The sequence below is a fragment of the Oncorhynchus clarkii genome, chromosome 28, assembly GCF_045791955.1.
Source record: "Oncorhynchus clarkii lewisi isolate Uvic-CL-2024 chromosome 28, UVic_Ocla_1.0, whole genome shotgun sequence".
Lineage (NCBI taxonomy): Eukaryota > Metazoa > Chordata > Actinopteri > Salmoniformes > Salmonidae > Oncorhynchus > Oncorhynchus clarkii.
Window position 1 is genome coordinate 11,136,129 of NC_092174.1, and position 72,089 is coordinate 11,208,217.

The 72,089-nt window shown below is 42.6% G+C and overlaps 2 protein-coding genes across 2 annotated transcripts in view; one reads left to right on the forward strand and one right to left on the reverse strand.

The window, feature by feature from the left end:
* LOC139387082 (diencephalon/mesencephalon homeobox 1a) overlaps positions 1-8,344 on the forward strand; it is a 10,136-nt gene extending 1,792 nt beyond the window's left edge. Inside the window, exons 2-5 of the mRNA XM_071133067.1 lie at positions 2,813-2,978; positions 3,156-3,334; positions 3,884-4,268; positions 6,057-8,344. Coding sequence (XP_070989168.1) covers positions 2,825-2,978; positions 3,156-3,334; positions 3,884-4,268; positions 6,057-6,481 — 1,143 coding nt within the window. The 5' untranslated portion in view covers positions 2,813-2,824 and the 3' untranslated portion in view covers positions 6,482-8,344. The remainder of the gene's footprint in view (positions 1-2,812; positions 2,979-3,155; positions 3,335-3,883; positions 4,269-6,056) is intronic.
* Positions 8,345-15,531: 7,187 nt separating this feature from the next.
* On the reverse strand, positions 15,532-33,088 carry LOC139387410 (NOP2/Sun RNA methyltransferase 4). Its single transcript, XM_071133565.1, has 6 exons — positions 32,975-33,088; positions 23,032-23,417; positions 22,712-22,866; positions 22,404-22,564; positions 16,178-16,302; positions 15,532-15,966 (listed from the first exon to the last, which is right to left on the reverse strand). The coding sequence occupies exons 1-6, from the start codon at positions 33,065-33,067 to the stop codon at positions 15,690-15,692; spliced, it is 1,197 nt and encodes a 398-aa protein (XP_070989666.1). The 5' UTR covers positions 33,068-33,088; the 3' UTR covers positions 15,532-15,689.
* Between the last annotated feature and the right edge of the window lie 39,001 nt (positions 33,089-72,089).

Genomic DNA, 72,089 nt, shown 5'->3' on the forward strand with positions numbered 1-72,089 from the left:
CGCCGAGAAGCCATACATCTCAGCCAAAACGTTGCCCCGGGGCGATGGGATAAGAGGCCGCGAGAGAGGGGAAGGAGGAAAGCGGGCCCCATTCAACTCAAATACTTTGGGGAGCAAAGTAAATGTTTAGCGAAGCACCTTCTGTCCAGGCGAATTAAACTATTCCCTCTTGCCTTGTGATCATATTCATCAGGCACTGCAGTGACTTAATAGGTTGGGAATGAACACTGCGGGCATAATTTACACACCCACAGCTCCCATTTGCACACACAGACTGCTGCGAAATGGTTACCAGCTTCATGGTGCTATGTCTGATATTATTGCTCAAATGATTAGTTGTTGCAAAAACGTTTCAAAATGCAACGGGGAAAAGGCAAATTCGTATTTATTTGGATGGAGTGTTTGATTTCAATTATTTAATTAGTAAAACAATTTCCATAGCTCAATGGAGATCTATATTTCAATCAAATATTGAAATACATTTTGTAATAACACAATGATCAATATTATTCATACTATAATTAGGGTATAACATTATAAAGTAATAATATAAATATAATCATAATTAATAATAATAACAACAACAACAACAACAACAACAACAACAACAACAACAAATAATAGTTTATTATCAGGCCTATTCAATGTTGCGCAGGTTACAACTATAGCCTACAATTTATGGTCTTACTTTTTTTTATAAATTAACATGATCATCGGATTAACTAATATTGGATTAAGTGTTGTGAAGTGAATTAACTTCAAATAAAGGCTTACTTGTGAAACATGTTAGCAATTATATCTAATATTCAATTAAATACATCAATTTGATCCTTATCACAGACTGCATAAAGTGCAGCATCACGGTTTTCAGCATTTAATTATGTGTGGATGAAATTAATTCATGACTTAATTTGAATTATAACAGCTTCTTTAGCTTTGGGGCAAGACTTGAGGCAGTTAATTATGTTGTATAATGTTCTTATGTCAAATGTCAGATTTTTAACATGGGAAATTGACATTTCGAAAACGACAACCTTTTTGAATGACTGGAATACCTCAATTTTCAGTCAGGCGAATTACGCATGGATTTATACATTTTTGGTTTATCTTCATCCAAAACATTCATATTAGAAACATTTTGTCCCCTGTAACCAATTGGTGAACTTTCTGTATCGCAGATGCTGAGTGGGCCAATGAACATAGGCCTAAAGGAGCACAGACACCGGTGAAGAACAAACTTTCTAGGCTACATCCCAGGCCTAGCATGTCAAAATACTATAGTGAGGCAATTTAAGACTAGGAACTCTCTCTAGCTTCCAAGTCCCCAGATGCCTGCCATGCATAGGAAGATTCATTTCTTGGACCTCTCTGTAATAGTCATAACTGATCGAGCCTCCAAGATATCCCTTCTTGTCAACGATCTCGATACTAATACATATCTAATCGTGTCCTGAAGCGTTTCATTTAAAGCCGCGAAGGACCTAAAAAAAATGGCGGATGAGACAGTTGCCCTCGGAGACCTATATATAAGGCTTTGATTCCTTGTTGTTAAGTTATTCTGTCCAATAAACTCAAGGCTAGAATATGGGTATTTTGATTAGGCTAATGGTAACTTAATATAAACCAACTGTCCAACAAATGGTAGTTAAAATGGAATAGAGTGACTGCTAAAATTCATAGGCTAACCAAAGGACATAATTCTAAAGCAAATGTATTGACAGAAGGTATTTCAATAGCCTATCATAACCGTTCAATATAGTCCTCTGTGCTTTCAGGTTACCATCCTCGCCCGGAACAAATCGTTTTACAGATCCTGGATCTTAATTTGAGCCAGTTTTCTACAACAGGAAAATAATCCGGCAGCAACAGGAAATGTGAATTATTATGTGATTATAATTCATGGACATTTTTTTAGGGATGGATACATTTTTCGTAAGGGAAAATCAAGTCTGAAATGTCAAAGTGGAAATTACAAACTTTAAAAGCCTTTTTAAACCTGAAATACACTACAAGTTTAAGATGTCCTGCATTGCAGGAAAGTTATCTTGCAACAGGGTGATCAAATTAAGATCCTACATCTGTATTTCATTCCGAAAGCATTTGATCAACGCAATGATCTCTCAAAGCATACAGCGCTTTCAAATGGGATTTGCACTTTTGCTGCGATCACCGGGAAATGAAGTTATTTAATTAATTTATAAGGCATCCGTCACGCTCCATTAAGTGAACGAGTGATAATTACCCCAATTAAAATAATTTTGTATAATTAATGGCTTGAACCAAGCAATAATTGGATGTTAATGGATAACGTCCAGATATTAAAATCTGAGCCATGTCTTCCGTGGCGAAAGGAAATGTATGTGTATCGGATACAAATGACCACCAAGGAGATACACTTTCAAGGGACATACAAGATGATTGGGCCTAGTATATTACAAGCGCCAAACGACATTCACATTTTAACATGAACAAATTAAGCCATGGTTTATCAAGGATCAACCAACCAGATAACACGAAAGGTCTGCAACTTTTCACAAGGTGATCATATTATGAAATACTGTATGCATAAATTGAACGTGCCCCACTGTCTACTCTAGGCCCTAACTACACACAGTATCGAAAATATCATAAAGAGTCAGATAATTTTATCCAACAGTGGATTTAGACCGTTCATTACGCGCGTACCCAAAATGGGTAGGTTAACTCACACATAAAATAGCATATGAACAGCCCGGCCATCAGTCATTAGAGATAAACAAATAAAAACACGAAAGCAAATATTAACATGATTTATGTATGTGTGTTACCACAGGTAGTGGACATCATGCAGCACTATGGCGTGAACGGCTACTCTCTCCACGCGATGAACTCCCTGAGCGCCATGTACAACCTGCACCAGCAGGCCGCGCAACAGGCGCAGCACGCGCCAGACTACCGACCTTCAGTGCACGCGCTCACCCTAGCTGAGAGACTTGCTGGTAATTGAGTCCAACAAACATACTTTTACACACACACACACACACACACACACACACACACACACACACACACACACACACACACACACACACACCTTTCAATTCATTATAACTTTCCCCTATCCAATTAATTAAACTTGCCGTGTCTCTTCTCTTCCAACGGCTGCACATTTCAAGACATCATCCTCGAGGCTCGCTACGGGTCCCAGCATCGCAAACAGCGCCGAAGCCGCACGGCGTTCACCGCGCAGCAGCTTGAGGCCTTGGAGAAGACTTTCCAGAAGACCCACTACCCCGACGTGGTGATGCGCGAGCGCCTTGCCATGTGCACTAACCTCCCCGAGGCCCGCGTGCAGGTCAGTGGCGGTTCTAGACCATTTCAACTGGGGGGAGGGGTGGGGTGGGGTGGGGGGGGGGGGGCAAGCTGGGGCCAGTTGTACTGTTAGAGGGGCCAGATACATTAGACCTTATTGTTGTCATATCGTTTTCTTCACTGCATTGCAGGCATTAGCAGGCAAAAGACCATGTTCATAATCATTCAACAATGTATTTGCATTTTCTGTCTAATAACAGATGTAAAAAAAGAATGATAGCAAAAAGGGGGTCCAAAATTCAGAATACAAAGTACCATAGTCTGAAATACACAATACTATTGGTATATATATAGGAAATATTTATTAATTGTATCTGATCAATCATAAATCCTGAAGCATCTTTAACATTGGGCAAAAAATGACAGAAAAATTACTTAGGTAATTTAATTTATTTGTATTTTTATACAAGTTCTCAAAAGACAAATAGTAAAACACACATACACACAGAACACACCTTTCTCAAGCACCTTTTTATAATTACCAGGGAGCATGCTTCTAACCGTCTCCCAACCTGGCACATTTTAAAAACAGGTGTGGTTCAAGAACCGCAGGGCCAAGTTCCGCAAGAAACAGCGCAGCCTGCAGAAGGAGCAGCTCCAGAAACAGAAGGAGGCCAACGGAGAGGGAGGTGACAAGGAGGATTCTCCCACCACCATCACTCCAGAGAACCAGCTCCCCCCATCCTCCTCCTCTTCCTCCTTGGCGGTTGAGGGTCCGCCCTGTCCGTTGGTGTCAGAAATTAGCATGGAGTTAAATGTGACCTCGGCAGAACAGTCAGGTTGCGAGTCGGCCACTGAGGACAACGCCACTGATAAGGAGGAGGAGTCTAAGCCACAGAGGGAGGAGCTCAAGAGTGAGAGGGCGATGACGCCAGGCAATGTCTCTCCACCCTGCAAGCGGCTCAGTCCCAAACCTGGTAAGGACAAGGTCTTAAATTATGACTGGCACTTGTGCATCTCTAATATACATAGCTTCACTGGGGGGGGGGCATTAGAAAACAGACAAAGTAAATCAAATGTAGAGGCATCCTTCAGGATAGTCAATTAAGAGTAAACATATGAAATGCTTACATTGTCGTACAACTTCAGTTCATTTCAGTCATAGTGGAAAATTAAGAGGAGGCACGACAGCTTTGCTGGTTCTTAGTAAGTTATACATAGGTCTGCATCCCTGCCTGCCAGAGAAACTTAGTTTAAAGTCCTACGCCAGTCTCCTTTTCACCCGATTTAACACCTGATTTACTTAACAAAAAGCATATCTCAATAAGTAGTCCAGGTAACCTCAAGAAATGGCACAAGTGGGGGGGGGGGAGGTCTCAAGCAAGGGGGGAGGTCGATTACATTACAATGTCACCATCGGACCAACTCCTTGAATTCCCTGCTCCTTGAAGTTTGCAGTTGTGTCTAAAAACAACAACACTATTTCGCACTTTTGTGTGTGTGTGGGGGGGTCCACTGAGGTACCTACAGGGAGTCCGCAAAAATATATGTAAAAAAAAGTGGCACTTACATTTTAATTTCAATGTTTTTATGAATATCGCTAGCAACAACAGACAAAACCAATTTTGAAATATACTTACAGTAGAAAAGAGGGGAATATCATCTTTCGAATGATGTCAACTTAGTTTCTCAAATATTGAGCAAATTACACTCATTGGAGCTAATTACACTCACTAGAGTATCTGACATAGGCGTTGAAAAAGCACCTGTGAGAATCAGTTGTGGCAAGTGACACTGGCTGCTGGAAAGGTTTCCTGACTTGGACATACATTTTTGCCAACACATTGTGCTTGTTATGAAGCGTATTCACATTATTTTTTAGTTGAATTGTTTGTAAAAAAAAATTGGTTCTATTGTTTGTATATCGTCATTTAAAATTTGTATGACTCTACTATCAGTGTTGTGTTACTTGTCATGTTTGGTGTTTTTTTTGTGTACCCCAGGAAGAGTAGCTGCTGCTTCTGCAAAAGCTACTGGGGATCCACATAAACAAAAAACAAAACAAATAAACCAGCAAAAAAAAGAGCTGCTATTAGCGAACAAGTGTTTGGAGTTGGGCTAGCACAATTATCGTATAATAATCATCATAATGCATACATTTTAGAAGGGGGGATTCAACTTCATATTCAAGTAGATATAGTTTACCCAATAGCAGTTTTACATTTTTACATGAAGTGTTTAAAGTTAAGAATTTTACAAGCAGAATGGCACAGTTAGGGGGATAAACTTTATTTCCAAAAGTTTTAAGTGGACAAAACCATTCATTTTTGAAAAGGGGGTGTCACCAAAGCTGTGTTGTATTCATTAGATATGTCTGTCAAAGATGCATTATAAAAAAATGGCAATTATGTCAATAACTGTTCCCATTTGCTTATAAATTAATCATTAACCCAATTTCCATAATTGTCACAGCCATAGTTTGGAGTTACTACCAAATCTATTCATTTTAAAATGTTGAGTATTTGTCCTTTCCATTATCATTCACTGGATGATAAGACAAGATATGTGGGAAAAAACATGTTTTCCTACATGATGGGGGTCTCTGGTTTGTCTGGTGGGGGTCTCTGGGAAAGAAAAGGTAGAAGACCCCTGCTTTACTGCATTTATAATTGTGATATCACTTTTCAACTGGAAAAGTTAAATAAAAAATCCCTGGAGGACATCTTTAATGTTCTTGACTATTATCCGTTTTCTCCTTTACTCAGAATCCCCCATGGTCTCTCCGTCTGTGACGCCCTCGTCCATTGGTGTCAGTGGTGGCATCTCCCAGAGCCACTCGTACTCCTCCTCCCCGCTCAGCCTCTTCCGCCTGCAGGAGCAGTTCCGCCAGCACATGGCTGCCACCAACAACATGGTGCACTACCCTTCCTTCGACATGGGTACCCCCTCCTCCCTGCCCTACCTGGGCATGAACGTCAACATGTCCTCGGCACCTCTAGGTTCCCTGCCCTGCCAGTCATACTACCAGTCCCTGTCCCACCACGCGGCCCAGCAGGTGTGGAACAGTCCCCTGCTCCAGGCCTCTGGAGGCCTCCCCAGCCACAACAGCAAGACCACCAGCATCGAGAACCTCCGGATGCGGGCCAAGCAGCACGCAGCCTCCCTGGGACTGGACACTCTGCCTAACTGAGCCAGAGGATCTGAGTGCGGCCTAGCCGGGGCATCAAGACTACATCCCACCCATCCTATGTCTGTAACCTCCGTAGCCCTATAGAAACCATACCAAGAGGGTTTCGGGACATTGGTAGCCAGAGTTTAGAAAAACAAAATTACATTATCTCACCCTGGACCGAGTTCTCTCCTGCTTCTTGCTTTAACAGTTGCCTAATTTCTGGGCTCCCCACACAGCAGATTGAAACACAACAAAGCAACGCATAAAAACAAAAAAAATCCTATTTGACCAACAACACCTGATGAGTTTAGGTTGTCTTTACTCTTATGCTGCTTTTTGACTGTAACACCAGTGTTACACTAGTGTGTACACCCTTATGCTATAGTCGAGAAATTGTGTTTCTGTAGCTAGGGCTGACAGTGAGGACTTTTTAAGCGCAGAATCAACAACCTCTGCATAATCAAAACAGTGGTCCCAAGTGAGAGCAGGTCTGCCGGAGCCATGGCCCAGTAAGACACGGGTGCCGGTCCACGTAGATGGAAACAGGAAAGTCTGAGCCTTTTGGGTAAAACACTGAGGCAAATCCTGTATGGAAATACACCATTAAAACGGGAAATGGACTCTAAACCTGACATTGTGAACGACCAGGCTATACATAGGGTCTCCACAGCTGAGCGAATACACTTCCTTTAGGACTATTTACCTGTCTAGTGTTGCACTTGGTGAAAAAAATACTTTGCTACGTAATGTTTACAGAATAGAGGCACTTTTAAGGGAATTTGAGTCTTCAAGGGGAAAAATAAATCTGTGCCGGCTTTGGTGCCATTGAGAGACTACTTGTACCGTGGGACCATTAACAATTCAATTAGGTCTTGTATGTACATAGCACGTTCTAAAAAAGGCAAGCACATACATAAATATAAACTCAAGCCATGTTCTCCTCAATTGCTTAATTAGAAGTGACTAATTTACCAGCTTAATGGCCAGTATTAAACTACTTTGTATGGAGACTGGCTTGGTAATGAGAAAATGATTTCAGTGACTAAATGTGCAACGCTTTTAATTACATTTTGCTCTGGGCAGAGGGGAGGGAAGCATATGCAATTACAAACATGTATACCATTTATGAGTCCCTTATATCCAAAGCTCTGAACAAAAAAAAACGGCCACAAAGGTAAGCAAACGATGTGTCTCAACTCAGTGTGTCCTGCTGCACCCCCGAAAGAAGACGATACCACACAAGCAGATACACACCTGGAGAAATGAACCTGCATATTTCATGTTAACACCTATTTTCGCCATCTACCCCTTCTGATGTAACTTGGTAACAACATCCCCACACAAACTGAATAGGGGGTCCTTCAGGGCTGGGGGAGTAGTATACAGAACTTCCTATTGTACCAGGAAGTTACTCTTTAAGCGCCAGTCTTTCAATTCTTGTCAATTATGTGTCTGTGGTTCTCTCTGTGCTGAGATCCCATCAAGTCCATCCACTCTGACAATGTAAATGATTTCAATATGTAAATGAAGAAGAAGAAGTTTATCTATTAATGTTTACTAGTAAGGCAAATGTAAAGGTTCTCATGTTGTAAATGTATCATAAACCGTCCCGAGTCGGGGATTCCTGTAGTTGTCAGTTGTAACATTGTAATCAATGGGCTCCCGCCATTTCCTTACCGTCTCTTCTCTGGACTACCGAAGGTATACCGCCTGGTCGTCTGTGTGTCTCCTCCAGTTGAGTTCCATTGTGGCTGTGATATTTAAAAGTTATACTGTTTCTCTCCAGCTGTCTCTGTCATACTAATTGGTCCAGTGGTAGATTTAAAATGACGGAGAGAGTAATACATAGGCATTATTATTTTTTATCTTAACAATGTAGGTTCGAACAGTGATGTTGCAAAATAAACCCTAAAATAAAGCAATTCTTGGAGATCTTTATACACGAGGCTTCCTTCAACGTGTTTTGGTTCGCCGATGACAAAGCCAGCCACAGCTAACGATTAGCAAACAGTCTTCTCATTCTACTTTTGATCATAAACGGCATATAGTTGCCACTACAACGTTGAGTTTGTAATACAGCAAGAATGTTACATGGGATTGAACAATAAAGTTCAGGGGGGCAGAGAAACGGTCAAAGACAGGCTAATATTAATATTGCAATAGGGCAAGACAGAGTGCAGTGTGGAAGGGAAATAAACATTTAGAGGACGAGAGAGAATGTGGGAAAACAAGGGTGACAGATAACAAGAGAAAAAGACAGAAAATATATATACACGGGAGAATGGCAAAATTACACAGAGAGAGAGAGAGACAAGGTAATCTGGAAGAAATAAAAAGCACGTGGGGGCATAAGCCATCCCCGATGAATAAGCAGCCCATTATCCTGAAGAATGACGGCCCGGGGCGGTGATTATGCTGCTATTGTATCTTAAACAGCGTGGTTTGTCAAAATGCATAAGACACCCCCACCCCCCTCCACACACACACACACACACACACAAACAATACACGACACACACACAGTCTAGCCTCTGGTAGAGTTCTAGGTTAGGATCACTGCCATCCTCCCCACCACCCCGTTCTCTGCTTTGCCTTGCTTTGCCTACTAAACTGTAATGCCGAGAGCCTGGGCTGTGACATTGTTCAACTGCTAATTGATTTGGCCTCGTTAGATAAATCCTCCCTCCCGGTGGTAATACAACAACAACAGAAAATGTACACAGGAGGTATCACCTACTGTAACGGTGTACTTCTCTGTTGTTACAGACGAACACTACCTTTAAAGGGGACACGTGGGACGACAACACAGATTAGCATTGCGAACGTGAACGTAACACCTAACCTCAACCTTGCTGTGTTATATTACATCGTTTGTGCTCTATTCCAAGGGCATCCATGCTACAACACTGACATGGTTCTAGATACGTAAAGCCGAATGTCCTTGTTATTCGGGTTAGCAATTTCACCCCTGGGATTTTAAACCGGCAAACACTAGTAAGTGGTCTTTATCACAGCCCCAAACACAGAAATGCATGGACACACACATACACACACTGGTGCCTGAGGGCCCAACGGGGATTGATGTGGTGTAGATTGAAATGCCGTAGGGTCAAATGTTCAGCCCTTGATGCAGGATAAGGTGTTCTTCTCTATAACATCCAGAGGAAAGTCTGCACATTGCCCAAATAGCCTACCTCCCAATCCCAACAATATCCCTGGACATCAATCTAAAAATGTATCTAGGTGGAATAAACCTCTATACCATAGCACACTGGATCATTGAGTTGAGATCTCCTCTCATCATCAGTAACACAAATAGGACTCTTATCCTGTTCCGAGGTCTTTTTCATTTCGTATCTGTGGTCCTAAAGGAGGGTCAAATCACAAAACATAAAGTTGACCATCATGCAGAGCTGGTTCAAACAGTACAAGTGCGTACATACTGCCTGTTTGGAGTGAGTATTTGGGTTCTGCTTTATTTTACAGTCCTGGTCCACATCACTAAGGATCTATCATGATCCATACACACCAACACAGTTGTGAAGAGGGCATGACAACGCCTCTTCCACCTCAGGAGGCTGAAAAGACTTGACATGGGCCCTCATATCCCCCCCCCCCCCCCCCCAACACACAAACAATTAATTATTTTTTCGACAGCTGCACCAACGAGCACATTTTGACTGGCTGCATCACCGCTTGTCATGACAACTGCTTGGCATCCGACTGCAGGGCATTACAGTGGGTAGTGCTTAGGGCCAAGTACATCACTGGGGCCGAGCTCCCGGCCATCCAGGACCTCTAGACCAGGCGGTGTCAGAGGAAGGCCCGAATAATTGTCAAAAGACTCCAGCCACCCAAGACAAACTGTTCTCTCTGCTACCACACGGCAAGCGGTATCGATGCACCAAGTCTGGAACCAAGAGGACTCTGAACAGCTTCTACCCCCAAGCCATAAAACTGCAAAATAGTTAGTTAAATAGATACTGTAGCTTCACAGACTATCTGCATTGACCATTTTTGGACTCATCACACACGCTGCTGCTACTGTTTATCAACGGTCACTTCATTCCTAGTTATATGTACATGCACTATACATGCTTGTGTGTGTGTGTGTGTGTGTGTGTGTGTGTGTATGTGGACACCCCTTCAAAATGAGTGGATTTGGCTATTTCAGTCACACCCGTTGCTGACAGGTCTCAAAATAAAATCGAGCACATAGCCATGCAATGTCCATTGGCAGACATTGGCAGTAGAATGGCCTTTCTGAAGGTGACTTTCAACGTGCCACCGTCATAGGATGCCACCTTTCCAACAAGTTAGTTTGTCAAATTTCTGCCCTTCTAGAGCTGCCCCAGTCAACCGTAAGTGCTTTTATTGGGAAGTGGAAACATCTAGGAGCAACAACAGCTTATCCGCGAAGTGGTCGGCCACACAAGCGCACAGAACGTAGCACGTAAAAATCATCTGTCCTCAGTTGCAACACTCACTACCGAGTTCTAAACGGCCTCTGGAAGTAACGTCAGTACAATAAATGTTTGTTGGGAGCTTCATGAAATGGGTTTCCGTGGCCGAGCAGCCGCACACAAGCCTAAGATCACAATGCGCAATGCCAAGCGTCGCCATTGGACTCTGGAGTGGAAACGCATTCTCTGGAGTGATGAATCACACTTCACCATCTGGCAGTCCGACGGACAAATCTGGGTTTGGCGGATGCCAGGAGAACACTACTTGTCCAAATGCATAGTGCCAACTGTAAAGTTTGGTGGATGAGGAATAATGGTCTGGGGCTGTTTTCCATGGGTTGGGCTAGTTTCCTTAGTTCCAGTGAAGGGAAATCTTAATGCTACAGCATACAATTCTGTGCTTCCAACTTTATGGCAACAGTTTTGGGAAGGCCCTTTACAAAGCAAGGTCCATACACAAATGGTTTGTAGAGATCGGTGTGGAAAAACTTGACCGGCCTGCACAGAGCCCTGACCTCAACACCATCGAACATCTTTGGGATGCCAACTGCGAGCCAGGCCTAATCGCCCAACATAATGCTCTTGTGGCTGAATGGAAGAAAGTACCCACAGCAATGTTACAACATCTGGTGGAAAGCCTTCCCAGAAGACTGAAGGCTGAAGGCTGTTATAGCAGCAAAGGGGGACCAACTCCATATCAACCGCCATGATTTTGGAATGAGATGTTCGATGAGCAGGTGTCCACATACACTACATGACAAAAAGTATCTCTATCAATTACCTCGTACCTCTGCACATCGACTTGGTAATGGTACCTCACGTGCAAGTTCTCGTTACTCATTGTGTATTTAATATTACTTTTATTATTAAAGGTTATTACTTCTCTAATATTTCTCTATTTTCATTCTCTCTTTATTGTTGGTAAGGGCCCGTAAGTATGTCCACACCTATTGTTTGCAAAGCATGTGACAAATAACATTTGATTTGTATACTTACATATTTACCAAATAGCTACACATTGCTTGCTTTGCTACTGAAGGAAATAATTTAAGCTGTTGATATCAAAGCTGAAACATTTAAGGGCCCGACAATGTCCAATAATAATTTAACAAGTAGCCGATAGTGTGAATACTGTTGATGCAGCTGAACTTGCAGATTGCTGATTCCTTCAGAAAAAAAAGGATGTTTGCCAGAAACGTTATTTTCGAGAAGAAAAATGCACCCTGGCTCTTTAATTTTTCTGACACGACCACGGCCTCGGCAGCGAGCCCTCCTGCACAAAAATCCCAGTGTATTCAATCAGTTTTTTCTCACCCGCCTCTGTGGTTCTCTTAAAGGTTTTAACCACGCAGAGAATGAAAAGTGCGAACGTAAGAAACCCAGGCCCATTGAGGTGACAGGCTCTGCCAGAATATGATCCTAATCCTGTTTCCAGCATTCTTTTAGCCCGCTGGCATCGCAATTTAGCCACATATTCTCTGAGCTGTCAACCCAGGGAAATCCCTCTAATAGCGCATTGCCCAGATACACATCAAAGTGCTCCTGGAAACCACCGGGAGCTTAGTGACACACACACACACACACACACAACTCTGATGTTCAACAGGCTTTCAAACATTGAAGCATTAGAAGTTTGAAGACTAACCATCCTTGTACTATGAATCTTTCAAGCAAGACCGTGCTCAGAATAAATGCATCGCCTTTCCACATGTTTGTTGAGGAGAAAGTTCCCGATAAAGAAAAGAGAGGGGGGAAGAGACAAGATCTAGAAACAGAGGACAAAGAGAAAGAGTGATGGCCAGAAGAGGACAACAGGTGGTTGAACTCTGCAGCCCGGGACACGCTTCTTTAGTTCCACTTGATCTCCCTTTCTATTCTTGCCCCCTTTTAAAACATTTTTTTTTTAAACACTCTCCCTGCAATCTCGTCCCAGGCTAATCCTTTTAGAGAGAGAAACACCCCTCTTTTCTAGTGGCCTGGCCAAGGCCAGTGGACGCAGTGCATCGCCTGTCCCTGAGACGCTATCAGGCAGGAACACTTGCACATCACATACTCCCAAAAGTATCACGCACTACACAATCATTTTGACATTGCTCTGATTTTCCATCGAATCCTTGCGTTGCCTACCGTAGTGTACAAATTTGTATCGTCAGTTAACAACGTGACAGCTTTTTTCGACGACAATAAAAAGACAAGGTCGTGTTGGGAAGATGCCTTCTCTTGCCTCAAGAAGGTAAGTGTTGGGATGGTTTTGGCAATTCATCCAACATTTACCGTAGAGCCTGCGAGAGATCAGTCAAGTCAGTTGATACCTAATAAAGCTTTTTGAAAAAAGTGGAATGACAAAGTAGTGCGAAGGGGAGGCCATGAGTAGTGTTTGAGTGCTGTGGCGTGTTGGTTTCCTGCTGGGCCCACTATCCACGGTGCATCTGGAACAAAGACTCTCACCCTCTGGTGAGATCCTCTCACTCACAGCGGACAGGGCCGGACGTCTGATCCTCGCCTGTGGGCCTAGACACCCAGCAGAAGCATCTACATGAACACATAGTTATGTGATCCTGCGACCAAGGCCAATCATAACAGGGTTTTTTTTTTGGGGGGGGGGGGGGGTTGCCCTGACGTCCATTCTGAGGGTTATATAAACTACATAGCTGATTAACCAGGCCTATATCCCAAAGGTTTCTGCTCCACTCTAAACCGCAATCGTTCACCCCAAACTGTTATTACATTGTGTGCTGATATCATACCACATCATATGCTGTCTTCTGTGGACACAAAACTCCCAACACTCATTCACTTATCTTGGTTTTACTCTAAATCTTCCCCTCGGTCTCTCTCACTCACTCCCCCTCTCTCATAAACAGAAACACACACACAGAAACCTCATGATATAGACCAGTGTTTCCCAACCCTGGTCCTCCAGTACCCCCTAACAGTACACATTTACATTGTATCCCTGGCCAAACACACCTCATTCAACTCATTGAGGGCTTGCTGATTAGTTGACAAGTTGAATGAATGTGTGCTTGTCCAGGGCTACGATAAAAATGTGATCTGTTAGGGGGTACTGGAGGACCAGCGTTGGGAACCACTGATGTAGTCTACCTCTCTCAACACATAGGCCTACAGCAAAGGAACACCATTGGCTAATTCAATAATGAACGGCCCAGTAGAAAGAGAAGGGGGGAGAAGAGAGGAGTAACTCATCCCTAATAGTCTTTCATCCCCTGAGTGTTAAAACATGTAAATTTATGTAAAAACCCATAGGAAACACATATTTACAATACGTTTAGGTAATCACAAGATGCGGGAGCGGCGTCCTGGGCCGCCGACGGAAGCAGTCAATACAGAAATAGTTTTTATGTCTCATTAATTCCCTTTGCATTCGCCGATACATCCTCTGTTACCGCGGTAATACAGTAATCACTCACAATCGGCCAGTGAAATTATCTGCACTCATCTGTGGAATAAAAAGGCGAAGGGGAAAAGGAGGTGAGAGATCCCATTTTGGCATCACTCTTGCGTCCTTAATGTTCATCTGGGAGCTGCCGAGCAAACAGCCTCTCCTCTCCCTCGGTGGCGCCACTCGCGAGCCGCTTAATGGCAGCGGGAAGTCGATGACACTCGGCGGCGCTCGCTCGTTAGCCGTGCGCACACCTCGTTCATGCTACATTGCCCGGCCAATGCAACAACAGAGAAGGTCATCGGCGGTGTGATGTGAGGAGGTACTATACCTTTGCATTCACGTTAGATATAAGAAAGACATTGCAGGCTGCATTTAAGTGACATCAAATAGGAAATTGAGAGAATTCAAACGTTGTAACAGGCCTAGAGATTCTCAGAGCCAATGAATATTTGAGTGTTCGTTATGAAAATGTTTAGAATCTGAATGAAAATGTCCATGATGGTATTAAATGTAAAAAAAATAAAATAAAAGTTTAAACGATATGATAAAATTGTAAAGGTCACTATGGGACCACATCGAACAGACTTGAATTGTTTTTTTGTTCTACCTCAGTGGCTGGGATTGGTTTATTTGTTCAACCTCAGTGATTGGGCATAATGACCTAGAACAGGGCTCTCCAACCCTGTTCCTGTAGAGATACCGTCCTGTAGGTGTTCGGTCAAACCCTTACCTAGCACACCTGATTGTAATAATCAGCTGGTTGATAAAATTAATCAGGTTAGTTAAAACTGGGGTTGGAGAGAAAACCTACAGGATGGTAGCTCTCTGGGAACAAGGTTCGGAGGCCTGTGCTTCCGCAACCGCATTGCTTTCTCTTTTAAGGTTTAAGGTTGGGTTTCTTGTATAGCACTTTGTGACAACTGCTGATGTAAAAAGGGCTTCATAAAATCTAATTGATTGTTCTAGAACCAAATAAGCTTTCTTCTTTTCAACCATTCTATCTATAACAACAGTGGGACAGAGCAATATTTTGAGTGAAGGTTGAGTTGATCCTCATGGGTCAAGTAACTTCGACCCCTCTGTTTTTGATACAAAGAGAGCGCCGACTTATATAACTGTCTAATACTGCCAACTAGAGGCCAAAAGCAGCACTGCATAAAAATGTATAAGTCCACTGAAAATTGAATGTTGAAACAGTTATACATTTGTTTAGTCCATTAATCAATGTATTTATTTGCGGTGCTTCACATGAATACATAAATACGGAAAGTCAGATGTTATGACCGATTAAATCAGGTTGCCCCTGAAGGGATAAATAAAGTTGTATTGAAGGGAATTCAATTCATGTCCATCAGTTCTAGCTTAACCTCTGTAGCTTGCACATGTAGATGGGCCCAAAGTTAGCGGTGAGGTGAGGAAGGACCAGCTGTCCCAAGTGGGGGTCGGGGGCGAAGTGGAAAGTTTCCTTAAAGAGGCGTGTGATGGGTCGAAGGTCGACTACTTGTAGGCTGATGCCGTGTTCCTCCCGGGCCAGGTGCATGGCCCGCTCCACCACATACTCGTTCTGCAGCTGGGACAGGGAGCAGGTGGAGTAGAGCACCTGTCCCCCCGGACGAACTGCCTCAATACCAGCACTGGTGGAAGAGGAACAGGGAGAGATATTAACTGAAATTATTATCAGATATCATATGATCAAAATAGGACCGCCAAGATACAAAACTACCCATACATAGATGCAATGAATAGACACAATCAAAGAATGACGATATACTAACTTAAAATATATATATATTTTATGTGATTTTATTGCTTTAACAGTAACATGATAAGTTACTGAACACTTACAGGAGGAGTTCTGTCTGCAGCTGGGGCAGCCTCTGTCTCTCCTTTGTCCTGGCCCTCTTGAAAATGTTGTTCTCATCCTCCATGACAGAGTGTCTGTCTGTGGTGCAGGGAACATCAACAAGGACCTGGAGAGAAAAAGGACATCAGTCTAACAAACCTTAGAGCCCTGTAGAATTGGGATAAGTTAATAGCAGTGGGGCAATTCCATAGTAACGGAGACTCCCAATTTTTCCCTTAAACTCTTAAATATCAGCTCCGAATTCAAATTCAACGATCTCTGCAGAAAGAATGGGGTGTCAGCTATGACATGACACCTTGACTGGAAATACAGTAAGTGAAGTGGATCAACACCCAGTAACAGAATTGCGGTAACAGAATTTCATCATGTGTCCCTGATCTGTACTACACAGAAATACATAATTATGGATACGAATGTCATTCTCTTCATGGTGATGTATGCTAAATAGGTACACAAAAAGGCAGAAATATGCAATATCCTCCTTTGCATATTTGGGTAATATTCAACACACTGGCTATTATTTCAATGAGGTCCACCGCAAACAAGACCACATTTGTTGGTCTGGACAAAATCTGAACCAATCATAGACGTTAATGTTTCACAAATTTGGACATCAAAAGTACAGCACAGAGTTCAGTACATTATAGCGTACTCAACTCTAGTGTGCTCTACTGTGTACTTTACTGAAATCTACTGTACAGTACAGAAGTGTACTGCATACCCGGGTTCAAATACTATTTAAAAAATCTCAATAACTTTCACATACATTCAAAGTATTGAGATACCTTGTATTCAGAAATCACAAATTTGAAGGGGTGTCCACATACTTGTGTACATATACCCAGTACCAATCAAGTTTGGACACATCTACTCATTCAATGTTTTTATTTTATTTTATTTTTTTACTATTTTCTACATTGTAGAATAATTGTCAAGACATCAAAACTATGAAATAACACATCTGGTATCATGTGGTAACCAAAAAAGTGTTAAATCAAAATATATTTTAGATTCTTCAAAGTAGCCACCCTTTGCCTTGATGACAGCTTTGCACACTCTTGGCATTCTCTCAACCAGCTTAATGAGAAATGCTTGTCCAACAGTTTTGAAGGAGTTCCCACATATGCTGAGCACTTGTTGACCGCTATTCCTTCACTCTGCGGTCCAACTCATCCCAAACCATGTAAATTGGGCTGAGGTCGGGTGATTGTGGAGGCCATCTGATTCAGCACTCCGTCACTCTCCTTGGTCAATTATCCCTTACACAGTCTGGAGGTGTGTTGGGTCATTGTCCTGTTGAAAAACAAATGATAGTCCCACTAATTGAAAACCAGATGGGATGGCGTATCACTGCAGAATGCTGTGGAAGCCATGCTGGTTAAGTGTTCCTTGAATTCTAAATAAATCACTGACATTGTCACCAGCAAAGCACCCCCACACCTTCTTCTCTATGCTTCATGGTGGGAACCATACATGCGGAGATAATCCGTTCACCTACTCTGCGTCACAAAGACACGACAGCTGGAACCAAAAATCTCAAATTTGGACTCATCAGACCAAAAGAACAGATTTCCACCAGTCTAATATCCATTGTTGTGTTTCTTGGCCCAATCAAGTCTCTTCTTCTTATTGGTGTCCTTTAGTAGTGGTTTCTTTGCAGCAATTCAACCATGAAGGCCTGATTCATGCAGTCTCGTCTGAACAGTTGATGTTGAGATGTGTCTGTTACTTGAACTCTGAAGCATTTATATGGGCTCTAATCTGTTGTGCAATTAACCAATTAACTTATCATCTGCAGCAGAGGTAACTCTTGGTCTTCCTGTCAATGGACCCCACTTTTTGGGGGGTTGCAATTTATATGGAGCATTCTACCGCTCGCATTCATGGAGCTAAGAAGACACTTTGAACCAAAGCTTCTTGCAGCTGAAACACTTTGTGATGTGTTGCTTTGATATATTTTGAACCATGTATGTTTGTTTATTTAACTTGATCTCGGGTGGTGTGTGCATCATATCTAGAGGTCGACCGATTATGATTTGTCAACGGCGATACCGATTATTGGAGGACCAAAAAAGCCGATACCGATTAATCGACCGATTTTCTAAACATGTATTTGTAATAATGACAATTACAACAATACTGAATGAACACTTATTTTAAACTTAATAATACATAATACATTAATAAAAATCCATTTAGCCTCAAATAAATAATGAAACATGTTCCCAATTTGGTTTAAACAATGCAAAAACAAGTGTTGGAGAAGAAAGTAAAAGTGCAATATGTGCCATGTAAGAAAGCTAACATTTAAGTTCCCTGCTCAGAACATGAGAACATATGAAAGTTGGTGGTTCCTTTTAACATGAGACTTCAATATTCAAGGTAAGAGGTTTTAGGTTGTAGTTAATATAATATTTATAGGGCTATTTCTCTCTATACCATTTGTATTTCATTAACCTTTGACTATTGGATGTACTTATAGGCACTTTAGTATTGCCAGTGTAACAGTATAGCTTCCGACCCCTCTCATCGCCCCTACCTGGGCTCGAACCAGGAACACATCGACAACAGCCACACTCGAAGCAGCGTTACCTATCGCTCCACAAAAGCGGAGTCCCTTGGTGGACAACTACTCCAAGTCTCAGAGCGAGTGACATCACCGATTGAAACGCTATTAGCGCGCACCCCGCTAACTAGCTAGCCATTTCACATCGGTTACACCAGCCATTAGGCTGATAGGCTTGAAGTCATAAACAGCGCTGTGCTTGCGAAGAGCTGCTGGCAAAACGCACAAAAGTGCTGTTTGAATGAATGCTTACGAGCCTGCTGCTGCCTACCATCGCTCAGTCAGACTGCTCTATCAAATCATAGACTTACTTATAACATAATAACACACAGAAATACGAACCTTTGGTCATTAATATGGTCGAATCCGGAAACTATCATTTCGAAAACAAAATACGGAACCATTCGGTATTTTATCTAATGGGTGGCAACCCTAAGTCTAAATATTGCTGTTACATTGTACAACCTTCAATGTTATGTCATAATTACATAATATTCTGGCAAATTAGTTCGCAATGAGCTAGGCTGCCCAAACTGTTGCATATACCCTGACTCTGCGTGCAATGAACGCAAGAGAAGTGACAATTTCACCTGGTTAATATTGCCTGCTAACCTGGATTTATTTTAGCTAAATATGCAGGTTTAAACATATATACTTCTGTGTATTGATTTTAGGAAAGGCATTGGTGTTTATGGTTAGGTACAGTCGTGCAACGATTGTGCTTTTTTCACAAATACACTTTTGTTAAATCATCCCCCAGCGTTGCATGCAGGACACGCTAGATAAACTCGTAATATCATCAACCATGTGTAGTTAACTAGTGATTATGATTGATTGATTGTTTTCATGAGAGAAGTTTAATGCTAGCTAGCAACTTACCTTGGCTTCTTCTGCATTTGCGTAACAGGAAGGCTCCTCGTGGAGTGCAATGTAATCAGGTGATTAGAGCGTTGGACTAGTTAACCGTAAGGTTGCAAGATTGAATCCCAGCGCTGACAAGGTAAAATTCTGTCGTTCTGCACCTGAACAAGGCAGTTAAACCCACTGTTCCTAGGCCGTCATTGAAGATATGAATGTGTTCTTAACTGACTTGCCTAGTTAAATAAAAGGTGTAAATATAATAAATACATTTAAATTTAAAAAACGGCAAAATCGGCGTCCAAAATACCGATTTCCGATTGTTATGAAAACTTGAAATCGGCCCTAATTAAATCGGCCATTCCTATTAAATCGATCAACCTCTAATCATATCTGCTAGAGCAGGGCCAGGGTCTTGCCCCCTGGGGCGGTACAGACGTCCAGCACAGAGTGTCCTTCCTGGACATCCAAGGTCATGTTTGCTGAATAAACCAAATAAACGTTTGATAAAAATGTAAAAAAGAAGATCGGTGGACCCAATCTGAACCAACCATGGACGTCTATGTTTGGGTCAAATTAAGGCCAGCCCGGACAGTTAAAAAAAAAAAAAAAAAAAGTCTATGGAAGTTGCAATCAAGGCCAGGCCGCCTTGACCAAATTTCAAAGTCCAGTGCGCAGTGGGTGAAAATGCTGGTTACAGTAGATGGAAAGAGAAGGGGCTCATGCGTATGTGTGAGAGAGATTGTCCAGACTATTTTCACACTTACTTTGACCACCATATGAGAAAAAGAAAAGTTATGAGCTGAACATAACAGTATGCCAGTGGAAGGGAGAACTGTAGCAGGTTACACAACTGGTTTGTCACTACGTTCATTTCCCATTGTAGTCAATTCAATTGCAGTAATTCCATGAGTGATTTTTCAGAAAGTCTTTTAACAATGTGGTAACAGAATTGAGTTTTAATCACTTAATAAATCAAACCAAATTGATATCAGTAAAAACATGAACTAATTGGTAGGTCTACCTTTATGTGTTACTTCTGTGAACTTTCAATATCACGAGAAAGAGAAATGAGAAAATATCTTAAAGAATTTCATGGCACAGGGTAATGTTTCTTTAACTTACAAGGCAAATCATTTCTCCGAAACTACACTGAACAAAAATCTGTTAGTCACATCATTTTTATTTAATTTAAAAAAAAGTTTGTATGTGGTGTGACCACCATTTGCCTCATGCAGCAGGACACATCTCCTTCACATAAAGTTGATCAGGCTGTTGATTGTGGGCTGTGTGAAGTTCAATGACTGTGTGAAGTTACTGGATATTGGCGTGAACTGAAACAAGTACACGTCGATCCAGAGAATCCCAAACATGCTCAATGGGTGACATGTCTGACGAGTATGCAGGTCATTTTCAACTTCCAGGAATTGTGTACAGATCCTTGCAACATGGGGCGGTGCATTATCATGCTGAAACATGAGGTGATGGCGGTGGATGAACGGCACGATAATGGGCCTCAGGATCTCATCCACGGTATCTCTGCATTCAAATTGCCATAGATAAAATGCAATTGTGTTTTTTTGTCAGTAGCTTATGCCTGCCCATAGCATAAATCCATTCTGTTCACAACCTTGACATTAGCAAATCGCTCGCCCACATCTGCCATCTGCCTGGATCAGTTGAAACCGGGATTCATCCATGAAGAGCACACTTCTCCAGTGTGCCAGTGGCCATCAAAGGTGAGCATTTGCCCACTGAAGTCGGTTACAACGACGAACTGCAGTCAGGTCAAGACCCTGGTGAGGACAACAAGCATGCAGATGAGCATCCCTGAGACGGTATGACAGTTTCTGCAGAAAATCTTGGGTTGTGAAAACCCACAATTTCATCAGCTGTCCGGGTGGCTGGTCTCAGACGATCCCGCCGGTGAAGACGCCAGGTGTGGAGGTCCTGCCGTGGTGACACGTGGTCTGCGGATGTGAGGCCGGGTTGGACGTACTGCAAAATGCTCTAAATCAACGGAGGGGGATTATGGTAGATAAATTAACAAAATTCTCTGGCAACAGCTCCGGTGGACATTCCTTCAGACAGCATGCCAATTGCACTCTCCCTCTCCCTCTGTGGCATTGTGTTGTGTGACAAATCTTCACATTTTAGAGTGGCCTTTTATTCTCCCCAGCACAAGACAAACCTGTGCAATGATCACGCCGTTTCATCAGCTTCTTGATATGCCACACCTGTCAGGTGGATGGATTATCTTGGCAAAAGAGAAATGCTCACTAACAGGGGTGTACATTTTTTTTGTGAAAAAACATTTAGAGAAATAAGCTTTTTGCGCATAGGTAAAATTTCTGGTATCTTTCATTTCAGCTCATTAAACACGGAATCAACACTTTACATGTTGTGTTTATATTTTTGTTCAGTGTAAATATAAGTGTTGATATTAGTTGGCAGGGGTCTTTACTCCAACATTAGTGTTTTAAACCTTTTCAGAACTTTTCTGGTAGATGTTTTCCAAGACCCCATTTCCATCCATTTGCCCAGAAATCAAAGCCTTAGATTATTCCTAATATTTAGGATAGAAAATAGTTTAAAATGTATATATAGCTTAATTTCCCAAATGTATACATCATAGTTCATGGGTCCTTTTAATGGAAAGGCCCAATAATGTCTTACATTTTAAAATATTTTATAAAAGCAACAAATGTTGGTCAAATAATCTCAGTACTTACATTCTGAATTTTTTATTAAACCAAGTAATGTGAAATAATCTCAGTACTTACTCTGTCAAAGGTGTCCCTTTCGATTTCTCCCCATTTCCTGCCGTCAAAGGAAGTAATGCGCATTCTTTCTTCTGTCAACAGCTCTTTCGGTACGTAGCTGTTGAGGACCCGCTGGAGGCGGTAGGTACGAGACACTGAGATGTCATTGACACACAGAAATCCTGAAAAACACATGTCATTACAAATAAATACCAGATCAATGCAAACTTAAATACAACTGTAAAAAAAAAAAAAAAAAGCTTTACCAGTCTGTGAATTAGATAGAACTTCAACAATGTGTATGCATCATATCTGCTAGACCGTCTTACGGATGGCCTGTGTCTGGAGCAGGGCCAGGGTCTTTCCCCCTGGGGCGGCACAGACGTCCAGCACAGAGTGTCCTTCCTGGACATCCAGGGCCAGGGCAGGCAAAATGGACGCCGCATCCATGAGGTAGTACCCAAGCATCCCATACAAGTCGGGTCTAGGAGGAGAATGGGAATTTTTAAATCATACAACTTGGCAATCAAACAATATCACAATATAGGAGATATGTAGCTACAGTAAATTGTGCTGATGAAACAGACTGAAGCCCAGATTTCATCCTTTTCTTCTCGTGTGTCTGTAAAAGAAGCGACGCAAATCTCACCTAGAAGGCTTGAATCTGGAGATATCTCCCCCGGGGAAAACAAAGCACTTGATATTGGTGCGGAGGCGAGGAGGAGCCACATCTTGACTGACACCAACAGACTCGAGGGTTGAAGGGTTATCGTGGAGAGGAAATCCAGGCGCCTGCAGTCTCTCCAGAGCTCCTACACCAACTGGTTGGCAGACAAAGTCTCTACATCCCTGGGACTGCAGGTCTGCGATGACCCCTTCTGTGGTGGAGAAATTGTTTACCAGGGCCCCGTACTTCTGCTCACAAAGCATGCTGACGCGGACAGAGGGCCACTGCTCTCCCAGCTGTAAGCTGTAGGTGGCATCAAAGTTCTGTAGGGCCAGGTTTGTGGCAGGGTACTTGGGCTGAGAGCCAGCCTGTTGAAAGAGTATTTGGAAGAATTTAGAAAAATTGCGCTCGTCTTGTGCCATTGTCTACCAACCGGTGCATATTTTTATTTTATGGTGGCTGGCAACCAAAAAAGGTTAAGTGCATCCTTCCTTTATCCATCCCTTGAAGTAATCATTGATTAGACATGGTTGGACACGTGATCACTAGGGCTCCTCCACCACATGGATTTCACCTGCCCACTCATTCCTAATTAGGGATAAGTCTACGAGGGAGGAAGCAAGGTGGGCCAAGCACTTCAGCACATTATTAGCTGGAAGCGTCACAGAGAAACACAGATAAAAACCAAAGCTGCTATAACGATATTGGAAACCATCTCATCATCAAGCATCTTAGCGAAGAGATCCTCCGGCTGTTAGCTCGGCTGCGAGAATAGGAAAACCTGCTTTCTCAGTTTTAAATGCCTCCTACAAGGAAAGCTGTCTGAGTCGGGCAGTGTTGACCGGTCCCAATCAAACGGACAGATGTGAAGCTCAACTCTGGGGCCCACGGGAGACTGGACACTCGCAAGGCATAGGAGATCACGAAGGCAGTCTGGGCACCCATCTATTCGAGAAGATCCAATCCAGCTATCAAACTGCTTTGCCCTGCCTGAGACAGACCTACCAGCCCCAGGAGTCAGCACGGATCCTGGGTGTATACCAATAGCCAGCAGGCACCCACAGCCACCAGGTCATTTCCCCATCAGATTCCATCATGACCACCATTGTGGGCAGCTTGATGGTGACCCAGGATCCCGGTTCTGGCCAAATACTCCAATATTGACACTGTCACTTAGGTAGGTTTTAACAACCTTCATTTTAGGTGATCTGAGGTAGGACTACATTTGTTTTTTAAAGACCCTCGCTAGCACAGGGAAGATAATACTTTTCTCTGGCCCCCTCCCGTGCTACCAGAAGGGTTCAGAATGTTTCAGCCGACTCTTTGTCCTAAACAAGTAACCAAAGAAACTTTGCAATGACAGGAGTCTCTTTTTGTGACAACTTTGATTTGCTGTGGGAGCAACCAGCTCTTTTTAAAAGAGATGGGATTCACCCTAGCCGCAGGGGTTCCAGGATTATTTCCAGCAACATCGCAAACTATTTTAGACTGACAGACCGGTTCTGGTAATTCTCCAGTTCTCCCTGTCAGAATAAGCAACAGAGGACTTGGAAACAACATCAACTCCTATGGCACTATGGTTATTGTTAGTAACCTTATGTTCCTTTAACTCCGCCTTCTAGCGAATTTATTCAAACTGTCATCTACCATTCTGATAGATTGGGTTCCTGAGTGGCGCAGTGGTCTAAGGCACTGCATTTCACTGCAGTACCTGGTTTGAATCCAGGCTGCATCACATCCGGCCGTAATTGGGAGTCCCATAGGGCGGCGCATAATTGGCCCAGTGTCGGCCAGGGTAGGCCGTAAAATTGTGTAGTTTTACTAGATCCTCTTTCTCGTGAATGACTTCATTACTGAGCGCAAAGTTGATTGCATGTTTCTCATTGAAATGTGGTTGTCTTCAGACTGTGTTGCCGCGCTGGACTCCAACTTTTCATAGGGCTCCTGAGTTTTACTTATTTCACCTTTATTTAACCAGGTAGGCTAGTTGAGAACAAGTTCTCATTTGCAACTGCGACCTGGCCAAGATAGAGCGTAGCAATTCGACACATACAACAACAGAGTTACACATGGAATAAACAAAACATACAGTCAAAAATACAGTAGAACAAAAGAAAACAAAAAGTCTATATACAGTGAGTGCAAATGAGGTAAGTTAAGGAAATAAATAGGCCATGGTGGTAAAGTAATTACAATATAGCAATTAAACACTGGAATGGTAGATTGGCAGAAGATGAATGTGCAGGTAGAGATGCTGGGGTGCAAAGGAGCAAAATAAATAAATAAATACCAGTATGGGGATGAGGTAGGTAGATAGATGGGCTGTTTACAGATGGGCTATGTACAGGTGCAGTGATCTGTAAGCTGCTCTGACAGCTGGTGCTGAAAGATAGTCAGGGAGATGTGAGTCTTCAGCTTCAGTGGTGCAGTGGTCTAAGGCACTGCATCTCAGTGCTAGAGGTGTCACTACAGACACCCTGGTTCGAATCGAGACTGTATCACAACTGGCCATGATTGGCGCACAATTGGCCCAGCGTAGGCCGTCATTGTAAATAAGAATTTTTCTTAACTGACTTGCCTTGTTGAACAAAAAAATCATACTCTATCAGAAAATTCTCTCAGCTCTAAGGACATTGAATTTGGCGACTTTGGGTCTTTTGAGCATCATGCTATACTGTTTAAATGTCAGCCACCAGCGCTGGACAAACCCTGCATACGCCACCAAAGCACTGCCCCACTTTTTTTATTGATCTATCTGAACTATTGTCTACTGTCCTTGAGAACTATGATAAAATCATTGTGTTGGGTGATTTTAATATTCATGTTGACCAAGTGACTGACTCTAAGGCCATTGAATTTATGAATCTTTTGAGCTCTATAGACTTTATTCAACATGTTACTGGGCCCATCCATAACCGCAGCCATACTCTGGACCTGGTTATTACCAAGGGGCTTTCTATTGACATATCCTCTATTGTTGATGTTGCTTTATCTGATCACCACTGTGCATTTTTTACTACCTTGATGCCCATAGCACAGGGTAATAATGAATGCATTAAGAAATGCTATCTTACCTCTGAAGTTGCTACAGATTTGATTGAGTTTATGAACAATACTCCAAAACCTAGTCTGCTTTCCTTGTGATGATTTAGTTGATAACTTGAATAGCAAATTAAAAGACAACCATTGATTCCATAGCTCCAGTAAAGTTGAAAATAGCCACGTAAGAAAAAAGGGACCAACATTTCGCATGTTGCGTTTGTATTTTGGTTACCCCCTGGCAGCGTTATCAGAAAGCACAGCTACGCAGACAATACACAACTTTCCCTTTGTGTCACCAGAGGATTTCTAGCTCCACGGATAAATTATTAGACTGTATTAATGATTTAAAATAATTGGATGGCTCAACTTCCTCAAGCTAAATCAAGACAAAACTGAGGTACGCATTGTTAGAACTAGTGACGCACCGGTATTACATTTTTGGCCGATACTCAATATTTTCCTTGCCAAATCAAAAGAACGATACCGATAACCGATATATACAATTTTAGCGGCCTTTTAAGCATTCTAGTACAGTTAAATAGTTAGCACACACACACGGACGCAGCAGTCTAAGGCACTGCATCTCAGTGCAAGAGGCATCACTACAGTCCCTGGTTAGAATCCAGGCTGTATCACATCCGGCAGTGATTGGGAGTCCCATAGTGCGGGGCACAATTGGCTCAGCGTTGTCCGTCATTGTAAAAAAGAATTTGTTCTTAACTGACTTGTCTAGTTAAATAAAGGTTACACACACCAAAAAGTTATTTTGTTGGCATTTACATGTCCCCATTACCAGTAAAACCTAATCAAAACCTATTTCTTTCACTTACTTGCTGTGCTGCTTCGTTCATTTGTTCAGTATTTTCATTCTCAACCAAGATTTCTATGGAACGCCGTTTGGATCTTTGCATGTCAAAAAAGATACGTCAAATAGCACTATTTGATGTGTCAAATAACACATCTGTTTCAGTAGCTATAGTTAGCTAGCTAACTATATAGCTAGGTGCCATCATCTAAAATAACCCTAATTTATAAGACAGTTCTCATTTGATTAATGGTGGTCGGACCCATCTATGTAAAGCTAGCCACAATAAGGATTAGCCTTTAAAATAAAAGTATAGCATAATTCTAATATTTGTATTAATTTGCATTACTGTCAATGACAATTTTATTTTGAAGGCAAAGCGCAAATTCCACTATTGTGCCTAATCCTTACTGTGGCTAGCTTCAAAACACATAACCCGGTGCGGTCGAGCTTCACTAGCCAGATGAAGCTAACTGGCTGCTTATAACTTTAGCTTTGGGCAACAGAGTTAAGTTGCTGACTAGCCATTTATTTTCATGAACTGAAGTTCAATTTCAATAGGTGAACAACAAGTGGCAACCTAGCTAAAAACTCTCACACAAGGATTCCTAAATCATTGCTAAGAATAATGAAAATGACTGCAGGTTCCACTGGTCATTGTTTTCAGGCTGGTTGTATTGGTGCTAGCTAGGTACCAAGCTAAAGCTAGCTAACCCAGAAGTTGCAGTCGAACAAATAATGCTTTATTACCAACGCGGTATTGTAAACACACCGTTTGTGGCCGGTGTTTGCAGACTTTTTTTGTACAGCTTTGACAGTGCTACTGTCTCTGACACGCAGACCCAAACGGCGTTCCATAGTATGCATGTTGTGAAGCTAATAGCAGTGACGCCAATACTGTGTAACTCCAGTAGGGAAACATCTTTGAAAAAAATAGCACACTTCGTAGTGTGTACTGGTGCACAACCAGTTGGCGAAAGCCAACATCGCCCACAACAGAGAACGGTTTATTGTCAAGGGCAATGAATTCCATTTTCTTGGCTTTAATGGATTTTGCCTTTGAGTTGTCTCGCTGAAATTTTGCTACACTTTCAAATTGATCCACACGGCAGACATGGGCTAGTTTAAGAATGCTGTGTTGCACGTATATTGCAACATTTTACGTGCCGTCATTTACCTACCTTATATAGGTATGCCCGTCATTTTTGACATCGGTTTTGCACATCGGGGCGTTAACCTCTTTGGGCTAGGGGGCAGTATTTTCGCGTCCGGATGAAAAGCGTGCCCAGAGTAAACTGCCTGTTACTCAGGCCCAGAAGCTAGGATATGCATATTATTTTGGATAGAAAACACTGAGGTTTCTAAAACTGTTTGAATGATGTATGTGAGTATAACTGAAAAATCCAACCAGGAAGTGGGAAATCTGAGGATTGTAGTTTTTCATGTGATTGCCTATCCAATATCCAGTGTAAATGGGGCCAGATTGCACTTCCTAAGGCTTCCACTAGATGTCAACAGTCTTTAGAAAGTTGTTTCAGGCTTCTATTGTGAAAGGGGAGAGAATAAGACCACACACAGTAAGTGTATCCCTAGTTAGAACTAGTGTATCCCTAATTAGAACCAAAGCACAGAGAGAACCTGGCCACACATTTTTATTTGCGGGCAATAAAGATAAAACATCAGGTTAAAACCTGTTATTTTAGATCATGAACTCAATTTTAAACCACACATTAGGAATGTAAGCAAAATATATTTTTACCCCCTGAGGAACATTGCCAAGGTGCGGCCGTTTCTTTCTCAGGCTGATACAGAGAAACTCATCCATGATTTTATTACAAGCATGCTTGACTACTGTAATGCTCTCCTGTCTGGTCTAACTAAGGAAGCCATTGGTCAACTGCAAAACATACAGAATGCTGCAGCACGGGTACTGACCAAGACCAGATGGAGAGCACAAATTACACCCGTTTTAAGGTCTCTGCACCAGCTGCCTGTGAGTTTTAAGATTCTTCTATTAGTTTTTAAAATAATCCACGATTGTGCACCCCAATGGTTCAATTCGATTCCAGGCTGAATCACAACCAGCTGTGATTGGCAGTCCCAAAGGGCAGCGCACAATAGGCCTGGCGTCGTCCGTGTTAGGGTTTGGCCTGGGTAGGCAGCCATTGTAAATAAGAATTTGTTCTTAACTGACTTGCCTAGTTAAATAAAGGTTAAAAAATTAATAAAAAGGCTAGGACCAAGAGACATAGAGAGGCAGCCTTTAGTTATGCCCCCAGCCTCTGGAATAGCCTGCCAGAGAACCTGAGGCGTCCCACAAGTGTGGACATATTTAAAGGAGATCTTAAAACATCTTTTAAACTTTGCTTTTCCTTTGTGTTTTTTAGTCATTCCATTTTTGTTATTTTGTTTTTAACCCGCTTATGTTTGTGTTACATTCCATGTCTGAAATGTGCTGTAGAAATACAACTTGGTTTGATGAACTGGAAACTAACATTTCCAAGATACTTTTTACTGAATCAAGAACGAAGAAAGTATCGCCAAGAACAGGTTAGTTCAAATCTATGTCGGCGGTTTGTGTGGGGCTTTCCTGTAACGGCCAGTAATAAATATTTGGTGAAATCTCATTGTACGCCAGATAACGTAAACTCACTCACTTTAATACATCGCCGTGGTCCATACAATTGACCTTATTTTATCGCCCCCAAAAACGTAATACTTCCAGATCAACTGTAATGTTAATACCATTGTAAAGCACAATTTCTCCCCTTTCCAACAAAATAAATGACGAGACCTTCATGATGCCCGTTTCTGCATAATTCAACAAGGCAATGAGCTCCGTCGGGTCTTTTTAAAAATGGCAGGTGGGGAAGCTAAACTATTGTGTGATAGTGAGAAGGAGAGATGTTGTGTGGGAAAACTGCCTTTTTTCACTCGATCTGTCCAATTTATTACCTTATCGCCTCTAAAATTTAAATAAAACACTATAAAGAGTTTATATAATGTGTCATTACATAACTATTTGAAGGTTTGTGTCGAATTTAAATCGGGTTTTTAGGGCGGTGCTAAAGTGATCTTCAGAGGTAAACATTGTCTTTTGAGAGTCATGATCGTTTACAGTGACGACGCAAAAAATGACTAGGTATCCCCCTTACCCCCGTCACTGTCCATTTCTTGTTTTTAAAGTGCTACACCTGGTGGAGAGAGATTGTAAGACAGAAAGTCGCTTTATGCGTGCTGAACGTTACGACATGACACGTCACGATGTAACGGAGGGCCCGTTTTTTCAACTTTTCTCCAATGCTTTAGAACCATTACCATGTCGATCAACGCTTGAATAGAAACCTAGTTCACACCCCCGATTTTGAAGTCAACACAGTCCCATTAGTTTTCTTTGTAGCCTTGTTTGAATGTTGTGGTTGCACACTTTTTTACGGAATGGGGTGAGTTTACGTTAATCTGTAGCTAAAGTCCTGCATGTGCGCAAGCAATCGAATCTGAAGAGGTTTACTGGGGTCTTCAGCAATTAGCACTCCCCTAAACATAGGTGCAGTCATTTGTGAGATGAAGAAATGCACCTGCTGCAGCAGACCTACATTTTGAGAAGGTTAATAATAGCTAGGTACCTTCGTTGTTTTCATCTAAATTTCACCTGCATATCTTCAGTTACTGCTTGCTGTTGCCAGTCAAGAGTTAGCTAGCTGCTAACCCATTCAAACACCAGCTACAATTAGCATCTTCTGGCTGGGGGAGTTTTGTTAAGAGCCCCCACGCTCACTCTGAACGTTAAAACGCATCGCTTGAGGTAGGGTTAAGAAATGCATCTTTCATATCAGTAAGGAATCATTTTCAAAAAACAAAGGATAAATTACTACAAACTTTTTATAGTGTAAGTGTTCCCACACCGTCATATCGCCATGTTACAGCGCTTGTTTGCGTAAAACAGATGGAAGACATAGGTTAAGGTCCAAACTAGAGGTCGACCGATTTATCGGAATGACCGATTAATTCGGGCCGATTTCAAGTTTTCATAACAATCGGTATTTTTGGACACCGATTTTGCCTATTATTTTTTTTTTAATATATATATTTTTTAAACCTTTATTTAATCGTTATTTAACTAGGCAAGACAGTTAAGAACACATTCTTATTTTCAATGACGGCTTAGGAACAGTGGGTTAACTGCCTCCTTCAGGGGCAGAACGACAGATTTGCACCTTGTCAGCTCGGGGAATCCAATCTTGCAACCTTACAGTTAACTAGTCCAACGCAATAGCAACCTTCCTCTTGTTGCACTCCACAAGGAGACTGCCTGTTACACAAATACAGTAAGCCACGGTAAGTTGCTCGCTAGCATTAAACTTATCTTATAAAAAACAATCAATCAATCATAATCACTAGTTAACTACACATGGTTGATGATTATTACTAGATATTATCTAGCTTGTCCTGCGTTGCGTATAATCTGACTGAGCATACAAGCATACAAGTATTTAAGTATCTGACTGAGCAGTGGTAGGCAGAAGCAGGCGCGTAAACATTAATTCAAACAGCACTTTCGTGCGTTTTGCCAGCAGCTCTTCGTTGTGCATCAAGCATTGCGCTGTTTATGACTTCAAGCCTATCAACTCCCGAGATGATGCTAATGTAACCGAAGTGAAATGGCTGGCTAGTTAGCGCGCGCTAATAGCATTTCAAATGTCACTCGTTCTGAGCCTGTGGTTGTTTCCCTTGCTCTGCATGGGTAACGCTGCTTCGAGAATGGCTGTTGTCGTTGTGTTTCTGGTTCGAGCCCAGGGAGGAGCGAGGAGAGGGACGGAAGCTATACTGTTACATTGGCAATACTAAAGTGCCTATAAGAACATCCAATAGTCAAAGGTTAATGAAATACAAATGGTATAGAGGGAAATAGTCCTATAATTCCTATAATAACTACAACCTAAAACTTCTTACCTGGGAATATTGAAGACTCATGTTAAAAGGAACCACCAGTTTTCCTGTTCTCATGTTCTGAGCAAGGAACTTAAATGTTAGCTTTCTTACATGGCACATATTGCGCTTTTACTTTCTTCTCCAACACTTTGTTTTTGCATTATTTAAACCAAATTGAACATGTTTCATTATTTATTTGAGGCTAAATTGATTTTATTGATGTATTATATTAAGTTAAAATAAGTGTTAATTCAGTATTGTTGGAATTGTCATTATTAAAAAATAAAAATACAATTTATTTTTTAAAATCGGCAGATTAATCGGTATCTGCTTTTTTGGTCCTCCAATAATCGGTATTGGCGTTGAAAAATCATAATCGGTCGACCTCTAGTCCAAACACTTAAAAAGACACCCCCTGGACACTTCTGATGACGTCTGACGAGTACACACATCCAGGGCAAGGGAGGAAGGAATGATTTAAAAAATGGACCACCCTTAGCTGGAAATTAGTCACTCGTTCATCCCGTGATGATTGTGTTTTCAGCCACCAGTAGCTTGTGTTTGTCACGTGTAAATTGCAACAGAATTGAAAATAAATAAACAGAAGTACAAATCGATATATGACGTTAGACTAGTGTACTGAAAGTCAGGTTAATAACACTACTTGGTGGATAGTCTCAATTTTCGAGCAGCAGAAGGACAAACCGCAGACAACCGGTAGAGAGAGTTTAAAAGTAATTAAGTCAACATTCTGGGGTGTAAGGAACAGTTACACAATTTTGCATTTAAACTGGCTCTGAACATATGCGTAAGCCCATAACGGTGGAGGAAGTGTAGTTTAACAACTGGAGGCACACGCAGCTCATTGATCTGTGCAAAACTGCAACAGTACATATATTTTCATTTTAAAGATTATTTTTTGCGGATATGAAAGATATGGGGCATATCAGCATGTTTAGCAAGCGATGATTAACGTTTCTAAACGTTAAAACAAAGAATCGGAAATTAAGTTCACACGCAACCAACCTTGGCCTGGTCGAAGCTAAACGCTGATAAGGGTTTTCGAGCGTTAGCTAACCGCCAACTTTAGTCAACGACTGGTTGTCGATTGTTCCAATTATTGTTAGCTAACTACGTCGTACGTACCCATTTGGCTTTCACGCGATTTCGTCGGGGTGTCAGGCACCGTAAATCTTTAATTTTTCGAAGCAATATTCTCGTGTCCATGAGCGCCGCCATGTTGGTGTACGACACCCTTTCCAGTCCGTCTTTCCATCTGACAGAAAAGGTTCCCCCTAAAGGACACACTCTTCACACCACTTCGATAGAAAGTGCTTTTCGTAGCAGATTTGGAATGCATTTTCGCAAACCCTAACTCATACCTTTTTGCTAACCTCAACCGAAGTCACATAACCTGCTACGTTAATTATCCTAACCTGCTATTAAAGTAACTTCGGTATCGAGGTGTTTCCCCCATCAGATGGGATGATCCCATACCAATCGTATGGAGATTGTTGGACTGCCATCTAGAGAAAATGGATGCATTCGTCCAGTGAACTCTATAGCTAAGTTATTTCCTGCGTGTGACCTAACATCTCCTCCAGATTCAAATCTTGTTAGCAAGGTCATTTTCCTTCAACCAGTATTGTCTAAAATCATGGTTTTCCAAAATGATAATGTATGGGGAGCCTGATGAGTTATTGTACAATATCAATTTTCATATTTCAATGTTTTCTCTGCTAATCCTAGCAATGTGTCAAGAGTGAAATTAGCATTACGCAGCTCATTAGCAAAATAGTGAGCCAGAGAATGCCAGACGTTGATGACAAAATGTGCCACGAAGGACTGCCACGCCACCTTCCTGTTCAAGTGAGCACAGCACAACATGAGTCCAAAAATGTATTAAATGCTGCTGCATAAAGGATGTAATATGCCAGGGAGATATGTATACTGTAGCTAAGAAAGTAATAGTAAATGTAAGCTGTGCCTCACCCCAATAATTTGGTCCCTTTTCCCCCTCATAATTTAGCCTATTGTTCTGACTTGGTGGTGCACATGTAGCCTATTAGCTTATATCGGAATATTGTAAGCGCTTTCATTGTCTGCTTATATGCCCCCTTTTTTATCCTACGGTTCTGACTTGGTGTACAGGGAGAATCCTGTAATTACTGTTCAGTCGCTGTATATCTCAAAAGTGCTGAACAAAGTTATATTGACTACATCCGTCATAGCTCGCTCATGTCTTAATCGGAATTACGGATTGCCTCTTATCCGCTCTCTTATGCCATAGTTTGTACATCTCAATTGTCAGTAGAAACCACAATTGTGCAAGTAAGCCATATCAGCAATTTGGTTTTTTTAAAGGCAGTAAATGAATCTGAATGAACTGTTTCGTTGCCAGACAAGGCTCTGCTGATGACCAGGCGTAGCAGTGGTAAGGTGTTGGGAATCTGCTGTTGGGACAGCTTTATGTAGGCTCTAACAGTTTGTGTGCACCTTTTGTCACTGGTATAGTCCAATTAATGTATTGTTTAGTGTTGTTGTGTAGTGGTATTGATGGCATGCATAACATTTAAGGGGAATTTGCCCACCAAGATTTACATGCTAAAATCACCACTGCACCTAGGTATGAAACATGGAATGAAAACTAGCTTTAGAAGTAGATTATTTGAAAAAATCTAGTTGCTTAACTATCATCTGATCATCATTATCAAAAAAGAGTAGCTAATTGCTATTGAACCCATAACCTAATAAAGTTTACAATAGATCATTTTTGTCTCTGATTTCCCAAACTCATATTGACTTCCTATGTATCAAGTCAAATGTCACATTTTCACAGTTAAGGTGTGTGCTGCATCCGACTAACATTGTCACTGAACAGGAGGAAGAGGCACAAGCAGAGGAGGAAGACATGGTAACTGTTGAATATATATTTCCATATGAATACATTTTTTTTCAAGAACTGTTTAATTCATTTTTAGACTTAACTCTCACACTTTTGTTAAACAGTGAGAAGTAGTGTTTTGGATGCTGGTCGTCTGCAGTAGTTTGTCCCTCCCAGGATCCCTGAGACACAATACGGACAAAATGTGAGGCAACGGACCACTGCGCCCACTAATAAAGGAAGAGGCTGGAGGCTTGCGCAGCCTGAGTGGGCTCACGATCACACTGAGGAGGAATGCACAGAGGAACTTCCTACATGCACGGGACCACTAAGTGTATTCATGAGGCACAACCTGTGTGCACACACTATTGCATGCAGAATATATGTAAAGTGAATGTGATAGCTGTTTATTTTATTTCATTTATCTACAGTGCATTTGGAAAGCATTCAGACCACTTGACCCATACCCCATAATAACAAAGCAAAAACAGGCTTTTTAGAAATGTTAGTAAGTTTTAAAAATGAAAAACTGAAATATCCTATTTACATTTAGACCCTTTACCTGGTACATTGTTGAAGCACCTTTGGCAGTGATTACAGCATCAAGTCTTCTTGGGTATGACGCTACAAGTCTGGCACACCTGTATTTGTGGAGTTTCTCCCATTCTTCTCTGCAGATCCTCTCAAGCTCTGTCAAGTTGGATTGGGAGCGTCGCTGCATAGCTATTTTCAGGTCTCTCCAGCTCTGGCTGGGCCACTCAAGGACATTCAGAGACTTGTCCTGAAGCCACTCCTGCGTAGTCTTGGCTGTATGATTAGGGTCATTGTCCAGTTGGAAGGTGAACCTTCTCCCCAGTCTGAGGTCCTGAGCTCTCTAGAGCAGGTTATCATCAAGGATCGCTCTGTACTTTGCTCCGTTTATCTTTCCTTCACTCCGGACTAGTTTCCTATTCCTTGCCACTGAAAAACATTTCCACAGCATGATGCTACCACCAGCATGCTTCACCATAGGGACGGTGCCAGGTTTCCTCCAGATGTGACACTTGACATTCAGGCCAAGAAGTTCAATCCTGGTTTAATCAGACCAGAAAATCTTGTTTCTCATTGTCTGAGAGTCCTTTAGATGCCTTTTGGCAAAGTCCAAGTGGGTTGTCGTGTGCCTTTTACTGAGGAATGGCTTCCGTCGGGCCACTCCACTATAAAGGCCTGATTGGTGGAGTGCTGCAGAGATGGTTGTCCTTCTGGAAGGTTCTCCCATCTCCAGAGGAAATCTGGAGCTCTGTCAGAGTGACCGTCGGGTTCTTGGTCACCACCCTGACCAAGGCCCTTCCCCCCTGTTTGCTCAGTTTGGCCTGCCGACCATGTCTAGGATGAGTCTTGGTGGTTCCAAACTTCTTCCATTGAAGAATGATGTAGGCCACTGTGTTTATTGGGACCTTTAATGCTGAAGAAATGTTTTGATACCTATCCACAGATCTGTGCCTCAACACAATCCTGTATCGGAGCTCTAGGGACAATTCCTTCGACCTGATGGCTTGGTTTTTGCTCTGACATGCACTGTCAACTGTGGGACCTTTATATAGACAGGTGTGTGCCTTTCCAAATCATGCCCAATCAATTTAACTCCAATCAAGTTGTAGAAACATCTCAAGGTTGATCAATGGAAACAGGATGCACCTGAGCTCAATTTCGAGTCTCATAGCAAATTATTTGAATTCTTACAGTTGAAGTCGGAAGTTTACATACACTTAGGTTGGAGTTATTAAAACTTGTTTTTCAACCACTCCACAAATTTATTGTTAACAAACTAATAGTTTTGGCAAGTTGGTTAGGACATCAACTTTGTGCGTGACACAAAGTCATTTTTCCAACAATTGTTTACAGACAGATTATTTAACTTATAATTCACTGTATCACAATTCCAGTAGGTCAGAAGTTTACATACACTAAGTTGACTGTGCCTTTAAACAGCTTGGAAAATTCCAGAAAATGATGTCATGGCTTTAGAAGCTTCTGATAGGCTAATTGACATCATTTGAGTCAATTGTATTTCAAGGCCTACCTTTAAACTCAATGCCTCTTTGCTTGACATTGTGGGAAAATCAAAAGAAATCAGCCAAGACCTCATAGAAAATATTGTAGACCTCCACAAGTCTGGTTCATCCTTGGGAGCAATTTCCAAACGCCTGAAGGTACCACGTTCATCTGTACAAACAATGGTACGCAAATATAAACACCATGGGACCACGCAGCCGTCATACCGCTCAGGAAGGAGACGCTTTCTGTCTCCTGGAGATGAACGTACTTTGGTGCGAAAAGTGCAAATCAATCCCAGAACAACAGCAAAGGACCTTGTTAAGATGCTGGAGGAAATGGGTACAAAAGTATCTATATCCACAGTAAAACAAGTCCTATATCGACATAACCTGAAAGGCCACTCAGCAAGGAAGAAGCCACTGCTCCAAAACCGCCATTCAAAAAAGCCAGACTACGGTTTGCAACTGCACATAGGGACAAAGATCGTACTTTTTGGAGAAATGTCCTCTGGTCTGATGAAACAAAAATAGAACTGTTTGGCCATAATGACCATCGTTATGTTTGGAGGAAAAAGGGGGAGGCTTGCAAGCCGAAGAACACTATCCCAACCGTGAAGCACGGGGGTGGCAGCATCATGTTGTGGGGTGTTTAGCTGTAGGAGGGACTGGTGCATTTCACAAAATAAATGAGGTCATGAGGAAGGAAAATTGTGGATATATTGAAGCAACATCTCAAGACATCAGTCAGGAAGTTAAAGCTTGGTCGCAAATGGGTCTTCCAAATGGACAATGGCCCCAAGCATACTTGGGGCCATTGTTGTGGCAAAATGGACAACAAAGTCAAGGTATTGGAGTGGCCATCACAAAGCCCTGACTTCAATCATATAGAACATTTGTGGGCAGAACTGAAAATGCGCGTGGGAGCAAGGAGGCCTACCAACCTGACTCAGTTTCACCAGCTCTGTCAGGAGGAATGGGCCAAAATTCACCCAACATTGTGGAAGGCTACCCAAAATGTTTGACCCAGATTAAACAATTTAAAGGCAATGCTACCAAATACTGATTCAGTGTATGTAAACTTCTGACCCACTGGGAATGTGATGAATGAAATAAAAGCTGAGCCATTAGACATTCAATATGTGCATTTGACTGTATATGGCTGACCTGCTGCTTGTATTGGTGATGGTTGAAAACCTATCTGCTCTCTTTGTGGCCAGTGAATGAAGACTGGCCAGGTGACTAACCACTCTGCAGTTGGACTGTGTTAAAATTCTAAGCACTGCAGGCCCTGTGTCCATCTACTTCTTCCAGTCTTTGCATTACAGTTCAGACCATGTATCTAGTTTATGGATGTTGAGTCAGAGAACATAGGCTATTCAGTACTTGCTTTGACTCCAGGAGACCCTTACATGAATGATTAGCCTCAGTTGGTTACTGCACTAAGTACTGTAGCCGTCAAGGAGCCCCAAAGTCATAGGATTGTATCCATTTTCCATATACCCAATGAATGGACACTTAGGCGCTGTTAAACGTTTGGACACACCTATTCATTCCAAGGTTCTGATTTATTAAAAAATATATATTTTCTACATTGTAGAATAGTACTGAAGACATCAACTATGAAATAACATGTAGTAAGCAAAGTGTTAAACAAATCAATATATATTTTATTCTCCATTGCCTTGATGGCAGCTTTGCACGCTCTTGGCATTCTCTCCACCAGCTTCATGAGTTCCCACATATGCTGAGCACTTGCTGGCTGCTTTTCCTTTACTCTGCTGTCCAACTCATTCCAAACCATGTCAATTGGCACTTACACACACTGGAAGTGTGTTATGGGTCATTGTCCTGTTGAAAAACAAATTATAGTCCCACTAAGTACAAACCAGATGGGATGGAGTATCGCTGCAGAATGCTGTGGTTGCCATGCTGGTTATGTGTGCCCTGAATTCTAAATAAATCCCTGACAGTGTCCCCAGCAAAGCACCATCACACGTCCTCCTCCATCCTTCACGGTGGGAACCACACAGGCGGAGATCATCCGTTCACCGTTCACAAAGTCATGGCGTTGTAACCAAAAACTCAAATTTGGATTCATCAGACCAAAGGACAGATTTACACTGATCGAATGTCCATTGCTCATATTTCTTGGCTCATGCAAGTCTCTTCTTATTGGTGTCCATTAGTAGGGGTTTCTTTGCAGCAATTTGACCATGAAGGCCTGATTTGTGGAGTCTCCTCTGAACAGTTAATGTTGAGATGTGTCTGTTACCAAATAGGGCTATCTTCTATATACCACCCCTACCTTGTCACAACACAACTGATTGGCTCAAACACATTAAGAAGGAAAGAAATTCCACAAATGAACTGTTAATTTAAATGAATTCAGGTCATTTCATGAAGCTGATTGAGAGAATGCCAAGAGTGTGCAAAGCTTACATCAAGGCAAAAGGTGGCTACTATGAAGATTCTCAAATATATTTAGATTTGTTTAATTATTTTTTGGTTACTACATGATTCCATATGTGTTATTTCATAGTTTTGATGTCTTCACTATTATTCTACAATGTAGAAAATAGTTTTTTTTTTTATTTAAAAAATGGAATGAGTAGGTGTGTCCAAACGTTTGACTGGTACTGTACTTTGAACTATATGCTTCTAAAACTGCCAACGTCCATTCCTTTTGGTTTATGACCTTACAATATAGGCCAAATATTAAGCAAAACCTTGAATTGAAACTGGTAGAAATGTCCAATATGCTGTCAAGAGTGGTTAATAAGTCATTTTTTTAATGTGCACCAAGTAGGTCAACTTTTATTTGCTTAATCATTTCAGAAGTTCACACATGGTCAAAGTCATAATAAACAAAACAGTAACAGTCACAGAAACAGTTGCTGGCAGTGCAGGTCCTTGATGTATACGGTTGTAAAAATAGAGACCATCACTTGAAAGACATAAAACCATAAACAAATGAAATGTTAAAATCAAGTGGTGTGGATACCAACAGAATCATGTGTGTGGTGTTGAGGATTTTCTCCTTACCAATAGTTCTCATAGTTATTTCTGCCCACAAACTTATCCACCGAGGCCTGCAGAGAGAAAGAGATCTGAGCCTTTTGCTTTGGACACAGAGTAGTGGAAGCTTGGACATGACACACATCATTAATGCCGGACCAGACCAACCCTCAAACGGGTGATTAAACTAGGCTGGATTTATGGACATCAATGAACCTTTTCTAACACAGGGTGGCAGTACACAGTAGGATAACAGTAAAGGTCACCTCAGATTTTGTATGAGGTGCAAAGCCAAAAAATACACAAAGGAAGATGTGAGAAACTACTTGGACACTTCCCATTGCTTCAAAGGTTTGTATATTGAACAAATATATAAACGCAACATGCAACAATTTCAACTATTTTACTGAGTTACAGTTCATATATGGAAATCAGTCAATTGAAATAAATTCATTAGGCCCTAATTTATGGATTTCACATGACTGGGCAGGGGCACAGCCATGGGTGGGCATAGGCCCATCCACTGGGGAGCCAGGCCCAGTCAATCAGAATTAGTTTTCCTCCACAAAAGGGCTTTATTACAGACAAAAAGACTCCTCGGTTTCATCAGCTGTCTGGTCTCAGACGATCCCGCAGGTGAAGAAGCCAGATGTGGAGGTCCTGGGCTAGCATGGTTACACGTGGTCTGCGGTTGTGAAGCCGGTTGGATGTACTGCCAAATTCTCTAAAATTACTTTGGAGGCGGCTTCTGGTAGAGAAATTAACATAACATTATCTGCCGACATTCATGCAGTCAGCATGCCAATTGCATGCTCCCCCAAACTTGAGACATATTTTTGTGTTTGACAAAAACTGCACATTTTAGAGTGACCTTTTATTGTCCCCAGCAATCATCAACGATCATGCTATTTAATCAGCTTCTTGATATGCCACACCTGTCAGGTGGATGGATTATCTTGGCAAAGAATAAATGCTCACTGACAGGGATGTAAACAAATTTGTGCACAGAATTGTAGAGATAAGCTTTTTGTGCATATGGAACATGTCTGGGATCTTTTATTTCAGCCCATTAAATATGGGATCAACACTTTACATGTTGCGTTCATATTTTTGTTCAGTATAGTTTGACCATGTAGCCAAGTCTTAACGCATTCTGGTTCCTCGTTGTTTTTTTCTGTATGAAATTTTCACAGACCAATGTGTTTAATGGAAATGTTATACACACAGCCAGAAACGCTTACCTGTAGCAGTAATCACTCTTTCCTCCGCTTCCTGTAGAAGAACAGCACGTCGGGGTCGGCTCGGACCACACAGGGATTAAAGTCCATGACCCTTAGGTTCTCCAGACTCCTGGCTTGAGACAGAACCAGGTAGGCCTCTCTCGAAGACCCTCGCCAGGGAGATCTCCACACAGTCCAGCGTCTTGCCCTGACAAAACAAACGCACAGAGTGGGTAAGATACATGCCCCAAATACAGAGATGCATAGATATACCCTGAGAATGTGGTGGAAAACTGCCATACAGAGAGGAAGACCTATTTGATACACGTGATATGAGTCATCCTGAAGTGTAGTGAAAACCAGCTTTGTTTGGATAGCTGCAGAGAGGATGAGTCACATGACTACCGGATCGAGATGTGTAGCTCTAAGCGATATATCTTCAATGCGAATATAGGCTGTAATTATCACAAGGTTATGATCTTGTGACATCACTCTGCGTCTGTTTCAACACCGCCCTCGGAGTCGAGGGGAGGGAAAGCAAACATGGATGACACTGATGGTGACCAATGAACTCAATTACCCAGAGGGCTTGGCTCATCTGTCTAGCCAATCATACGGACACATTTCAGAGCAATGAGAGCCAGTTCTTGGTGCAGGAGGGGAGCTGCAGAGTCGGTGGTGGGCTGACTAATAACATACAGGGTCAAACACAGCTGATAAGTAACCGGCGCTGTCTGGTGGTTTACTGGCAAGACGTGGGGTGAATGAGAATTTCTAATGAGAATCGCTAAATGGACATCCATCTTCTGAGGCTAGCTGGATTCCATTTCATCCAGAAGTATGTCACCTTTCCTCTCCCCTTAATAACTCGGCCTTGAGTGGATATATAAAAGCAATATGGTGATGAGCAAGGTTAGCTGGAGTTTCAGAGATATTGCCTTTACCAACATAGTAACATTAGTTTGGCAGGGGCGATTCATCAAAGCCAAGGGAAGATGATAGAGTTTTCGAAATGTGATCAAAGGTATGACTCATGCACAGCCCTAGGTCCGTCACCATTGAGAGAGAGAGAGGGCGCATGTCTCTGTTTGAATGTTTTTAGGATGCATCCTTCCTTTCTCCCTTTGAGTTATCAAGGATCCAACACAATTGTACGGGACAAAGCAGGAGGTACACTGCATAGCTTGAACCAAATCAGTCGTATCAGATCACTGATTATCTCAAGGAAGTGCAGGGAAGGATGTATTTTATTTTTATTTGAATAAATGGCCCATGTGTGAAATTTCCACCATAGTCCCAGTCGGTATTAAATCTATTATTTCCCAGGCTGAAAGTCCACTACGACTGCTCGAGCCCCGTTGACCAGGCCCCTTTGGAAGTCCGGATTCTTTGTGAGCATGACCTAGGGATACAAAGCAGCCAAGTCAGTGAGCCTACAATGGAACATTTATATTTACTTGACAATTATTAAATCAAGCTAGCATAAGTTTATGTTTAGGTTAAGTTTAAGTTTAGAGATGCATTCACTCTTATGTAGTTGTGATCACTAAAGGAGTAGTCTCCATGCAGTGACCTGAGCGCCCACTTTGAGCTGCAATAGCCTGCTGACTGGACTCTTGGTCTTCACCAGCACAGGGTCGCTGTCCACTGCCTCAAACAACCACACTAACCCTGGGAACGAATGGAGGACCCATTTAAACTTTGCAAATATTTTCTCATCTCTGTAAAGTGGTATAATGACAGCAAACGGCTACAAACAGTTACATTTTTTGGGGGAGACACAAACAAACAGACTAAGAACATGTTCAGTTGGTTACCCCACAAAGGAGCACATTTAGATTCTGTTTTGAGCAATCAGGGCAGATTCTTTCTTTTTTTAACACCTGATGTTTTTTTTAGGTGGCAACCCTACTTTCAATTATCATCTCCCCATTCTCAATTTGAAGCCATGACCCTAAAAACCAGCATGTCACACAGAGATTGAACTCATTGTGGCTGGTGACAAAGGCTCACCACAGGTTGTCCCCAGTATCAAGGGTAGCATAAGGCTCACACACAGGGCAGCAAAAACAAAATAATTCCTTTCATTGGTTCTTGCCAGCTTAATCATGGGGTATGTTTGCTTGAGGTTGCAATTCATTGGTGATTTTTTTTTTCTTTTCTACAATCTGTGTGTAGGGGGTCTAACAAAGGAAATGCCAACAGGAAGTCAAGTGGGTTGGAACATGACTTCCTGGAATGGCCTGCTTATTGGGTTAGCACCCCAAAGCACATTTGTAACTGAGACCCTCAAGGTCCTATGGTTGTCAGGAAGTCAACAACATCAGTCAACAAATGACTCAAGCCTGTGACACACAGTACTGGCCAATCGTCACCTGCCTCAAGGCACTGGTTTGTCTCACACAAAAACTTAAGAACTGTGGGGATAACAGTCACAACAATGATTAAAACTAAAGAAAAAATGCCAAACCTGACAGCTGCTGAAGCTTGTTGTCATTAGTCATCTCCACGTCGACCTTGTGAGTGCACAGCCTTGTTACCAGGATACCGTCCAGCTCGATCTTGTGATAGGCGCTCTCCATCAGCATGGCAGTGACCTCCTCTGTGATTCTGTGGCATTTAATGATGGACATTGATATTACAATTACTTTTAATAAATACGTAGCTTATTGCATGATTACGATTGCATTCCAACAGATAGAAAAGCCAATTTTCTAATTAGTTCAGAAACTCCACTTGGTACAGTAGAACTGGCATTTTATCATGAAAGACCATGGATATCAGTTGTTGCACAGGGGATGCATTTCAACTGTCTATAAAGTGGCTTTGTCTCTTTCTTAGTCGCCTTTTGTAAAATAACTGGATAGGTGACAGCTCCTCTTTCACCCAACCCTCATTTCATTAAGAGAACAAGCATTAGAGAGGAAGACGCTTTAGACTATTGAGATGCACCCATTGAATAGTCCCAGTACATCCATTCCAAAATGGCTGCCACTGCTCAGCGAACCTGCCCACTCTCACTGCCTGCAGGAGGGAGATGAAGGACTGGTCCGCTCAGTCAGTTCCATGTTCAGCTGGATACACTTCCGCCAGATTCTAGAATAGATGTCAAGGATAGGTCACCATTTTACTATTATTAATGTATGAGGCGTTTATCGTCATCTTGCCCTCTAAATACACCTCTGCTGTCTTCAACTAGGATCTCAGCGATCACTGCCTCATTGCCTGTGTGCGTAATGGGTCCGCGGTCAAACGACCACCCCTCATCACTGTCAAACGCTCCCTAAAACACTTCAGCGAGCAGGCCTTTCTAATCAACCTGACCCGGCTTTCCTGGAAGGATATTGACCTCATTCCGTCAGTAGAAGATGCCTGGTTGCTCTTTAAAAGTGCTTTTCTCACCATCTTAAATAAGCTTGCCCCATTAAAAACATGTAGAACTAAGAACAGATATAGCCCTTGGTTCACCTAAGACTTGACTGCCCTTAACTAACATCCTGTGGCGTTGTGCATTAGCATCGAATAGCCCTCGCGATATGCAACTTTTCAGGGAAGTCAGGAACCAATATACTCTGTCAGTTTGGAAAGCTAAGGCTAGCTTTTTCAACAGAAATGTGCATCCTGTAGCACTAATTCCAAAAAGTTTTGGGACACTGTAAAATCCATGGAGAATAAGAGCACCTACCAGCTGCCCACTGCACTGAGGATAGGAAACACTGTCACCACTGATAAATCTACGATAATCAATCATTTCTAAAAGCATTTTTCTACGGCTGGCCATGCTCTCCAACTGGCTACCCCTACCTCAGCCAACATCTCAGCGCCCCCTGCAGCTGCTTGCCCCCATTAGCCTTGGCTTGTCAAATGACTGCCTCGCCTGGTTCACCAACTACTTCTCAGAGTTCAGTGTGTCAAGGAGGGCCTGTTGTCCTAACCTCTGGCAGTCTCTATGGGGGTGCCACAGGGTTCAATTCTCGGGCCGACTCTTTTCTCTGTATATATCAGTGATGTCGCTCTTGCTGCTGGTGACTCTGATCCACCTCTACGCAGACGACACCATTCTGTATACATCTGGCCCTTCTTTGGACACTGCGATAACAAACCTCCAAACGAGCTTCAATGCCAAACACTCCTTCCGTGGCCTCCACCTGCTTTTAAATGCGAGTAAAACTAAGTGGACAACTACAAATACCTAGGTGTCTGGTTAGACTGTAAACTCTCCTTCCAGACTCACGTTAAGCATCTATAATCCAAAATTAAATCTAGAATCGGCTTCCTATTTCGCAACAAAGCCTCCTTCACTCATGCTGCCAAACATACCCTCGTAAAACTGACTATCCTAATGATCCTTGACTTCGGCGATGTCATTTACAAAATAGCCTCCAACACTCTACTCAACAAACTGGATGTAGTCTATCACAGTGCCATCTGTTTTGTCACCAAAGCCCCATACAGTGGGGCAAAAAGTATTTAGTCAGCCACCAATAGTGCAAGTTCTCCCACTTAAAAAGATGAGAGGCCTGTAATTTATCATAGGTACACTTCAACTATGACAGACAAAATTAGATTTTTTTTCCAGAAAATCACATTGTAGGATTTTTTATGAATTTATTTGCAAATTATGGTGGAAAATAAGTATTTGGTCAATACACTTTTGTTATCTCAATACTTTGTTATATACCCTTTGTTGGCAATGACAGAGGTCAAACGTTTTCTGTAAGTCTTCACAAGGTTCACACACTGTTGCTGGTATTTTGGCCCATTCCTCCATGCAGATCTCCTCTAGAGCAATGATGTTTTGGGGCTGTTGCTGGGCAACACGGACTTTCAACTCCCTCCAAACATTTTCTATGGGGTTGAGATCTGGAGACTGGCTAGGCCACTCCAGGACCTTGAAATGCTTCTTACGAAGCCACTCCTTCGTTGCCCGGGCGGTGTGTTTGGGATCATTGTCATGCTGAAAGACCCAGCATGTTTCATCTTCAATGCCCTTGCTGATGGAAGGAGGTTTTCACTCAAAATCTCACGATACATGGCCCCATTCATTCTTTCCTTTACACGGATCAGTCGTCCTGGTCCCTTTGCAGAAAAACAGCCCCAAAGCATGATGTTTCCACCCCCATGCTTCACAGTAGGTATGGTGTTCTTTGGATGCAACTCAGCATTCTTTGTCCTCCAAACACGACGAGTTGAGTTTTTACCAAAAAGTTATATTTTGGTTTCATCTGACCAAATGACATTCTCCCAATCTTCTTCTGGATCATCCAAATGCTCTCTAGCAAACTTCAGATGGGCCTGGACATGTACTGGCTTAAGCAGAGGGACACGTCTGGCACTGCGGGATTTGAATCCCTGGCGGCGTAGTGTGTTACTGATGGTAGGCTTTGTTACTTTGGTCTCAGCTCTCTGCAGGTCATTCACTAGGTCCCCCCGTGTGGTTCTGGGATTTTTGCTCACCGTTCTTGTGATCATTTTGACCCCACGGGGTGAGATCTTGCGTGGAGCCCCAGATCGAGGGAGATTATCAGTGGTCTTGTATGTCTTCCATTTCCTAATATTTGCTCCCACAGTTGATTTCTTCAAACCAAGCTGCTTACCTATTGCAGATTCAGTCTTCCCAGCCTGGTGCAGGTCTACAATTTTGTTTCTGGTGTCCTTTGACAGCTCTTTGGTCTTGGCCATAGTGGAGTTTGGAGTGTGACTGTTTGAGGTTGTGGACAGGTGTCTTTTATACTGATAACAAGTTCAAACAGGTGCCATTAATACAGGTAACGAGTGGAGGACAGAGGAGCCTCTTAAAGAAGAAGTTACAGGTCTGTGAGAGCCAGACATCTTGCTTGTTTGTTATAGACCAAATACTTATTTTCCACCATAATTTGCAAATAAATTCATTAGAAATCCTACAATGTGATTTTATGGATTCTATTCTTCTCATTTTGTCTGTCATAGTTGAAGTGTACCTATGATGAAAATTACAGGCCTCTCTCATCTTTTTAAGTGGGAGAACTTGCACAATTGGTGGCTGACTAAATACTTTTTTGCCCCACTGTATATAGTATTATACCTGAAATGTATTTGCCATTTTTTATCTAACATATTTTATGTTTAATAACCTATTATGTATGTATTATTTTTACTCCTCCCCGGCGTATAACGGCACAGAAGACCTCACACACTTAGAGCCCGCGGAGGATTTTGGCTCACCGGACAGTCACAGTAAAACATTGAAACCGGAGGATTTCACCGACATTTCATGAAAACCGGAGGATTTCATGACATTTCAGAGGTAGACGACCTGTTATTATGGGAGGCGGCCAACCTTCTTGATTCCTCCAATTCTTTGGTGGAAACATCCGAACCTGAAATAGAACAAGCTAGGTTTTTCACAGTCTTTCCCAGGGCTCTAAAATCCAGAAAGGTTTTGCTCCACAAACGAATGGGGGCTTTACTCGAGCGACAATAGAGTCAGGATCTATCCTTCTGGCATAGAACAATGCCACGTTTGTTTTAACAGCAATCCGATTAAAAAACGCAAATACAGGCGCTAAAAACATATATGTAACATGTATCCTTCCAGAATACCACAAGAACACACATCATTAATTATCCAAATGGCTGAGCCAACAGGCATAATTGAGACAGTTGAAACCCTGTTATCCCAGATACCGCCCGAACTCATAGAAATAATTATTCGTATGAATGAGTCAGGGACTACCGATGAAAAACTGCTATCCCAGATTCCTGAAGCCCTCATATCGTTAATTAACCAGATGAATGAGAGCATAAGATCTTCTACACTGGACCCCCCACAAACTCCGTCATTAACGCCCATGTCCGAAGAGTCTGAAACACAATACAATGTTTTTGAGGAATTGGAAAATTGTCTAATAAATCAGGAGGGAGATGGTGTTGATAGAAGTGTTCGGCTTGTGTACCGAAATAAGTTCTGCAATACAGAGATTCAACAATTTTTCAATTTCACATGGGCGAATCAGAATCTTGACTATGCGGTGTTTTATGTGATGATACTCTGAACGAACTGTTAGACAGGGCAAGAGATTATGGCGAACCTCGTGATGTCTTACAGTTGGACATTTGTGGAGATATACAGCGTTATGCAGGCTCTCTTATTTTACCCAATGGCGAAGCAGATCTTTAGCCCTGCTGGAACAACTTGTTCGATCAAATTTATCCATCATAGCCGATAGGACCCTCGAGCTTGTAGTGCAAATAATGCGTCAACCCCTGGGTGGCGGGGGTCAGAGAAGGAAACTAGATAGCCTAATGCAATCAGAAATCCTAAGCAACAAAAGGGCATATCTCATAAAGGTTCACAATCCAGGTAATAAGCTATCCTTTGCAATAGGCCTAGCACATTTACTCAACCCTGGATGTACTGATCTAGCGGCGTTACACAAGGCTAGAGAGCTCCAAACGGCCGTGGGTCTAGGTATGCAGGATGCGGTGGCTTTCTCGGACATAGTCAAATTTGAAAACTTTCTGAACATCAAGATTGTGGTTTTGTACCACAGTAGAGCTAATACAGCTCTCTAGAAATTCCAAAACAACCCACAACCTCAGATTCTGGGGGGGGGCACTCGTGCCGTTATAACTGTTCAGTATGTCTGGATGAAAATGGTCCGATGCAGCCCTTAAACCTGACACCCTGTGCGGATTGTCACCGCACATGTCGTTCTGCCTACTGTTACGAAAAACACAACATTGAAACATGGCACCCCAAGGCCCGTAACTCTGTAAGCAGTTGTGACATTAACAAGAAATGTCCAAAAAGCCATTCCAATTACAACCTTAAAATAGACAGCCCTAAACCTCATGTGTGTGGCTGAAGATGAACATTGAGAAATATGTGTTCTATGATTTTGAGACAAATGATGGTCGGGAGAGGGGCCCAATTGTGCACTGCTCTTTCTAAAACCCCAGTACAGAAACTTCACGTTTATAGTGCACAATTCTAGAGCCTATGACTCCTACCCTTCTTCTGAATACAGCAAGGCGTTGCACCCAGTGTCATAGCTCAAGGTAGTAAAATCTTTTGTTTTGTATACCCCGCCTTCAACCAGAGATACATTGACAGTTTAAGCTTCTTACTCATGAGATTGGCTCAAATGCCAGAGGCCTTGGGTTTTGAAAACTCTGTGAAAGGCTGGTTTCCCCACTTCTTCACAACTGAGGAGATTCTACATTATATCGGATCTTATCCCAGCCCCGAAATGTACGGGTGTGATCAAATGTCTCCCAAAGAGCGAGAGAGATTCATGACGTGGTACGAGACAGTAAGACATAGCACATTTGATTTCCATAAAGAGATGGAATCATACTGTGACAATGATGTGGTTATACGTCGTGAAGGATGCCTCAGATTCAGAGAAGAGGTAATCAAAGATGCAGGCATTGACCCCTGGAGTTCTACAACTATTGCATCGGCATGCATGAAAACCTATCGTACACACTTTCTACCTACAGCATCTATAGCTATCCCCTCGCCTGACAACTACTGATGCCAATTCAAGTCATACTCTAGTGGGTCCATTCCATGGTTGGAGTACTTGGACCAGGATAAACACATTTTTATTCAACATGCTTTGAATAGGGGTGAGAAGGCGTTTGGGTCTTATCATGTAGATGGATACACACCGATTGACGGTGTTGAGACCGTGTTTGAGTACAATGGTTGTTTCTTCCACGGTTGTAAATCTTGCTTTGTGCCCCAGGCCATGTGTGTCCTAACCCAAAAGACATTTGAGGAAATGTATCGAGAGTTTCAAGACAAATTGGATTCTTTACAGGCGGCTTACGGATTAAAAGTGAATGTGATGTGGGAGCATGAATGGATCGCACTCAAAAAGTCTGATCCTCATGTTCGAGCCTTCCTTTCCAGCTTTGACACACCAGAACCCTTGGAACCACGACAGGCCTTGTATAGAGGCCGTAACAATGCTTTGACATTGAGGTATGTAGCGCAACCCAACGAGACAATAGGATATGTAGATTTTACATCTTTATCCTCATGTAATGAGTTCCTCATGCTATCCTATGGGGCATCCTGAAATTTGACTTACCCCAAAACTATTTTGGTCTGATCAAAACAACTGTCTACCCTCCTAGGGGTTTGTTTATACCAGTGTTGCCTTACAAGGGACCTCAAGGAAAACTTTTCTTTCCCCTTTGTCGCACCTGCAGTGAAAACAACAACCAGGAAAACCCTTGTGATCACTCAGATCAAGAAAGAGCCCTGACAGGTGTATGGGTCACAGTTGAATTCTCTAAGGCTCTAGAGATGGGGTATCGTGTGGCCAAAATCTTTGAAGTGTGAAACTTTTTCAGGAAATCAGACACTCTTTTTAAAGTGTACATCAAGACCTTTTTGAGATGCAAGCAAATGGCTTCAAGACTATCACGACAGAGAAGGCATACTTCTTGACCCTGACAGAATAGAGGTCAACAAAACCAAAAGAAATGTGTCAATTGTAATTGAACTCGCTTTGGGGAAAGCTTTCGCAGATGCTAACAACGTCGATCATTAAAGACCCCAAAGAATTTTTGGAATTTGTTTTTTCGGACCAATACGAAATTTCACATTTTTCATTCTTGAGTCAAGACATTGCCCTGGTGCAATGGAGGCGTAACAAGACGTGGGTTCTACCCACTGGTAATGTAAATGTGTTTCTTGTAGCACTTACCACGGCCTATGGCAGACTTGAACTGTACACCCTCATGGAGCAGCTTCAGAGGTGGGTTCTTTACCACGACACAGACTCTGTGGTCTATGTAAGCAAACAGGGTGATTGGAACCCCCCACTTAGCAACTATCTGGGTGGTTTAACGAGTGAATTCGAAGATGGTGACCATATCACAGAATGGTCCTCCTGTGGTCCCCAAAAGCTATGCTTTTTTTAAAAACTATATGTTTTTTCATTTTACCCCCTTTTCTCCCCAATTTTGTGGTATCCAATTGTTAGTAGTTACTATCTTGTCTCATCGCTACAACTCCCGTACAGGCTCGGGAGAGACGAAGGTCGAAAGCCATGCGTCCTCCAAAACCCAACCAAGCCGCACTGCTTCTTAACACAGCGCGCATCCAACCCGGAAGCCAGTCGCACCAATGTGTCGGAGGAAACACTGTGCACCTGGCGACCTGGTTAGCGTGCACTGTGCTCAGCCCGCCACAGGAGTTGCTGGTGCGCGATGAGACAAGGATATCCCTACCGGCCAAACCCTCCCTAACCCGGACGAAGCTAGGCCAATTGTGCGTCGCCCCACGGACCTCCCGGTCGCGGCCGGCTGCGACAGAGCCTGGGCGCGAACCCAGAGTCTCTGGTGGCACAGCTAGCACTGCTATCATTGCAGTGCCAAAAGCTATGCTTTTAGGACTAAAGACAATCACGTGGTGTTGAAAGCCAAAGGTGTGACTCAAAACTATGAAAATGCCCGCGTGTAAACTTGGAATCAATCACACGCTTGATCGAGGGGTTCATAATGACTTGGAGATTTTGAGCTTCCTACAAAAAAATTGTTTGGGATAAAAAGGGCTTCCATCTAAGGAATGCCCCACTTACTAAATGAATCAGGGTAGTCTATGACAAGAGACTGCTTTTACCTGATGGGACCACATCGCCCTTTGGCTACTGACTTATGCTACACGCCCCAGTGTGTCTTAAAGCTTAAGATATAATGACTGCTGTAGAAGGTTTTGACCCCCGGTTGCAACTACCATTTTCGGCCTTAATAGCAGGCCCATCCAATTATGGTAAAACTTGTTTTGTAAAAAGTATTTTAGAGAATTCTGAACATGTGTTATCTCAAAAGCCTGACAATATTGTGTGGTGTTATTCATGTTATCAACCTTTGTATGATGAATTGTTGAAGAAAATAAAAATCAAGTTTGTTGAAGGAATACCTGAATCCCTGTCTGATGAACTTCTCCCTCCTCATAAAAACAATCTGCTGGTTTTGGACGATATGCTATTTGCAGGTAGTGAACATCTCAAAATTGCTTTTACTCAATATACTCATCATAGAAACCTGTCCGTGCTTTACTTGGTGCAGAATGTGTTTCATTTCAATGTGTTTCACCAAGGTAAAAATAGTCGTACCATTAGTTTGAACACCAATTACATGGTTTTGTTAAAAAACCCTAGAGACAAACTACAAATTAACACTCTAGCTCAGCAGATGTACCCGGAAAGGAAATCCTACTTTATGGAAAGTTACGAGGACGCTACCAAAGCGCCATTTTCTTATTTAATTGTGGATTTAAAAGCAAATACTCCAGAACACCTGAGGCTATGAACCAATCTGTTCCCGTGGGAGTGGCCGGCTGCGTACATTCCTAAAAAGTAACCGCTATGTCTCTGCTTTTAAAAAGAAACCTGCCCCTCTTGAGAAGCCTAGTTGGGGCTACAGCTAAAGAAAGGAAGGCCATCTTGGGTCACTGTTCTTCAGATCTCATATTATCCCTATGTGAGATTGCTTTGAATCTTCTCAAAGGACGCATTCCACTCACCCTAACCCAATTGAAAACATTAAAGAGACAAAAGACCGCTATCAAACTCTTTGCCAATAAAAGGGCCAGTCTTCAAAAGAAAAGACATAGCATACAACAGTCTGGGGGTTTTCTTCTACCTTTAGTAAGTATAGCCGTGCCCTTCATCACCAGCCTAATTGCTGCCAGACATGGGGGTTGAACACAGAGTGTGATGGCCAATAAAATGTACTTGGTGCGTCAACAAGAGTTGGATAGACTTAAAAAAAACAAATGCAGGGTCCTGAAAATATCAGACAAACAGCGGGAAATGATTTGGATACGACCATGAAGGATATTTTGAACCAAAAAGGATTGAACCCCTATGATAAGGTCCAAAAATACACAAACCTCTTGCAAAGGTATTTGGCCTTGGTAAAACAAGGTGAGAGAGAGACCAACCATTTAACGGTTTCCATACCTGACCCTTTAAAAGATGATGAGCCTAGCGAGAGCCAAGCCCCTGTAATGCCTGTACCTGCCATCTTACCGGCTGAAGATCAAATGCCTGTTGAAGATAAAGTTATGCAGGACATGTTAACCCATGTTCCGGCACGTAACAGGATTTTTTTTTAGATACATTATGAACAAGATAAAAGACTCAAAGTGTACCGCTACTTGGAATGACAAAGGAGAGTTTATCCTTCAGGGTGCTGTTGTCAAGGGTTCACATATGCTTGACTTGCTTAAAAGTACCACGGCTGCCCACAAGGTTGCTGATGACGGAAGACGTGTGGCGTCAGTTTCTTAAGGCTCTGGCAATCCTCAACATTCCCCTCTCGGGGGTGCCCAACTATAAGCTTCATCAACAGATTCAAGCTTTAAAAGAAAAACCAATGAGATAAATCACCCTTAAAGATGCCCCAACAACCCCGCCCCTCTATGAAAGGGATGATGATAACTCAGTTACCCCCCCCGAACGTCTCCGGACCTTTTCCTAATCCCGATCTCTCAGGGTGGTTAGACTTTTGAATGACTATGATTAAATTCAATAAATTTTATTTGAAAAAATAAGCAGTTTAACATTTGTGGCATTCTTTAAACATTTGACGTGAGCATACGCCTTGATTACATGGTCTTAAAGGACACATATTTGATTTTTTTTTTCTTTCAAACAAAACAAGCTATAACGTTATGATTACTTCTTAAATCATCATTATAAAGAGACATAACATCTTCAAAAGAAACTCCCCGGGCTCTTTGGCATAGGTAGAATACACAGTGTTGACCACATGTAGTGGAAAGGTTATCTTGCACTTGTTTGATGCTGTAGTATATATTTGATCCGTTTTTGGTCAAAAACTCTTTAATAGATTTGGGGAAATGTGAAAAATCGGGGGGGAAAGCCGTAGGAATAAAAAAAAGTTGAGATTTTTCTTCCTCCTTCGTCTTCTAATGTCACAGCTAGCCAATGTTCCCCCGGCATGTGTTTAGGATGGGTATTGACAATAAACATGGCTGGCCGCTCCGGCCATTTCTCAATAGGTAATTCATGACAAGCCAACACTTCACAAAATTGGCCTTCCAACTCTTGGGTATTCATGTCTTTGCTCAATGATCCTTAATAATTATCCACTAAGACCTGTCTTCGGGCATTCACTTCCAAGATTGAATCAGAGCATGCATAAACAATCATGCTAACTGTACAGGCTAAAGGTGTACGGAAACGCATTTCCAGCCTGAGGTTACCTTGGGACACCACCGACAGATTTCCTGAGGTGTCGTCATCAGGTGATAAATTGAAAGCATTCAATGTGTAACCCTCTGCAAAATCATTTCTGTCAATAGGTAAAGAGAGATATTTTAGATGCTGCCCTGTAACCAGGAATAGATTGTAAAATTCTTACACAGATGTTGTTATTAAATTGTGGTTGGAAAGCCTTAGCAGGGACCTGACGTCCATCCTGACAGAGAGCTACATACTCTGCATTGAAGTGTTGAAAAATAAATGGGTTTTTATCTAAGCTGCCCGTATTAGAGGCGTGATCAACCAAACCTATAACCATGTATCGGGGTAAAGGGCCTAGAAAAAGGTTTTCTTGACTGCAAATTCTACTGCCCACAGGTGTGCTAAAGGTTTTCATGGTAATTCTTTAGAGAGGGTAAAGGGTATTTCCGTTCATCAAAACCTGTGAGTGACCCAGACGAACTGCCGGAGATACAGACACTTTTAATAAAAAGCGTTTCCCCCAACACTTTAAAAAAAAGAGTCAGCTAATGTCTTCTTTCATTGTGTAAATGTAGAATTGAATGAAATTCCAAAACATTTTTTAAATAAAAATTCTGACTCTGCTAACGAATGTTCCCCGTGTGTGGAAATCCTTAAAATGCCTCTGCTCAACTGTAGCCCATGCCACATACTGTAACAAATGTTATTATGGCTTTATTATAAAGCGTCTTTATCTTTCTTTTCATCAAATTGCATATAAAAAATATAAAAAAGCCCCAAGGCCTATGATTTATTAATCCGGCCCTGGGTTTTTTAATACTTTATGGACTAGGAACTGCCACTGAGCGTTTTTCTATGAGTCAAGACTGGCTCTTGAAATTGTATTAAATAAATACCAGCTAAATAGCTGATAGACTGGCTGGCTAGCAGGATCCAACAGACTGGGGGTAGAGAAACACTGGTGCATAACATGTATTAGTTTATTAACAGCCCAGCAACGATACAGTACATGCAAATAATATTCTAACCGCCAACACATGGATAAGGTAACATTTCAGTTTGTGGGATTTCTGGGATGAATTGTGTCATGCTTTCAGAAATATATTTGCTCATCATTAAAGTACATCCTCCTAAATGTTCATGGCAAACAACAGATGTATGGAATCGATCACAAGGTGAGACTTGATATATGAGACTGTTCTTATTGTACACAGTTAGCCCCCTAAGATCTCGTCCTTGTTACTTCACAGTACAGAAATGCAAGTGGGGGGGGGGGTGCCTAGTGTTGGTGGCGGCTCCGGTGCGGGTCGTAGCCCCCGACCAGACCCCGAATCCGGCCATGGCGCCGGGCTGAACGCTGTGCCTGAGCATCGGCACAGAGGAAGGCTCCGGCCTTGTAGCAGTACTGGATGCCGTGCCTGGACTGGGCACCGGCGCGGAGGAAGGCTCCGGCCTTGTAGCAGTACTGGATGCCGTGCCTGGACTGGGCACCGGCGCAGAGGAAGGCTCCGACCATGGAGCGGACTGGACATCGTACCTGGACTGGGCACCGGTGCAGAGAAAGGCTCCTGCCATGGAGCGGGACTGGACACCGTGCCTGGACTCTCCGGACCGTTGACCGTCGCTGGAGGCTCCGGACCGTTGACCATCGCTGGAGGCTCCGGACCGTTGACCGTCGCTGGAAGCTCCGGACCGTTGACCGTCGCTGGAAGCGCCGGGCTTTAGAGGTGCACTGGAGGCCTATTGCGTGGAGCCGGCACAGGATGTACAGGGCTGGGGAGGCGCACTGGAGGCCTGGTGCGTGGAGCCGGCACAGGACATACCAGACTGCTGACAGGATCTTCAGGTCTAATGTTGTGCAGAACATACCTGACCAACATCTCTCTCATCTCTCTCTCTCTCCCCCAACTTCTCCATTGCCTCCCTGACGGTCTTGGCTCTTTGGGATGAGTGTGGGAATCTGGCACAGGACGTAACGGACTGGGGAGGCGCACTGGAGTTCAGATGCGTGAAGCCGGCACAGGTTTCACCGGACTGATGACACGCTCCTCCAAATGCCTGCGTTGCCGCATACTCCTAGCTAACCCTATTCTCCGGGATCCTTCCTCACACTTTTCCATCGACTCCCAGGCGGACTCTGGCACTCCCCCTTGCTCAGTCGACCACCCCTCGTGCCCCCCCCCAAAAAAAATCTTGGGGTTTCTGTGGCCGCGGTCCCCAGCGTCGTCGCTGTCCTTCCTGCGTCCTCTGCGACTCCCGCCAAGGAAGGGTCTCATGTCCTCCCATGATCTCTTCCCAGGTCCAACTCACTTTTCCCACCATTGCACGCTGCTTGGACCTTGTTTGGTGGGATATTCTGTCACGTTCGTGAGGAAAGACGGACCAAGGTGCAGCATGTGTTGAGTTCCACATATTTTAATAAAGTGAAACTTCTAAACAAACCAATAAACAAAACAACGAACCGTGACATCCGTGGTGCTACGTCCACATACACAAAACAATATCCCACAAAGCAGGTGGGAACAGGGAACCCTGAAGTATGATCCCCAATTAGAGACAACGAACATCAGCTGCCTCTAACTGGGAACCATACTAAGAGCACCAACATAGAAATAAAAAGACTAGAACACACACTAGTCACGCTCTGACCTAAACACCATAGAGAACCAAGGGCTCTCTATTGTCAGGGCGTGACATCTGCTGTTCATTGATTATTGATTGACATAACCATTAATATCTATCTATTTATCTTGCTACTAGTCACTATGACTCCAGGTTACATGTATATATTACCATTAATATAACAACATGAGTATTTATATATTTCTACTACCAGTCCCTTTATATGTAAACACACACTCCAGTGTGTTTTTTTAGGGGGTAGATCAGCTATAATATTGCAGATAGATTGTAGCTTCCATCAATGTAATTGTCTGCATCATTTCCAATCCCCCATATATTTTTGGGGTTAATATATAAAACATATATATTTTAATATATATTCTCCTTTATTATTTTCCCCTAACCCTACCACCCCTCCCCAATTAGAGTAAACTAATGGACAACAACGCTTAGGCTTCTACTTCCAGCATATACATACTATATACAGTGCATTCGGAAAGTATTCACACCCACTGACTTTTTCCACATTTTGTTACGATACAGCCTTATTCTAAAATGGATTATATGCGAAAAAATAAACATAAATCTAAACACAATACCCCATAATGAAAAAGTGAAAACAGGTTTTGTAGACATTTTTGCCAATGCATTAAAAATAAAAAAACAGAAATACCTTATTTACATAAGTATTCAGACCCTTTACTATGAGACTCGAAATTGAGCTCAGGTACATCCTGTTTGCATTGATCATCCTTGAGATGTTGCTTCAAATTCTTTGGAGTCCACCTGTGGTAAATTCAATTGATTGGACATGATTTGGAAAGGCACACACCTGTTTATTTAAGGTCCCACAGTTGACAGTTCATGTCAGAGCGAAAACAAAGCCATGAGGTCGAAGGAATTGTCTGTAGAGCTCCGAGACAGGATTGTGTCGACGCACAGATCTGGGGAAGGGTACCAATAAATGTCTGCAGCATTGAAGGTCCTCAAGAACACAGTGGTCTACATCATTCTTTAATGGCAGAAGTTTGGAACCACCAAGCCTCTTCTTAGAGCTGGCCGCCCAGACAAACTGAGCAATGGGGGAAAAGGGCCTTGGTCAAAGAGGTGACCAAGAACCCGATGGTCACTTTGACAGAGCTCCACAGTTCCTCTGTGGAGATGGGAGAAACTTCCAGAAGGACAACTATCTCTGAAGCACTCCACCAATCAGGCCTTAATGGTAGAGCGTCCAGACGGAAGCCACTCCTCAGTAAAAGATACATGGCAGCCCGCTTGGTTGTTTGCCAAAAGGCACCTAAAGACTCTCAGACCATGAGAAACAAGATTCTCTGGTCTGATGAAACCAAGACTGAACTCTTTGGCCTGAATGCCAAGTGTCACGTGTGGAGGAAACCTGGCACCATCCATATGGTGAAGCGTGGTGGTGGCGGCATCATGCTGAGGGGATGTTTTTCAGTGGCAGGGACTGGGAGACTAATCAGGATCGAAGGAAAGATAAATGGAGCAAATGGTATTGCGAGATCCTTGATGAAAACCTGCACCAGAGTGCTCAGGACCTCAGACTGCGCCGAAGGTTCACCATCCAAAAGGACAATGTCCCTAAGCACACAGCCAAGACAATGTAGGAGTGGCTTCGGGACGAGTCTCTAAATGTCATTCTCTGAATTTTGCTTCAACAAAGTACTGAGTAAAGGGTCTGAATTCTTGTGTTTGATTTTAATACATTTCTAAACATTTCTAAAAAAGCAGTTTTTGCTTTGTCATTATGGGGTACTGTGTTTAGATTGATGAGGAAGAAATGCATTATATAAATTTTAAAATAAGGCTGTAACTTAACAAAATGTGGAAAAAGTCAAGGGGTCTGAATACTTTCCGAATGCACTGTACATTTTACAGACACCATAGTTATCTTTTGTTTGTTTTTAGTCCCATTCTTCAGTTCCACTCAAACCCTCCCATCTATCTCTGAACACCATTCAGTTTTGATTTCTATTTCCAATACATCATTCAACTATCTCTGCATTGTTGGGAAAGAGCTCTCGAGAGTAAGAGTTTCATTGTACTGTTTTACACCTGGTGTATCCTGTACACGTGGTCAATAAGCTTTGAAACTACACATACGATCGATCGTTCATTATTTTGAATGTAAATAAGATGTGGTTACATCTGCATTATAAAACCATTAAGAAGCAAGAAGCACTGTTGCTACCATAGCCAATATCGTCTTGTTTACCAAACGCCTGGCTTTACCTATTAATAAAGCCAGGCTATCTGTCTACCTCTCTCTCCTCTCTCTGCCTTTAGTGCACTCCTCCTTTACAGCAGAACTCCTCTAACCCTTTCTCCTGTTCAGGGATGGTGTCCTTTCTTACAAAAATAATAATACAAAAAATAAGCAGTGATGTCATTGGCTTTAGCAGGAGCTTTTGGAGCAGTGACTTCTGGCATTTTCTGTATCAATAAGCCATTTCCCAGGGACAGGTAAAATAAATCTCTGTCTCCTGGTGTGGAGGTGGTGGAGCTGTTAATAATACAAATAATCTGACAGTGACACGCACAGATTATCCCTTTATTTGTTTCATAACGCAGATGTAATCACATGCCAATCTTATTTCCATCCAAAATAATGAGATTATCTGTCTAGTTTCAACGTTTATAGGCCACGTGTACAGAATACACCCGGTGTAAATCAGTACAATGAAATTATTACCTCGAGCTCTTTCCCAACAATGCAGTATTAATAATAATAATATAGATAATAACAGAAAATGTAATAAACTATTCAATAATAATACAGGTCAATGCCTTATTCAATGTGCAGGAGTACTGGAGTGGTTTGGGTAGGTTTAAACATATAAAGGGACTGGTAGTAGGAATCTATAAATACTTATGGTATTCTACTTATGGTAATACAGTGTATTTGGAAAGTATTGAGACCCTTTGACTTTTCCACATTTTGTTACATTACAGCCTTATTCTAAAACTGATTAAATATATATTTTTTCTTCTAATCAATCTATGCACAATACCCTATAATGACAAAGCAAAAAGAGGTTTAAAAAACGTAAGAATCACATTTACGTAAGTATTCAGACCCTTTACTCAGTACTTTGTTGAAGCACCTTTGGCAGCGATTACAGTCTCGAGTCTTCTTGGGTATGACAATACAAGCTTGGCACACCTGTACTTGGGGAGTTTCTCCCATTCTTCTCTGCAGATCCTGTCAAGTCCTGTCAGGTAGGAAGGGGAGTGTCGCTGCACAGATATTTTCAGTTCTCCCCAGAGATGTTCAATCGGGTTCATGTCCAGGCTCTGGCTCGGCCACAGGACATTCAGAGACTTGTCCCGAAGCCACTCCTGCGTTATCTTGGCTGTGTGCTTAAGGTCATTGTCCTATTGGAAGGTGAACCTTCGCCCCAGTCTGAACATCCCCTCAGAATGATACTGAGCCACCATGCTTCACCGTAGGGATGGTGCTAGGTTTCCTACCAGACATGACACTTGATATTCAGGCCAAAGAGTTCAGTCTTGGTTTCATCAGACTAGAGAATCTTGTTTCTCATGGTCTGAGAGTCTTAGGTGCCTTTTGGCAAACCCCAAGCGGTCCTGAGAACTCTGGAGCAGGTTTTCATCAAGGAACTCTCTGTACTTTGCTTCGTTCATCTTTTCCTCAATCTTGACTCGTCTCCCAGTCCCTACCACTGAAAAACATCCCCACAGCATGATACTGCCACCACCACGCTTCACTGCAGGGATGGTGCCAGGTTTCCTCCAAACTTGGCACTCAGGCCAAAGAGTTTAGGCATGGTTTCATCAGAAACCAGAAGTGTTTTAACACTGCATGGTGTAAAGCCATATTTGCATATTTCCCAGGGTGCCTTTTTATTTCGTTTGAATTGTAGTTACACATGGTTATTGACTTTTTTCCTTTTAAAGGCCTGTGGCTTTCACCAAGTGAGTATCTAGATGGATGCTAGCATTAAACTTGAACTTGATTGCAATAAAATACACTACAATACATACAGCATATCCTAAGGTCTTTGACGGCCTAGGTTTACTCTTACACAGTGGTGTTAGGAAACTCTTGGTTTACAGGCCACATCAGGCCTGCAAGTCACATTATGCTGGCTTGCAAAGTGATGTGTAATTCAAAGATAAAGACCCCCAAAAAAGCATGTTTGAATGACACTGAGGGGCAACGTTGTTACATCTAATGCCTGTTTGCCTGAGACTGATCCTGCAAAGCTGTTTGTATGCGTGTACATATGCATATACACACACTCGCATTCAAACGCACACACGTGCACATAAACGGATACACACATGAAAATAGTGCCATTCATGCACTCAAATTTATTCATTTGGCCTTGCTGTAATGATTTTTGTTTTCCTTGATCTCTTTTGTTTTTTGCGTTGTTGTTTTCTGTTATCCTTTCTCTTTTTTCTCTTATGTTCATTTTGTTCATTGTTGGTGTATTGGGGCTTGGGGGGGGCTTGGGGTTGAGGAATGGAATTATTTTATTCTCGGGCGGGGGGGACTCAGATGGACGGGGGGCAGCTTGAGGAGAACTGTTGGGGGGGATCTTGGAGGGCTGGTGGCTGATAGATCGCTGGTAAGGGTCCCCGTTTTTGACCGTGTGGGAGATCTGTCGACCTGCCCTTGAGCAGGGCTTTAGGGCGTTGACCCTGATTGCTTCTGTGGGTCACTCTGGATGGGAGTCTGTTAGATGACTGAATGTAATGTAAATGTTGAGCTTCTTCACTGCAAGTAGATTGTATGCTTTAATATTCAATTTAAAAAAATTTATATAATAATAACATTACACATACAGTATACGAAAAAAATACAACCAAGAAATAGAAACATATTTTAGTGGGCAGGAATAATAGGAATATATATATATACATAATAAGAATATGCAGACTATGATATGAATTCTACAGAATACGCTAGGATGTGCAATAAAGTAAATAGTCGTAAATGTAAATATATATATATATATATATATATATATATATATATATATATATATATATTTTTTAAATAAAGTGTAATTCCTATTGATGGAGAAATTAAGTGTCCTGAAGCATTGAACATTTCCAGCATGTTGTGTTTGGAAAAAGGTTCATTGCTCAAGGCTTTGGTCAACACAGTGTACAATAGTGGCACCTGCTGGTCAAAATAATTTAGAACAGCAAAATGATTGTAGCGCATGCGCAGCTTAGCATTTGTGTCTTATACCAAACCAATAAGATGGTTGTTTGATGAAATAAAGCTTCAGATGTCATTAATCACACACTGGTAAAGTGATAAAAGCATCAGCACACCGCTTCAAAATAAACTTCTTAGCGATTTCGACAAATGCCCCAGAGCTCCAGTATTAAACGTAACATCACTAGTAATTCTTATTAGAATCCAGCCTTTTAGGATAGCCAACCGTTGGAATGTTTTTGTCAGCCTCAATCTGCATTCATAACGACTGTCAGGATTAGGTAAATTGAATAGAAGACTACCTAAACCATTTAAACTGGAACAACCATTTAAGAAATGGGTTCAATAAATCTAACCAACTAATTTAGAATAGTTTAGAAAAATGTAATATCTATCTTTGTGTAAGCATTAATCAATCAATCAATGCAAAAATACAGATATTAAAAACACAACCTGCAGTAGAGCATTCTGGGAAATATGATAATGATGGGTGTGGTTTTGATGGGATTGTTTTACATTCCAAAGTTTAAAATTATAACTCTGGTGAGTGTTAATTTCACTCTTACACTAGAAATGTTACACTCCTTTAATTGTTCTCACCAGTGGCAGACAGAAGCAAATGTCATTAAGACTATAAGATGCGTTTTCAGACACCTTGATTCAATGAACACTGACTGTGTCTACGCAGACAGACAGGAGCTGCTAATGTAGTCAGAAGATTCCACAAGACACATACGCATGCACACACACACACATAGCATGTTTTCCTATTCTAGTGGGGACTTAAAATGGATTTCCATTCAAAATCATATTTTCCCTAATCCTTAAGAGAACTCCTAACCCCTAACCACTTACCCTAACCCTAATTGTAACCCTCACCCTTTGTCCTCGTGGGGATGTGGTAAATGATTCGCTGTAGTTACAAGCAGGTGTTGGACTTGGAACCAAAATTATTTTCCATGAATTTCGTTGTGAACAGAACCATGGTTGATATCGTTCCTTTCGGTTCATTTTTAAACCTCTGAAATCGATTAAAAAATGTACATTTAGTGCAACATTAATAAATTACTTAACCAATGGATAGAGCAGCTTGCTTTGGAGCAGTGTAGTGTAGAGTGGGATATGCGACAAAAATGTTGTGGGTGAGGAGAGCGCTGAGCATAAAACGCTGGGCCGCTTGTTGTTATAACATTAATTATCTGAATTCTGTCCACATTATAATATATATGGAGGAGCAGCTTCTATGAAGGAACTTTGAATGTCTTTGAACTTCACAAAGTTGGCTTAATTAATGTTGGACCAGAGCTAGCCCTTGATCATGACTCTCAGTTCCAGTACATTACACATAATGCCGCCTCGAGTATTCGAGAGCTATACCAGAGCTAGCTAGCTAGCTAGCTAACCAGCTTGTGTGTGCAGAGCGAGTCCTGCAGGCTCTAGTATGGTCTAATCTTGATAATTGTCCAGTCGTGTGGTCGAGTGCTGCAAGGAAATACCTAGTTAAGCTGCAGCTGGCCCAAAACAGAGCGGCACGCCTTGCTCTTCATTGTAATAAGATGGCTGATTTAAGTACTATGCATGTCAGTCTCTCTTGGCTAAGTGTTGAGGAGAGACTGGCTGCATCACTTCTTTTTATAAGAAACAATGTGTTGAAAATCCCAAATTGTTTGCAATGTCAACTTACACACAGCTCTGACACGAACACTTACCCCACCAGACATGCCACCAGGGGTCTTTTCACAGTCCCCTATTCCAGAACAAATTCAAGAAAGAATACAGTATTATATAGAAGCATTATTGTATGGAACTCTGTTCCATCTCATATTGCTCAAATAAACAGCAAACCTGGTTTAAAAAAACAGATAAAGCAACACCTCGCAGCACAACACCTCTCCCCTGTTTGACCTAGATAGTTTGTGTGTGTGTATTGATTTTTTCTTCTGGAAAAGTTTTATTGTTGCATTTACTTTAAAACAGCTCACATATATTTTCGTCATTGTATACACATAAAAATGGCATAAAAGCATAAAACACAGCATTTGAATATTACATTTCAATTAGTTAAAAAGTACGTGTTGTTAAAAACAATAGAAACAACCATGAATAAAAATGACTTTTTCTTGTCAAACATCCAATCTGTAAAATCCATTTAAAATGTGTACAAATGATCTAACAAAAGTAAAACATTTTTAAGACATAAAAAAACAAAAAGTGACTTTGTTAAAAAGTCTTCGGTCCTTTGCGGTCTTCGGTCCTTTGTGTGTATGTATTGATATGTAGGCTACGTGTGCCTTTTGTAAAAAAAGAAGAAAAAAAAGAAAAGAAAAGATATGTAGTTCTGTTCCTGAGCTGTTCTTGTCCGTTAATGTTCTATATTATGTCATGTCTCCCTTTGTTACTCAGTCTTCCTGCTCAAACCCAACCAGCCGTCATGTCGGCTCCGTCCACCAGGAACGTTTTCTTTATGACATCATTTGTAATCAATGTATGATCCATTCTCTGTATATGTAATTCTGTGTGATTAGTTAGGTATTTAGTAAATAAATAATTCAACCAAATTTTGTATTGCTGATTCAAGTTGTTAGCCAGGCTTCGTGACGATAACCAAGAATTTACAACTTTCAGATGAGACTAAATTAAGGTGAGGATTAAATATTGACTGCTACTGGCGTAAAAGATAACCAGGTCTTTAAGAGTTTATTCTGAAGATAACAGCTCTATAAACATCATTTTATGGTGCCCCGACTTTCTTGTTAATTATTTACCTGAATAGCTTAATTAGGTAATATTAATTACAGAGAAAGGATTTTATAAAATAGCATGTCATATCACTTAATCCGGTATAGCCAAAGACACGACACTAGCAATGATCATCAATGCATTTGACAGAGCTATATCAGCTAATGTCACGACTTCCGCCGAAGTCGGTCCCTCTCCTTGTTCGGGCGGCATTCAGGGGTCGACGTCACCGGCTTTCTGGCCACCGCCGATCCACTTTTCATTTTCCATTTGTTCTGTCTTTGTCTTACACACCTGGCTTCACTCAACCAATTACTTGTTTATAATTTAACCCTCTGTTTCCCATGTTGTGTTTGTGAGTGATTGTTTATTGTAATTCGGTCCATCTTTGTGGGCTCGTGATGTTACTTTGTATATTTGTCTTTTTGAGTAAAGTTCGTTGATTACTCATATCTGCTGTCCTGCGCCTGACTCTCTACACCAGCTACACACAGGACCCTTACAGAATCACTCACCTGAAGAATGGAGTCAGCAGGAGCAGACGCCCTCCCTGTTGCAGTGGAGGAGCGCGATCAGCAGCACACGATCATGTTGCAACGTCTGGGCACAGCCATGGATCGTGTGCTGCAGACAATGGATTTTTGGGAGAGAGGAGGAGGTTTTCCAGCGCCTCCACCAGCCTCACTGCGGCAGGCCCCACTGTCTACCCCTTTACCCGGTCCCAGCGGGATTCGACTCGCGCTCCCGAGGGAGTATGATGGGACGGCTGCCAGAGGCCAGGGGTTTCTACTCCAGCTGGAGCTCTACCTGGCGACCGTCCACCCGGCTCCTTTGGGGCGTGAGAGTGTGTCCGCCCTCATCTCCTGCCTCTCAGGCAAAGCCCTGGAGTGGGCCAACACCGTATGGAGTGAAGGAGACGCGGCGTTGGACCATTACGCAGAGTGAAGGTCTGTTCCACCTGAGGCAGGGGACGAGGAACGGGCAGGATTTCGCCTTGGGCTTCCGGACCGTGGCCGCCAGCACCATTCCCTGCACCATCTGTGGCAGCAGAGGGCACACTGCTGGTCGCTGATGGGGGGGTTCCTCAGGGAGTCAAGGCAGCAGGCAGGGCACTATTGTGTCACCCCAGGTGAGTTGGCACCAGGCTCATCCAGAGCCACCTGTTGCTCACATGTATGTGTTTATTTCATTTCCTGAGTTTTCCCCGCATTCCCAGCATAAGGCGCTAGTAGATTCAGGCATAGCTGGGAATTTTATTGACCGTTCATTTGCCCATAGTTTAGGGATCCCCCTGGTTCCTGTGGATATGCCCTTCCCGGTGCACACCCTAGATAGTCGGCCATTAGGGTCAGGGCTGATTAGGAAGGCCACCGCTCCACTAGACATGGTTACGCAGGAGGGTCATAAGGAGAGAATCAGTCTCTTCCTTATTTATTCTCCTGCATTTCCCATGGTGCTGGGCTTACCCTGGTTGGCCTGTCATGACCCCACTATTTCGTGGCAACAGCTGACTCTCAAGGGGTGATCACGAGAGTGCTCAGGGAGGTGTGTGGGGGTTTCCATCAGTGTGACTACGGTGGAAAGTCCAGACCAGGTCTCCACCGTGCCAATTTGCCAATTTGGCTCTCGCATTCTGTAAGAAGAGGGCAACTAAATTACCACCTCATCGACGGGGGGATTGTGCGATAAATCTTCTGGTAGACGCAGCACTTCCCAGGAGTCACGTGTATCCTCTGTCACAGGAGGAGACGGTGGCTATGGAAACATATGTCTCCGAATCCCTGGGGCAGGGATACATTCGGCCCTCCTCTTCACCTGCCTCCTCAAGTTTCTTTGTGAAGAGGAAGGATGGGGGTCTGCGCTCGTGTATTACCTATCGAGGTGTCAATCAGATCACTGTGTGTCAAGTTGTCTAGGTATTATAATTATTTCAGCTCTGCCCAAACTTGAAAACGGCTTGCTCAACACGTGAAGGATGCAAAGGGACAACTCAATTCCTTTTTAGTGTTTTATTATGGTTTTGATGCCATTTGTTGAATATGTTTAAACAGTTGATTTGTTGAATAGAGTAGTTGAATGACAGAGGAATAAGGAATAGGGAATAGGAATAGGTTGATAACCTTAAACAGAGAATAAACATGCATTATTTTACACAATAAACAATGCATGACACAGCAACAAGCATGGCTTTGAATAAAGTGAACGTTTAAACAATTTAATCTAGCACTTCAAGCAATTACTTCTGCAGTCAGAAAATATCCACAAAAAAGAAGTCACCACTCCTACCAGAGTTAAACATGTAAATTGTGCTAAGCACTGGATGCAACATAATAAATCATTCCAAACATTACATACCAGTTGCGTCTTTAGGGTTGAACATTGAGCTGTTTGTATGTTGAGTACCCAAGCAAATCTACGCCCAAACATTTTATACCCATGCTTATCTGCCAGGTGTGCATGTAAAAGTAGTCCCTCCTGGCTCAATTTTTTAGATCCACCCGTGTTTTTGGGTTATCTGCCCTCTTGAGGCCTGGAGTTCTTTAAAGGAAGAGCTGCCATTGTGCTCATGTTTTGAGTGTTCTGTTTTTTGACGCAACACCTCCCACTTGATCTCCTGGTTCTTGAACCCAAGGAGGTCACACGAACCTCGGTGTTGGGGCAGGTTCGATTTCAGCTCTCAGGTTTTTCCTTCTTCAACAGGAAGTAAAACAATGATGCGTCTGACATCCCTATGAAGAACTGTAGCAGGTATTTTAGTTGAGAGTTTCTTTGACTTCTCTTGAGCAGGCTTCACAGTTGGGACTGGGTAGCTGGGAAAAGTTCTGACATGCACATCTCTGACGATGCCCTTCTTGTCAATATTGACACTGATGACTCTGGCTAGTTTGTAGTGACCCCTCCAGGCATTTTGGTCAGCCAGCCAGACAACATCTCCAACAGCCACATTCCTATGTGTTGTGTGCCATTTACTCCTCAAAAATAGATTGGGCCCAGCTAACTGACTCCACTTCCTCCAGAACCGGTCAACTTCTGTTTGGATAGCTCTCAATCTTTTGTATGGGTAGCTTTCAAAATCAAAGCATCCAAGATCTCCTCTGGGTCCAATCTGTCCAAACAGAAGGGAATTTGGGCTGATGTATTCTATGCAGTCCTCCCGGCTTTGAGTTCTTGCATTTATGGGCCTCTCATTGGCAAGGTTAGCAGCCGTGTAGAGAAATGTTTGAAACTCACTCCATGTGAAGAGTCCTTCTCCTCCCAGGTTGTGCAAAGCCCGCTTCACAGTATGAACAGCTGCTTCTGCAGCTCCATTCCTGTGAGGGGAGTCTGCTGGGTGGATTTTCCAGCTCCATTCTGTCCCATGCTTGGAAGCTTAATTTTCAAGCTCAGATTTACTTAGTTGATCCAAGAAGAGGTAGAGTTCTTTGAGGGCAGGTCTGGCACCCACAAAGTTCTTTCCAGGATCTGACCACAATTTCTTTGGGTGCCCTCTCAGTGCAGTGAATCTTTGGTAAGCCAGTAGGAAGCCTTCAGTCGACTGGTCACTGACAACATCTGTGTGTATAGCTCTGGATACCATGCAACAGAAGACAATACCCCACACCTTGAGCTTGGTTTTCTTTTTCACCTCGTCCTTGACTTCATACAGTCCAAATAAGTCCACTGTTGTGTACTCAAATGGTCTGGCTGGTGTTATCCGCTCGGATGGAAGGTCACTCATGATCTGTTGGCACTTTCTGGTCCTGGCCTTTCTGCACACCACACAGTTGTCAACTCTCTTTTTAGTCAGCTTCTGGCCTTTTATCACCCAGGCTTTCTTCCTCATCCGGAGGAGTGTGCCTGCTATTTCTTCATGGTTTGCACCATGGGCCTCTTGAGCTAGGAGAGTGGATATCCATGCCTCATATGGTAGAATTGGTACGGCAGTTTCTTCCTCATCAAAGATCTGCAACCTTCCTCCACAAACTAAGAGCCCAGTCTCTTTATCTCTGTAAACAGTGAGTCTGTTGAGAGTGGTGTCTTGAAAGGTTATACCTTCTTGAGCTGCAAGGAACAAGTCTCTTAGTGCATCTTCACACTCTCCGACAGTGAGTACAGCTTGTTTGGCTCTGGACCTCCAGTTTGTTGAACGAGCGTCCTCCCACTTTGGTTTATCTGAGGCTGAATTCTTGGTCAACATTTCTTTCCATCTCGTTGCGGCTCTCCAAACCCAGGCAATGACTCGGATCAGCCTGGTCAGACTGCTGAATTTCCTGATGTCAATCAGTTTGGTTACCGCAGAGCTGGCTGGTGATCTTCGGATCATAGTCTTGGGTTCATCTGGGTAATTTTGCTGTGCATCACTCTGGTTTCTCTTGACCTGCGCTCTGGTCAGTGCTGCCGAGAAAGCTTTCCTTCGAAGTTTGTTTATGCCTTCCTTGGCATACGCAACGATTTCTTTGGCTGAGTTATGTGGCCACTCTTTCACAGGTTGCCTCAGGAATGCTGGTCCATCCTGCCACATGGAATCTTCCTGGAGGTCTTCTGGGGCTGCCCCTCTTGTTATGATGTCAGCACTGTTCAGGCCTCCTGGGATCCACCACCAGTCTTCTACGGATGTGGATTTCTGGATCTCTCCAACTCTATTCACAAAGAAAGTTTGATATCCATAGCTGTCTCTCTGGATTGCTCCCAACACAGTTTGACTGTCCAGTAGATGGAGCCATCGTTCAATTTCTATTCGACTGTGCTTTTCAAAGTACTTTTGAAGTTGTGCTGCATAGACAGCACCGCAGATTTCAGCTGGGTCTCCCATCTTAAGTACACTACGGCTCCATAGCTCTTGTCACTTCCATCAGAGAATGTTATTCCCCAAGGTTTTCCAATCCAGTTGACTGGTGTGAGGCTTCTGTTAAAGGTGATTTGGCCAAGACGTGTGTATTCCTCAAAGAATTGGATGGCTTCTTTCCTCAAATTTTCAGACAAAGGTTTGTCCCAAGTGTCTCGGGTCAGAGTTTTGCCTCCAGCTTCCTGAAACGCCTTTCTGACAAGAATGGCGCCCTTTTGTTTGGCAGGTGTGGCGAGGCCTATTGGGTCATACAGGCTAGCTACCTGGCTCAGCAGTTCTCTTCTCGTCAGTGGGTTTGGAGTTTTCCCTCTCACCTCTTCATCAAGGAGATTTTGGCCAACTCTCATTTTCTTTTTCCTTTTTGAGAAATTGATTGAAGTCATGAGGTACAGTTTATCCTCCTCAACAAGGTATCCAACTCCAAGGGCTTTATTGTCTCCTTCCCTCATTTGGTTTGGGAGAATGAGTGCTGTGCTTGACTGCGCTCCTTATTCTCCTGGTACGATCTCCTGCCTCCCACTTTGATCTGACCGGACCCAGGGCTTGAGGAAGAAGCCGCCTGCCTTCAGGATCTCTTCAACCCTTCTGGTGTTCTGGTCCAGTTTTTGCAAGTCATTTTGGGAAGTCAGGATGTCATCGACATAGGTATCCTCTTCAAGGATCCTACGTTCCTCCTCCAGGTGAGCAAACATGGGCAGTTTGGCTGCCCTCCTGGTCGATCGCCAATGTTGACTCTGGTGATCGCATACTCTTCAATCTCTTCCTCCTCAGTGTCTCTCCAGAGAAATCTGTGGAGGTGCATCTCCAGGTCTTCCAACCACACAGAATTGTACATTTTCTTAATGTCACCGAGGGCAGCATGGACGCCTCTCCTGAACCTGAGTAGTACTGCTCGGATGGGATTGAGGACATCAGGCCCTTTCAGCAGAAGGTCATTCATGCTGACCCCTCTAAACTTCTGGCTGCTGTTCCATACCAGTCGCACAGGTGTTGTGAGAGAGTGCGGGTTTGGCGCCACCAAGTGGCTGACATACCATACTGGCCCCTTCTAGCTGGCAATGAGCTCTTTGGTGAGTTTCTTCGCTGCTCTTCTCTCCACCATTTCATGGACTTGAGCTGTGTATGCTATTCTCCACTCTGGCTCTTTTTTGAGTTGCTTTTCTGTTCTCAAGAAGGTGCCTTCCACCCCACTCCTGTTGTCAGGAAGGGAACTTGGATCTTGAATCCAGGGGTATTTTGTGTCCCAGTGGGGTTCATCACTGTGAGCATCTGCTTTGATGTAGGTGAGGCCTTTCCTTGTGATCTTCAGCTCTCTTTCCTCACTCAGAGTCATTTCCTTGCCTCCTGGTTGACAGTTGCCGCACCGGCATCCTCCACACTTTGGGTCACAAGCTGCTCCAATGCTGTCCCATTTCCACCAATCCAAGAACTCTCCGCGAGCAACTGTGCCTTTGGTTTCATCTGTGAACAGCTTAGCTATCTCTTGATACTTGACAGCGGTTGCTCTCATGGATCGAGCAAAGTGTGTTTCAGACCTGTGTGCGGCTATATCCACTTCTTCAAACAGATCTGGATGTGCTCCACCAACAGTCTTTCCTAGCGGGCCTTCCCACAAGACAAGGTCTCAAATCACCTTTACTCTTTGCGGGACAAGTCTTCCTTCGCGGTGGCTTATCAGTAGCTCAATACTCTCCGGTCTACTCAGATCTCCTAGATTGACTTCTGGGAAGAACTTCTTGAGTTGCTCAGGTTTGATGACTCTGTGGATGTTGGCAATTTCATTCAAACCATAGCAGATAAGCTCATGAGCTCTTTCCGTGCCTATGGGCGTTTTGACCTTCACTCTGAGGAGATATCTTCTGGTTCTAACCTTCATGGCCATTCCTCCGACTCAATGAACGACTAAAGTGATGTTTTCACTTCGAATATTTAATCTTCTGGCAGCTCTGTGAGTAATGTAGTTTGTGTCCGATGCCAAGTCGATCAGGGTTCCAATTTTTGTCCTTCATTGGCAGTTACCTTGAGCAGCATTAGAATAACTGGCAATTCTTCTACTGCACTTGACTCAGTCACTCCCAGCTGATTATTTTCGCAGTGATGTTGGTGAATGCTTTCTTGAATTTCTCTTCCACGTCTGGGGAGAGCTTAGATGCAAATTCCTCCTGCTCCTCTGTAAGCGTATACCTTCTCACATTGGACTGTCTTCTGTCTGAGTCACTCCTCTTGCAATCTCCCTTCAGACAAAGAAAGAAATGATGGTCTTTCTTACAGTCTCTTTTCCTGCACAGGTAAGTGTCTTTGCATTCATCATCTTCTCCATGACAGACCAAGCACCTCTTGCAGGCCTCCAGCTTTTCTACAGCACCCAACTTTTCCACAGGCTTTGAAACGCTTGCAAAATAAGATCTTTTCTCTATGCTTTTCATCTCCACAGACAACACAGCCGCCTTTCCTTGTGGAACGTGTGGACGCATATTTTCTCTCCACACAAGCA

Excerpts from the sequence above, each read along its gene's own strand:
- LOC139387410 (XM_071133565.1), bottom strand. The coding sequence starts at position 33,067 with ATGGCGGCGCTCATGGACACGAGAATATTGCTTCGAAAAATTAAAGAT. Across the intron at positions 23,418-32,974 it reads ATCGCGTGAAAGCCAAATGG|GCTGGCTCTCAGCCCAAGTA; the intron begins GTACGTACGACG and ends CTCTTTCAACAG. Across the intron at positions 22,867-23,031 it reads TCCAGATTCAAGCCTTCTAG|ACCCGACTTGTATGGGATGC; the intron begins GTGAGATTTGCG and ends TTCTCCTCCTAG.